The 71519-nt window shown below is 45.2% G+C and overlaps 2 protein-coding genes across 5 annotated transcripts in view; both read right to left on the bottom strand.

Moving 5' to 3' along the window:
* Positions 1-2267, bottom strand: part of MORF4L2 (mortality factor 4 like 2) — a 13128-nt gene extending 10861 nt beyond the window's left edge. The window contains exon 1 of one of the 3 annotated variants that reach the window (XM_059049931.2): positions 2149-2267. The gene's annotated coding sequence lies outside the window, so the exon portion shown is untranslated. Of the gene's footprint in view, positions 1-774; positions 1112-2148 lie in introns of those variants that run through there. The other 2 variants (XM_059049934.2, XM_067023599.1) reach the window with 2 other exon arrangements.
* Positions 2268-19054: 16787 nt separating this feature from the next.
* LOC131747864 (glycine receptor subunit alpha-4) lies at positions 19055-49024 on the bottom strand. 2 transcript variants are annotated; one of them, XM_067023598.1, is made up of 9 exons: positions 49006-49024; positions 43166-43276; positions 42814-42881; positions 41959-42182; positions 41749-41831; positions 40630-40770; positions 37540-37754; positions 25152-25301; positions 19055-19345 (listed from the first exon to the last, which is right to left on the bottom strand). In XM_067023598.1, exons 2-9 carry the CDS (start codon positions 43242-43244, stop codon positions 19055-19057), a joined length of 1251 nt encoding a protein of 416 aa, XP_066879699.1. In that variant the 5' UTR covers positions 43245-43276; positions 49006-49024. The 2 variants fall into 2 exon arrangements, with proteins under 2 accessions (XP_066879699.1, XP_058905912.2); XM_059049929.2 differs by lacking the exon at positions 49006-49024 and adding an exon at positions 46926-46996 and having other exon boundaries at positions 43166-43296.
* Between the last annotated feature and the right edge of the window lie 22495 nt (positions 49025-71519).

Below are 71519 nucleotides of genomic sequence, written 5' to 3'. Positions count from 1 at the left end.
TTTGAAGCCAATCTGAGACATTTTATTATTTAATCCATATTTTCGTATATTATCTCTACAAGCTACAGACAATTTGAAAACATAACCACAGTACCATTACAACGTCTAAAACATCGTCATTAATTCCTTAAAAAACATCAAATATCGAATCCGTCTTCAAAATTTCCCGATGCGTGTTAAACATTTTTTTTTATAGTTGGTGTGTCCGAATCAGGATCCAAACAAGGCCTACTCCTCGCATGCGGTTCACCTCCAGCTCGCTCTCATTCTCCATCTCTCCCCACCCCCACGCCGCTTTTTTTTTAAACTTTTCAATATGGAAAATTCCAATCCCCGCTATTTTGAGGTAATTCCCAAATAAATTATTTCATCGGTAAAGATTGATACGTCTCTCTTATATCTCGAGTTTCTTCTAGGGAAGGGGGTGATGGGCAGGAAAAGCACTGTAATGAAAGACTTTACATAATTGTATATTTTTCTCATTCTATTACCCGGGTTTTTTCTCTCCACAATAATAGCTAATATCTTCCAGAGTCAGGCTTCGTATTAAGTTATTATACGTACTATATTACCTCGCTTTCGTATATTACACGCACTAATATACAGCACACGCCTCGGAGGCACACGTCTCTGAGGTAGATACTATTATTATCACCACTTTACAAACATGGAAACCGAGACGCAGAAAGAACAGCAGCCAGCCCAAGCTGGGCGTTGGCGAGTAGGAATTTGAATCTAGCTCTGCCCGATTGTAAAGCCATTAGTTAATCTTGCCTATATACGCGACGATAAGAGGAAATCGTCAACCGTTTCTCCCCACCCCCACCCCGAAACCTGAAACGAGAATCCAGCTCTTTCCAGCAGCCGACGTGTGATCACTGCCGACCCTCCAACCGCCATAGTAAAGCCAGGTTTCTCTGGCAACTGATATCCATAGGCAGACACGTCACCCTGGAGGCGGGTTTATGCCCTCCAGCCAATCACAATCGTCTTGTCTAAGTTTTAGAATGTTCTATAACCAAATGATTGGACGAAGCCCACCACGTCAACAATGACACTTCGCCGCAGTAAAGGCGGGTGCTAGCAGCCTGCTTCTTCACGGTTAAGGCTTGAAGCAAACCAATCACCTTCCTCCTTTAGTGCGGGCTCTGGCCAATGATGTTCGCCCTCTTAGGTTCTTAGCCCGCCCTCCAAAAGCGCGACAGTAGTTGGGTCATAAGTCTATAGGGCAGGGTGTTCACGTGGCCTACTTTCACGACCCAGAGTTCCCCAGACCAGAGGTTTTTTTTTTTTTTTTTTTTTCCTGCAGGGAGGCATTATGGGTTTTTTTTTTCCACTGGGAAAGGAAGTGTCTACGTGGCCTGCGGAAACAGGATGGGCGGAAATGAGCTAAGGTTCCCGCGAGTGGAGAAGCGCTAGGTCAAATCTGGGGCCACGCCCCCGAACCTGTTGCACAGCTCTTGGAGGAAAAAAAAATAAGGTAGAGTGGGGGTTTTGATGTGTGTGCGAGTTGGGATGCGGGAGGGCGCTGCGGGCGCGCAGTGTCAGGGCGTCTGTGCACAGGCGAGCCCACGTGGCCTTGGGGTTGGCGTGTGCGTGAACGACAGGCCTCGTGGTGCTGGAGGTAGCTGGTGTGCGCAGGCGTGCGCCCCTAGCGTTGGGGCCGCTGTGTGTCCCGAAGCGGGTGCGTGTGCGTGTGTGCGCGCGCTCTACGGATCGTTTTCTACGTTTGTGTGTGTTTGAAAATTATTCTCAGGAAAAGGAAAATTAATTAAGGCAAGGCGACCGTAACTGAGATAAAGGGTCTTAGCTAGAAATATTTCGGTGTCCCCTATCGATTTAGTTTTAGACCCTAAAAATACACTTTCTTCCCGCGTCTTTCTCCACGCCAAAATCCTGTTCTAAACCGTAGCCCTCCAGCGGTGAAGAGCCAAACCCTCCCATTCTCATATTAGCAATTCCAAGAAGCAGCTTCTTTGCTGTTCCCTAATAGCCTTCCCCCGCAACCCCCTCTCCCTCCGCCCTCCCCTCCTCAAGTTGCTTGCAATTCTCCTGGCACAAACAGTTTTCTGCTGAGAATATCTATATACGACAGACTTCCCCTCCACTAGGGACTCCGAATTTCTATGGGGGCTGAGGTTCTCTTACCTTTTTGTCCTGATCTCCAGGCAGAGTGCTCTTCAGGCAAGTACGCACTCTTAATTTTCCAGAAAGTTCTCTGGGTGAGGTTTATACCTTTTGAGTTTGCCACTAGATGCCGCCAAATTCCAGCAAAGGATTGGCTGTTTGGTCCCTGGAATTATGGGATTCCCCCCCTTTTCTGATTTGTTGAACTCTCCAATCTATAGAGATCATATATATCTTTCATTGCTAGGGAAAAATCAAATTAACTTGTGTTACTAGCCCTACAAGGCAGGGGACTATGGCCCTTGATTCAAATGTTTTGCCTCATTTCTTTTCTTCTTTCCTCCTTAAAAAAATCCTCCCTCCATCTCTCTCTTCTTTCCTACTTGCCTTTTGCAGGTGGGGGGTCAGAAATGATAAATGACCCCAGGCACTAATGCTGATGAGATTCTAACCCTTTCTGTGGGGTTAAGATCTTCTCTTCAAATGCTGCCTCCCCAAAGGGAAAATGTAGATGGCTCTTTTGTCAGTAAAGATGTTTCTCTTTATTGGACTTGGACCCTGGTATTGAAAACTGATCTTTTTACTTTTGAAATTATGATTAGATATGTGTGTTTTCACCCTATTTTCTGTAGTGGTCCTGTTAAACTATTATGTTTTTGGAGTCAGAGGCCTAATTTTAAACCCCATTCCACACTTAGTAGTTCTGAGAACCTGGGATTAATGTTATGTGATCCTCAGGTTTTTTCATTCTTTCTATATTTTAGATGCTGTGTCATATCATTCACATGGATATTCTTTTATTCTTCACAAAATCCTTATTAGATGCAGACTAATAAATGAACATCAAACAACAAAGTTATACCTCTTTCAGTTATAGATCTTACACGTGTGCATGCATGCATGTGTGTGCTCATGAACACACACACACACAAGCACACACCTGGAAAGGGCAGGATTTAGAGTAGAAGTTCTCAAAGTGTTTCCCAGACACACCAATAGCATCATTATCACCTTTTGGGAAGTTGTCAGAAATTTAGATTCTCACCTCCAACCTAATTAATCAGAAATTCTAGGAGTAGGTAGGGTTTGACTATCTGTTATAACAAACTGTTCTGGTGATCCCAATGCACACTGAAGTTAAAAGCACTGCTTTAGAGGGCAGAAATACAATGCTTATTTTTCTACACTCCACTAGAGGGTACTACAGAATGTAAAGCAAAATAATAAATGCTGTATATGTTTTATTGAGACACCCTGTGTGTTATCTGTCCTGTTTCACAGATTAAAAACTATTGTGAAGAGGTGCCTATTATTTTCTCAGTGCATACAAAAGTTTGGGAACCAGAATTGAACTTTACCTGTCCTTTGAGCCCAAGCCTTTGACAGTACTTTGTTGTTCAGCCACAGTAGCTTGTCTTTTCTGGGCCTCAAAATGCATCACTGACACCTTGTTCCCTGCCTTGGCTAACGTTGACTAGAGCATCAAGAAGAGGGCAGGGAAGCAAACCAAATAAACGGAAGTATTTTGATGATTTCATACCTTCCCTCATCTCCATTCTATAATAAATTATCACATGAAAGCTCGTGTTTCCTTTCTTGCTTTTATATTTCCCAAATGTTCTCTATCCTACAGGTATCTTTTTTAGTTTATGTCTAAACCTCTTCTGTGTGGGGGGGAGGAAAAAGGATGGTGAGGAAAGACAAGTTGTTGAAAGCGACTCTCTATATAGCTCTAACCCATTAATCTCAACAATAAGCCTATAAATTAGGTGATAATTATCCTTATTTTATAGATGATGAAAGTGAGTTCTAGAGACTATAATTATTTCTCTTTGGTTATGTAACTTGTAAGTAGTAGAGCCTAGGTAATTCCTGGTGTATCTGACAGTATTACCCTGCTAAACTTTCTACTCCTTGTTTTGAATCTGATTTAGTTATTTACTATTTATGTGACTTTCAGCAAGTTCTTTAATTTTTCTGAGCCTCAGTTTCAACATATAGTAAATGGGAACAAATATTCCTGCTTCATAATCTTAGAGCTGCAGTATCCAGTGCAGTAACCACTAGACACATAGGTATTTAAATTTGAATTAGTTAAATTTAAGTAAAATTAAAAATTTAGTTCCTCAGTTGCACTAACGCATCTCAAGGGCTCAGTAGCTACATATGGCTACTGTTAGTACCAAATTAGATATCAACAAATATAGAACATTCCCACCATCAGAAAGTTTTATGGGACAGTGCTGATTTAGTGTATAGAAGGTATGTAAAAGGGCCTAGCTTAGTGTATGTTTCATGGCATGTGCCCAAGAAAAGTAATTTCCTCTGCTCTTGCCTTTCAGCATCAGAGCTAGGTATATTCTCCTGTTTTATTGACAGGGTCCGGAGAGGGGAGTAACTTACCCAATATACTATATAACAGGGGATATATCTGGCATTGGGACCCACGTCTCCTGACTCTCCCTCCAATATTCTGTCTGGTAGACCTGTCCTTATGCTCTACTGAGTGAGGTCCTAAGGCCATGGGTGTGAATAATGTGAATTAAATTTGGAGTCAGGTTAGTAGCAGAAAAAGACATAGGAACTGAATGCCTCCTATGTGCCAGGCAGCACTGTGCTCATCTCTTTACATCATTTGGCTTAGTGACTCCTCACTGAAGCCCAGAGAAGTTAAATATTTACTCAAGTTGCCAACTAGTAAACAGCAGACCAAAGATTCAGACTTCTCTGTGACTTCAGAGCCCATGTTTTTTCCCATTATGCTATGGAACCCTCTCAAATGTGAATACTCTCCTGCCCCTTCCACTTACTGGTGGGATGAAGCTTCAGCAGATTCCTGACTCTTATTAGATCCTCAGAAAATGTGAGTTACTCTTATTCCCTTTGATTTTACAACTGAATCAGTGTTTTCACAATCTGTGTCAACTGGAAGGGAAATATAGCTTCGGTCAATGTTTGGTTTCAAGGCCCAAGGCCAAACAGGCTATTTATGGTCACAGCCTTCACAGAACACCTGATGGCTCTAAGATCTCTAAGTTAATTTTCAAGGCCACCATTTGCTCATATGTTGCCTTTGTGCTAATTAGAAATATGTGCCACCTGGGGGCAGACAAATTGCAGAGAAGTGTCCACTCTAGTGGAACAATGAGAAAAATGTTTTCTTTCTCAGGTATATTGGAGCGCCACCAGGGCAGTTGAAGAATGAATTTCAGCCTCCACTTGTTCCCTCTCAGTTGGGTACCCTTGTGCAGGGTACAACCTGCCCTGCCCAACAGTATCTGCTGGCCTTGCTTGTCTTACCTCGTGGTTAGGTCTGGAAGGTAGTGGTCAGTGTCTTCAGGAGAGTGGAGAGGGACACCAGTGTCTTCCCATGGCTTCTGGGTAGTAGATGAAATTGCTCCATTCTAAGATTAATTTGCTATTTTTTCATTTGGTTCTGACTAGCTTATTGGATGATTTTTAAAAGAATGCTTGGTTAATTTAAAAGTTTTTTTGAAAAAACCTAATATTTCAAGGCTAAACAAAATGGTATTTCTTTAATAATGATGTTTTTTCTATCTATTTGTACCTGCCTTGTTCTATAGGGATTTCATAAAACCAGTTCAGCAAATTAGTCTGGATCAGTCTAGTTTGCTAGCCCATGATAGACAGGGCCAACGATGGAACTAGTCATGGGAAAGTTTTATCCTTTTAGGGGTATCTATTCTCTTCTAGCTCCTCTCCTCTTCTGTAATCAACCCCCCGCCCTGCTCCAACTGACTCATCCATGTGGCCAAAAGAGGTTCCTTCAAATGACTGAGAACCTGAATCTAATCAGTGTAGTCCTTGAGTGGCCTTGGAATGCCAGACTTGCACACAATCCCTTGGTTTCCCCTTCCTGAGTCAGTAGTTTAGCATGCAATTCACCAAAATGTGTGGCTTTGTGAACCACACACCTCACTTGGAATCATCATGCCAACTCATCCGTAGTACACATCAACCAACAGAGGTGAGCACTGATTTCCCCCAGTGTATACTGACTCCTACAATCTGAGCATTGCCTCGAGAGGATGTCTTGAGCCCCTTTTCAGAGATAACTATGTTCGTGCTTATAACCTGCATTCACAGTCCCCGTTTTACTGGGAATGATAAAAGCTATGCCTTTTGAAAATTTCAGCTGTCATATTAAAGAGGACAAACCAGTAGCACTTAAAGTGCTGTGTCTTTAAATTGTCGAAGTTTAATGATGGGCACATGGGGGTTCATTATACTAGTCTTCCTACTTTTGTGTGTTTTTTGAAGGTTTCCATAATAAAACAGTTAAAAAAGACCAAAAAAAGAGAAAAGTTAAAAGTGTTTCATCACGAAGTGAGAGAGTGGCAGGGACATATATACACTACCAAATGTAAATTAGATAGCTAGTGGGAAGCTGCCGCATAGCACAGGGAGATCACCTCTGTGCTTTGTGACCACCTAGAGGGGTGGGATAGGGAGGGTGGGAGGGAGGGTGACGCAAGCGGGAAGAGATATGGGAACATATGTATATGTATAACTGATTCACTTTGTTGTAAAGGAAAAACTAACACACTATTGTAAAACAGTTATATTCCAATAAAGATGTTTTAAAAAAAAGTGCTTCATCAGTCCTGGGAAGGAGAACACACATGGGATTCTCTTCTATTAACCAAGGGCTTGGGTGATAACATTTAGTAGGAAGGTACCATTTAAAAATATGGGGAGGGGGGTATTTTGGGTTGAAAAAGCCTCTGTGCTGGAAATCCTGAGAAGGTCTCCTAGAAGGGGAGACTCCTCCGGTCTGCAGTCCCTCTCTACCGGATCCCTGAAGAAGTGTTGCTATAATGAGCTACTGCAAGTGAGAGAAGTGAATCATCTCCCTCGGGCCTTTGGGAGTGGGGAGAGGATGAAAACCAGGAAACAGGCCTCAGCTAATTGGTGAAAACTGTTAGCCAGTAGGCAGAGAAACACAGGCAAAGAGAACCTGGGGGTGAGAGAAGGGGCTTCATTCTCACCCCAGGTGAGTGCTGGAGAGGGCAAAGGTGCTAGGGAAGGAGGAGACCAGGGAGCAGAATATGTGGCAAAGAGGCCCTCACTTCGGATCTCAAAGGCTAGTCTTTGAAGACTCCAGGCCCCATCTGATTTGCAGGTTTTAAAACAAGTGGGAAAGCTGTCTGAAGGCAAAGATTACATATGCACGCGAGCATCCAAGGGCCTGGAACCTTGTCTGCTCAGCTTAGGAAGGCAAGCTCAATAAAAGTACACTTTGAAAACTGGGTGGTTTGGTTCTTTGTTGTTGTTGTGTTTTTACTTCAACTGAGCAAACGAGGGTGTTGGTACACTGGTGGGAGTCAGAAGATGTGGTTGGAGAGATGGGGCACTGTTTGGAGTGTGGGGACCTAGGAGGACAAGTTCTTTCAAAGCCCTAAAGTTGAGGTAGCATGATTAGAGGCTGGGACCAGAGAAGAGAGCAAGAGCAGTGCCTAAAAGGTACAAAGCCAAGATTCACCCAGCAGCTCCCAGGCCAGAGTTGTGGGTGGGATGTCAGTGAGACCCAGGCGGGTGCAGCCAGTTTTCAATAGAGCTGGTCTGTGAAACTTGGCTGAGAGGACAGTAGAAGATTGATGTTTGCTCCAGCGTGGGGCTGTCAGCTGTGCTCACCGCCTCACCATGGTCCCAGCTGTAAACAAAAGTCCTGGCCCTTCATGGCACTGCAGAGCAGTCCAGGCTGGTGTAAGTCTCTGAGGACAGCTAGACCATTTTCTCATCCTGGCTGACAACCAGAAGACAGAAGAAACAATAGAAGGTGGTGGTGGGAGAGGGTGCAGGATTGGAAGGGGGGTGAGAAGCAGTGACCAGTGGGAAGGAGCTGTTGATTTCGAATCTTAGGTCTTTGGATGCAAGTAGCAGAAATCTTGTAGGGAAAGAAAACCTTTTCCTTGTCAGCTTCACAGATAATAGTGAATTACTAAAGGAGGCCTGCAGGGGCTCTAGTGCCTCATTCACTCATTCATTCATTCAGTGAGTACCTTATGTGCCCATCACTGAGCAAGGTACCCTGGAGGATGCCAAAGTAATTGAAGACAGTTCATAAGTTTAAGGAGCTTACAAAGAGTTTGTGGTTATGTGTAAAGTTAAATAACAACACTAAATAGTGTATCTTTAAATGCTAAGTGACAAACATGGAATAGGAGTTTAGAAGCAAGAGAAGCCATATCTGGGTGTGATCAGAAAAGGTGGGATTTGAGAGGGCCTAGAAAGATAGACATGATTTGACTAGAAAGAAAGGCACTTGGCATTCCAGGTTGAGACCAAAGCATTAGCAAAAAGGAGGACTGCTTTGGCTAAAGCAGAAGATTATTGTGATAGAGATTCTCTTCAACTCCTCACCCCCTCCAGCTCCTCACCATGCCTAACCCAGCCTTCAAGTCTCACATGAAATGTCACTTCTTCACAGAGGCCTTCTTTGACTTCCAGGACCAGGTGAAGTGCCCTTGCTTTATGTTCCCCTCGGACCCACTACATTCCCCTTTTTCCATCGCCATCTTCATGTAATGTCCTACCCTTGTCTCCCTACAATTTGTTTCCCACACTGTGACTCAGTATGTTCTTGGAAAAATGCAAATCTGTTTCAATTTTTTTCCTTTTAAAAACTCCCTTTGTTCTCTTTTCCCTCCTTTCATGTCCTTTCTGCTTCCCTCCCTCTCACTTTCCCCTCAGGTCATATCTTAAATATCTCTCTCTCAGGGAAGCATTCCATGACACCTCTTCCCCCAGCTTTTACCATAGTCAGGTCAATTCTCCCTCGTATATTTTCATAATACTTTTTCCCTTTTACTATTCTCCACTAACTTACTACAGTTTGTCTCCTCCACCAGAATGTAAGCCCTCTGAGGGCAGGGGCTATGTTTCTTCTTTACTGTGTTGCCCTCGTAGTTAGTACAGTGCCTGGCATATTGTGGTGAGTGCTCCACAAAAATTTATGAATGAATCCAAGGGGGATGAGGCAATATTCATAGATGAAAGCCAGCTGAAGGGATTGTTCTCACATCTATGGGCAAAGTTTCAAAAACTTTCAGGGCTTTTGATTATGGGATGAAGAAATCATAAGACAACACTGACTTTTTTTTTAAAGGCTGTGCCATGCAGCATGCGGGGTCTTAGTTCCCCAACCAGGGATTGAACCATGCCCCCTGCGTTGGGAGCATGGAGTCTTAACACTGGACCACCAGGGAAGTCCAACACTGACTTTTGAAGAAAACAAAGCAAATAAAAAGCCAGTTCAAACTAACAATACCCAGAGAACTCCAACCTCAGCTTACCCTGAACCCTATCCTCCCAATTATCTTGTGGACTCATACTCCCTCCTTACCTGCTCCCCTACACCACTCCCTCCTCCTAAAACACAAGAAAACTTACTCATTGGTCCTTCCAACCAGCGAGATTTAGCAGTAGGGCCAAATGCACTTACTTTCACAAGTGCAGTTCATTGGGCTGGCATTTATTGCCCATCTCGGTTGTTTCAAACACTGTGCTCTTAGCTACAGATGAAGAAGGCCTTATTCCTACCTTAATGGGGTTCACAGTTGAGTGAACCTCTCATACTGATCACTCGGTTGATACCTTCAAATTGCTGAGTGAAGAACTTTGCCTTACCCGTGCTCAATTTGGGAGATTTTTTAGGGCACTAAGAGCCTGCAAAGGAGCTGAATCTCAGGTGTTGGTCCTCTGCGAAACTGGGGACTCAGTGAGACACAAAGAATGGATGCCAATCCACACTAGATTTTCACCCTTCCAGGAGGAGGCTAAGTAGCAGGGTGAAGAATGTCTGGAAGGGCAGTCAGACAGTAGCCATTCTTTAACCTTATGTGGTTGTACCTAATAAGGCAAACGGGCCTCCAGTGTAAACCCCTTGAGTGAAACAGAGTGAAGGAGCTCAAGGAATCACAGGAAAAGCAATTAAATTTCCCAATAAAAATTGAGGAGCTGGCCTGCCCCCTGAAGTGAGCTGAAACAAAAATGTGGCTCCAAGAAACCTTCCAAAGATCATCATAAAGCACCCACCTTCACCCTGGGGTAGAGGTTAATGCCAGGGGATGGTTCCTTTTCATCTTAGATTTGGTTCCCAGGTGGTTAGGAACATAACAAATGGGGATGTCAGAGAGGCAGTGCACTCCTGCCCCTGACCCCACCCCAAGGGAGAGTAAAGGGAAGCAATGGATACTGTTTTGTAGATACAGTCCTAACTGGTTATCTCTTGGTTGAGGGATAACATCAAACATAGTGCCGGTGAAGTTCTGAAGATATATTCATTAGTTTTTCCCCTTTCTCTCTCCCTTGAATCCTTTACCTTGAAAATGAATCCACCACCAGGATATCAGAGAGAGAGGAATATATAAGTAGCAGATAGACATGAATGAGATTAATTTCCATGACTCATTACTCTGTTGGGTAACCTTATGTGAATAAGGTTCATACACCTGAAATTTGAAATTCTAAGAGATGGGACAGGAAAGGTTAACTCTAAAATCAATGGAGTATTTTTCAAAGAAGAATAATGATATATTAGTGAAAAGTCACATTATTTCCTTCCTTAAAGGACAGCTTGAAGCTTAGGCTAATCAAATGGGCGATAATGGGTATGTTTCCATTAGGGAGAGTGTAAAAGAAGTGTAAGACTAAGGGCTTCACAAATTCACAAAAGAACCCTGGACAAGGAAGGATACCATGATTTTATAGAATTTGGAGCTTGGCATCACCATTTTACACCTGTACCATCCTAAGTGTTGGCAAGATTTGTGCTACCCTCTTTCTATGGGGACTTTGGACATCTAATGTGGGTATCAGCAAATAGATTAACATGGAAGAGGTTGGGGACTGAATGGTACCACAGGGACAGTTTCCTCAGCTACAGATTCCATTTGGCCTTGAATCTGCTGTAGTCAACTTGTCAGAGCAGTCTCAGAAATGAGTCTCTGTAGCTAATAAATTATGACACACTTTGGTCCCTCACTTTCTATTCCATCCTTTCCCTTAACAGTTTCAACTAATTTGAAAAAAAAAAAAGGGAGTTACACTTAGGGCCTGGACTTTATCCTATCAGGCTCTCAGTGTCCCCATGTCTGATGAGCAGACAAGACAAAATGATCTGGGAAGGCCCTTCCAGCTCTATTGTGCCAGCATCTAGAATTCTAAGACATTGTGATCCATTGACCCAGTTGCCTTATGGGAAATCCCATGAGAGATTAGTTTTCTAAAAGAGCCAATTGTTTGTTTCTCTGTGTGGGAATAGTGGTAAATGCAGTCAAGATAGCAAATGTGCTGCTGTGACCAAAGTTCCCAAGCATTCTTGCCCTCCTGATAGTCAAGGCTGTCTTTATAACAATGATTCTCACTGCCTGAAGTAGTTAACGATTAGTGTTAAATTGAGGACTGATAAGACGGATCAGTCAACAAGGCATTGTTAGTAAGTGTAAGGGGAGAGAGGCTGATAAGAATTCAGGACTTCTGTAAGTTGATAATTTGAGGAGGAGCTTAGAGTCAGAAAGATGCCCAAATGTTAGATTCCTTTGTCATGACTGCCCTTCATTTTGGCTTATTTTTAAAACGCAAGGTCTTTCTATACTAGTATCCAAATAATACAGTTGTAACACCCATTGACCTGTTAAATGGATTACCTCTGAAATTTGTATTTAGATAATGCAGTTTTTTCCCCCAAATTATAAAAGCAGCAGTAAACTCTCTCTTTCCCCCCCACTCCTACCGTATTATGGTGAAGTAGGTATATCAGCTGAAAGTAGAGTTACTCTGACGGAATGTGCAAATAGTGTGTATGTGAGGGGAGGAGAGGAGGTGGTTACCTGTTCTAGGACTCCTGGAATCTGACCTTAAAAATTCCTGGCCTAGGGCTTCCCTGGTGGCACAGTGGTTGAGAGTCCGCCTGCCCATGCAGGGGACACGGGTTCGTGCCCCAGTCCGGGAGGATCCCACGTGCCGCGGGGCGGCTGGGCCAGAGAGTCATGGCCGCTGAGCCTGCACGTCCGGAGCCTGTGCTCCACAATGGGAGAGGCCACAGCGGTGAGAAGCCCGCGTACCGGAAAAAAAAAAAAAAAAAAAAAATCCTGGCCCAGTAAATAAGACATTAAACTGAGAAATAGGAAAACTGAGAAATAGGGTTTTGGCTTTGTCACTAATTCATTGAGAGACTTGGGTAAGTCACTTGGTATCTTTGAGCCTCATTTCCTCATCGCTTGCATGAATACATAGTTATTTTACCTAAAAGGTTTGCTCTGAGGATGACATGCCACTTAAGTGCTTTGGAAAGGAAAAGATTACAAGGATGCTTTTTACCTTGATAGTATAGTCCCTCATGACACAACCCTTGCAAAGTAAGTATAGTTATTTAGTGCAATATAGTATATTGCACTAATGCTGCAATTGAGTGGTTAAAATTTTTTTTTAATGTTTTTAATTTAAGTGCTCACTACTTGAAAAATTAGCTAGCAAAAACTAATTCATTTCATGATGTGAGCTTGATATGAGGAATTGGAAGATAAATACATTATAATTCTTTACTTAAAACTCACATTTGTGTGTGAGAGAAACAGAAAAAAAAACCTATATAATCTCTCAAGTACAAATATAGAGCTATGTAGAAGGCATTATTAGAGAACCCAAATCTGGCTGGATGTTGGGGTTGTCACCAGAGTTTGAGTGAAAATGTGATATCTGGTTAGAGTCTTGATGGATGAGTAGGGGTACCTCAGGTGGAAGAGGTCAGAGGAGGGCATTTAAAGACTAGGGAACAGCATATGCAAAGGCACAGAGCATTAGACAGGATGAGTCATTGGGTTCAGGGATCTGTGGGTGGACCAGCTTGGTCAAATGCAGCTTGCATTTAGGGGGGTGAGGGAGTGACGAGAGAAGAGGCTGGAGGTGCTGGTCGGGGCCAGAGCAGAAAATCTCTTGGAGGTCAGTTTACGGAATGTGGCTTCCTTCCTGAAGAAAATAGGGAGCTATTGAAGGATGAAAAGCAAGGAAGAGTTTCCCAAAGATTTCTGTTTTAGAAAGGTCAAATTGGCATTAGTGTGGAGGATAGGAAATCATACTGGAATCAAAAGCTGAGCCAAAATGAGATCCGGGAGGATAGAAAAGGAGGGACAGATTTCAGAAATATTTGAAAGATAGACTCAACAGGACTTGGTGATTGATTTGATCTGAGGGTCGTGGAGGAAGGAGTTGTCAAGGCTGACTCCCAGGTTTCTGGCTTAGGTGACTGGGTAGGTGGAAGTGCCACTCACGAAGATTGGGAAGAATGGAGGAGGAAGTTTGAAGGAGATTGTGAGCTACTTGGCTCTTGACATGTTGAGTTTGAGGTCCTTGTGGGCACCCAGGTCGGAATGTTCAACAGAGAATTGGAAAATAGGACTAGAGCTATGGAGATTCGGAACTGAAGATAGAAATTTGAGAATCATCAGCATACAGGTTATCATAGCCACGGAAATAGTTGAGAACAGCCAAGCAGTAGTAGGTGTGCAGACAGCCAAAGATGAAATACTGGAGTATGAGAACAGCAAGAAACAATGACCAGAGGGCTGAGAGAGGAAACTGGAGAATTAAAGCCAAGGGAGAAGAAAATTTCAAAGAAGGTGTGACAGCTCTGACAGATGTTACAGGAAGTTATGAAAGATTAGGATAGAAAAATGTTGACCTGATACAGCAAATCGGAAGGCGGTGTGAGGAACATGAGATGGAATGAGGGGGAAGAAGGCAGAGGATAGACTGCAGTGTGTTATGGAGTAAATGGTAGCTGTGAGGTGTGTAAATGTCTAATAAGGACATCCCTTTAAGAAATTTGATGATGAATGGAAGGAGGGCAATAAATCAATAGCTAGAGAGAACTTCAGGGTCAAATAGAGGGTAGTTTTTACTTTTATTTTTCATTTTGAATGGGGGAGACTTTCCCTCTCTCCCCTCTCCTCCCCTTTTGTTCCTCCCTCTCCCCCTCTCCTTCTCCTCTTCCTTCTCCTTCTCTTTCTCTGAAAAAGCTGAGGTTCAGAGAGATTCAGCCACTTGCCATGGTTACATAGTTTATAAGCATGTTATATGCCAGCAGGAAGAACCCAGTTACGGCAGAGAGACTGAAAATATAAAAGAGAGGTGATTTTCACTTGACCTTTTTTGTGAGTGTGGACTCAGCAAGATGAGACACACAAAATGGCAATCTGAAGTTCCGACCAGGTCCATGTACTAAAAGTCTGACAGACTACGATGATTGGTCTGGTCATATAATAGCTAATCTTCGTTGAGCAGTTACTACGTGCCAGGCACTGAGTTAAGCACTTTCTCTACATTAACACATATAATTCCCACAACAACCCTATGAGGTAGGTACTGTTATCGCCTTCATTGAACAGATGTGAAAATTGAATCAGAGAAGTGTTCAGTGATTTATTCAAGGCCACATAGTTGTGTGCTGGATCTTTCAGAGCCTTCGAGTGACCCCTTAGAGGAGGAAACTGATGCTGAAGGAGATGAAGCCATTTGTCCAAGAACCCATATCTAGTGAGTTGTAATGTAAGCCCAGGCTCTGTCTGGTACCAAAACCACGCTCTTAATCACTACACTGTCATAAATGGTAGCTATCAAAATAGACAATACGTGCACATTTTTCTAGATCCAGCTCTGTAAGGCAAAATGTTCCCTGAACTTAAGTAATAGTAAAACTTGCCCTTATTCCAGGGAGCTGATAGCAAGAGCATGTACTTCCTTGGTAATGTACATGGTATAATGCAGCCAGGGCATTTGTAGAAAGCGTCATGGTGAAAGGAGAGACTGAGAAAAACAGAGCTACTCAGGTGGGGCAGCAATAGCTGAGTTCTCATGTGACTTTTTCAGGTGGCTTTATGACAGCAGTAGTACTTTGTTCTTCCATGAAGAGAATGCTCTGTGAGCAAGAAAGCCCCTGGCTCAGATGTCCTTCCTCCTCCTGGCCTAAGATTTGATAACAAGTTGTTCTGATGCCACCAGTCCAAGTTTGTAGACTGTAAATAAACACTATCCTAGATGTGAAGTATAATGAAGCAAGGAATGTGAGGTGGGAAAGAACAGCCTAATTGCTATCCCTTCAGGGATGACTGGCTCTCTGGTGGGACAGCATATGGAGCAGGGAGAGGCAGATGGTTGTACTGCCAGAATCCCTGCTACTGTACTCTCTTGTCACTACCAGAGTTTTCATTTGGTGATTGGTTTTGAAATATAACTTGATACTGGTCTTCCTATTAAGAATATTATGAATGTTTATTCAGATCATTATCATTCTTTATTCAGTAATGCAATTTACCAGGTTTTGATGTCTTCTGGACTTTGGTTCTGTTATACCCAAGGACCAGCTTGGTTATGTGTGTGTGCATGCACACGTGTGTGTAAATTCTATTTGATTTTATAAGTTCCCTTCCAAGTCTATTTTTCTGTGGTCAACACGTTAATGGAAAGCAAATGAATAGAAATGTGGTATATAATAGGTCATATGAAAAGTCATGCTTTCATTCCACCTATACATACTGAGCATTGCTATGTACCAGGATCTGTGGGTTAGAAAGTTGTGTAAGATGCAGTCCCTGCCCTTAAAGAGCTTGTTCTACATTTCTTCCATTGAGCAAGGGATAATACTAGCTGGGTTCCTAACCCCTTGGTGGTTCCCATGTTTGGCTGATTTGTTTTTCACCAGCAAAGCAGCCTAGGAAGATCTTTAATCCCAACATAGTGAATTTGAATTTAAGATTTTGACAGCCGGAAATGACAAGATATTAATAATAATTACAACATTGATAATAGTAAACTGAGAATGGAGAGAGGCAAGTGGGGACACATATAAAGGTTCCTAGGAGGTAATATGTTCTGGACTAAGTTGGGATATTTGCATGGCTCAGTGAAAAGGAAAAATAATGTTAACAGTCGACATTTCAGCTAGAAGAGTGTCAGTTCTTTGGTGACAGGTGGGGAAAGAGGCTTATGGGAGAAAGTAAAAGGAATACATTTTATTCACTACCTTTCTTCAACTTAGAAAATTTAAAGAAGTATGACTGTGAAATTTTGGAGAGCAAGTGGCCCTGCCAGTGGATTGAGAGGAAAGAGGAAGACAGACCACTGGCTCTCCAAAGAGCAGAGCAAACTGAAGAGAAGATGAAGGCGCTGATAGCCTCAACAACAACTGAAGAAATAAAGCCCTTTCTCTGGAAAAAAACATATGTATAAAATATTTAACTGACATTAAATATTAAGAATTAATGAAAACACTTTATTTATGTAGGAAGTTTTATTCCCCTTTAGAAAATATGCTGTTTTAAAACTGAAAGTAATTTCCTACGTGATCCAGGGAGAAAGCATTATGGATCTCTAGCGGTGAGTACTATCAGAATGACGGTAGATGGAAATGACCTCCAAATGAGTCTCTTATATTGCCTCCTGCCAACTCACTGTAAGAAGAGTCCAAGTTCAAGAATTCCATGATTGGAATGGATTGCTAGGTGTCAGACACTTCTAGTGAGACCCGCATCCCCCCCCCTCGCCCCCAAACTTGTGTGGGAAGGGTGAGGAAAATGAAAGCTATTTGCACCGAATTCTGACACCCTGTGTCTCCCTTCTCTACTTGCCAGCTCCGATGGGGTGGGAGAGTACCTTCCACCTGGCATTGCTTCTGAGTAGCTTTGTGAACTCCTTTGGGCTATTATGTTGGCTGGTACTTTGGCTTCTTTGGCTCCCAGCACCAGCTGATGCCCTGAGCTGAGTCCCAGTTGGGCAGGCTCTATTGCTCAGTGCTGTAGCTGTCTCCAGAGCATTGTTCTTGAGACTTCCAACAGGGCAGATTTGTGCAGTTGGCCCATCTGGACAAGATCTATAACAAGTAGAGCTCTGTGCAATAAGCTCATCTCCATAGTTCACCCCCCCTGCTACCCCCGCCTTCGGGCTGCAGCAGCCTGACACCCCAGCCCCACCATAGAGAGTATCAAAGAGATACTCTCTGCTCCTTTCAAAGGGGTATTGCTTGTGACCTCTCATTGATTGGCACTACCTGGGCAGAAATGGGAAAATAGGGATTCTCTGCCCTCTCAATTTAATCTCCTTTCTTTAGCCAGTCCTTTAGTTTTGAATCTCCTTGGCCACCAGAGTCATAATTAATATTTTCAATAAGGTTAATTTCTGGTCCAGCTACCCTGATCAGCCCAGAATGCTCTCCTCAAAGCCAAGAGACAAGAAGAGTATCTCAGTGAACAGGAAAGAGAAGCCAAGCTCAAAAGGAAAAAAGGGGGAGAGAAGCTGAGCTCTTGGTTTAACTATAGGATTTGCTTTGGTCATTGGATTTATTGACTTTCCATTTTGAACACCGTTTTGAGAAAGGGAGTAAAAGAGGGAGGGGAAAGGAGGAAGATGAGAGGGAGAAAAAGAGAGAGAGAGTGTGCGTGCGAGAGAGATTAGACTCACATAGTTAATTATTGTAGGTCCAGAGAAAAAGTCAAGATGTTAGAGATCATTTGATCACGTCTGTCTTCCAGTTGTTTAGCTCAGCACTTTAATCTTCCCTTTTTCAGTTCTTCACAGTGGGTCATTTCAAAGGACTCAGAGTACCACGCCCATGCTTCCCCATGTCCCAGTGGTATGTCAGGCCTGAGATGAGCCCTTCACACCCCCTCTATTCTGACATTTCTGGTAGCTTCAACTGACTGCTTCCCCTCCTCACTGTGGAAGGAGAAAGGAAGAGAAGGATTAAGAAATAACTCCAACTTATGTTTTTCTAACTTCTACAACTCCATGCTGAGATTGGCCAAGTCAATATTTGTCCAGGATAGGGGTCCTCTGTATACCTAGTTTCTCCCTCCTTTAGGAACCTTGAAGCCCACTTTATCCCAGACAAGGTTACATGGCACTATTATTTGCTCACTAAAAGGAGCAAGTTGGAAATTAGGGGTCCTGGGAAATAAAGAGACATTGGAGAAAAAGAAGAAACAAAAGCACAGCTAACAGGAGACTCTCTGAGGATAGTTTCTGTACTGTACTCCTCCTAGATCCTACTGCTTTGGATCTCACTTTTCTTAAAAGGTTTCTAGCATTGCTGAGTCACTTTCTTGAAGACTAAGCGTTTTTCTCTTTTTACACTCCATAGCAGTCAAACACACCCTGCCACCATGTTAGTTAGTTAGGGAATAAAACAAATATTTCTGAGACCAGGAAATTCAGGTAGATCTGAAAGGGTGGTCTCTCTGAGAGTCCAAGATTTCTGACCTCATTCTGACAGTGTTGAGCTTCCAAGGAAGCTTGAAGACCTCTCTGTTGGGTCATATAGCAATGCCCTACCCCAGTGCAGCCGATGACTGTTCCAACCTTGCTGAGAGGTGGGGAATCTATCCCCTTGCCTTCCTCCCACAGTCAAGGAAACCTGACTGGGTCACACAGGGTAGCACTTGTGGATGGGAAAGACTCCCTATTTGAGCCTGTGGTAGCAGGTACAGAGGGCACAGTAAAGGTCAGGCTCTGGGTGGGAGGTGGCAGGGCAAAGATTGGTGCAGATTAAGATGACAAATGCCAGAATCTAGTAGCAGTGGTCTGAATAGTCTCCACCAGAGAACTGAAAAATAGAGAAGCTCCAGTCAGGGAAGAAGGTCATCCTGGCCCCAAGAACATGGCCAAACCTTATTCGCATGATAAATTGGGATAGTATGGAGAAAATCTGAATTAGGGTAGGTAATCCATCTTTCTAAGTAAAGCCACCATTGGCACCCTGCATTGTAGACCCACATAGCTTTGGGACTGGCTGTTGAAGTTCTGAGTGGGAGATCAGGAAGGAACTGTTCAAGCCCTTGATGGAATCTAATGCAGGGGGAAAGCCCACCCAGGAGGAAGCGGGAAGCCAACAGCTGGACTCTTTAGCTCCTATTCACAGTGCCTGGTGGATATCTTCTGACCGTAGCACTTTATAGACAACCCAGTAGAAGATGTTGAAGATGAGGAAAGTGAAAGGGAAGACAGCCCGGGAGATGGTGTCAATCCTCTTGGCCTGGTCCACGTAGAGTTTCCGCATGTTTTCTCCTTCCCTTAGAAGAGGGGCTGGTGGTTGGGGGCTATAAATGCCAGGACCTTCCATTGGACCTCCATCCCTTGGCTGCAGGCAGTGGCCCAGGCCATAGCCACGGAAATAAAGGCGACTTTCTCGGGTGATATCTTCCTCCTGGAATTACATGGAAGAAAAGGCAGAATTTGAGGTCACAACTCTAAGGCAAAGGAATAGAGACCAGGCCACACAAATATCTCAGGTGGTGCTATGCAGACAGGGTGGCTGGGTACACAGGCCCATCGCATGATTTTTTTATGGCCACAAAACTACTCATGAGATAGATGTATGTTAAGCAGCTATACATGGTATGGATGGTATATGTTATTATTCCATTGGCAGATAAGCCCCAAGCGGCCTTTTTAAAATGTGTAACATCATTTAGAGCCGTCTAAAACCCAGTGAAGTGCCACCTCACCGCGAGAGGGACATCTTAATGTCAAGTTATCTCTGACTGGTAATAAACAGAATAAACAGAACAATGAAACCTTTAGAAAGCACAGATGAGATATTTAGACTTGAGAACTTGACTAGTGACTTCCAAAAGCTGCAAAATTAATTCTGCTTGTACATAGTATCTTAAAAAAAATGTTTATCTCGACTTAACGCTGAAAATTCCAAAAGTTTCAAATAACCTAGTGGGCTATCTGAATATCATAAAGCTGATCATGCTCTTGCAGATACATGAGCTTCTAGGGTAACATTTATTACCCAATACACATTCCATTCATGTACAATATATGCATTCTGATGAACACATTAACACTGAAGAGGTAAACTTTTATATAAGCATTAAGCAATGTAGCAGACTACACAAAGTTTGTCTAATAAATGACAGCTGACAATCTTAAGTAGCTATAACACAGCTGAGAGCCAGAAGGTAAGGCCACAAAGATAGATAGAGATCTAGAGAGAGATGGGGAGGGAAAAGGAGAGAGAGAGAGAGAGTGAGAAAAAGAGAGAGAGAGAGAACCAAAGCCCCTGAGTGATCAACAGAGAGAACTTTACTCATATAAGAGCCTTTCAGGGCCCCACTCAGAGCCTATTTACTCTTGGTTTCTATATAACCCAAACCTGCCCAATTTTGGCTACTTCTAAAAGACATACCACCATCAAAAGTGGTGGTTCACAGCCTGGATATTAGACAGAGGACAGGTAAGTATATGCCATAACCTAGAAATACTTCTTTCAAAGATGGTTATAATTTTGTAAAGTATTGATGTTTACAGGAGTAAAAGCTTCAGCTATGTAAGAAATAACCTGAAGTGAAATGCCCCCTTGTGGGATGGTGCCAACTATCTTCTCAGTTTGTCCAGGGCTGGGGGCTTCCTGAGACTAGGGGCTTTCAGTACTAAAACAGAATAAGGCACGTGTATGTTGAATGGATGTGACAGATATACATAAAGTGTAGATAAAAGTGGATTTTACACATGCTATGCAGTTAGAAGGACATCATAGGGTGTTTATAATGAGATCTCTGTAGCGATAGTAACCCACTGAAAAGTGGTTTAATCGATAAGATGTTGGTGTGGTGGGTCCCAGTGAGTCTTGATTATGACAGCACTAGAAGGCCTAGCCTGTCACTGGGTATCAGAGGCAGACAAGCTCAGGTCAGAGATTTATCAACAGATCCCACCTCTTTCTATGCTTCCTGTGGGCTCATAGTACAGACGTGGGAAAGGGCATCAGTCTTGCTCACTGCTGTGTCCCCAGTGCCTAGCACAGAGCTGGCATCCAATAGGCACCCAATAGACATTAGTTGAATGAATGAGTGGACTGATGAACCACATGCCTCGGAGTACAGGACAGGGAATGGCTTTGTTCTCATGAAGCCAGCGTCCTCTCGGGATCTCAGGCTGAAGAGTCTACTCAGAAGAGAATCTTAGCTACAGAGTACTTGGCAGGAAAAGCAATTACTCCTTGCCCCACCACTGCACAAGGGCGTGATGCCCTTCGGCCTTTAGAAAGAGTGGCACCTTTGGCATAGGGAGGGGTCTCTCTAAGTTTGCCCACCAGAGAGCCTTGCTATTCAATCCTCGATTTTGCCAGTCTCTGTGGAGAGAGTTGTACATGTGTAGGCCAGAGGCAATTCACTCTCGTGGTGGTGCTTTGACCCTGAGTTGTTGTGGTGAGGCAGCCTCAGTTCTCAAAGTTCTTTACATAACCTGTCATCACAGGCCTTGGCTCACCTCATCTGTATTCCATAATTCATTTTCACGCTGTTTCTACCAGAGAGGTTGTGCTGACCCATTTTATAGATGAAGAACCAGAGGCAAACAAAATATCTCCCACAGGGCTTCCCTGGTGGCGCAGTGGTTGAGAATCCGCCTGCCGATGCAGGAGACACGGGTTCGTGCCCCGGTCCGGGAAGATCCCACATGCCGCGGAGCGGCTGGGCCCGTGAGCCATGGCCACTGAGCCTGCGCGTCCGGAGCCTGTGCTCCGCAATGGGAGAGGCCACAACAGTGAGAGGCCCGCATACCGCAAAAAAAAAAAAAAAAAAAAAAATCTCCCACACAAGTGAAGAATGAGGGGGCAAATAAAATGATTTTTCCTTTTGCTTTCCAGCTCAGAGCCCCTCAGACTCCCTGTTCTGTGCCGCTCTTCCTCGTCCTCTCAGCTCTCCAGCCAGAGATACAAGCATGGAATATACTTGTTTGCAAAAAGCTCTGAAAGAGTTGAATCCAACTGCTCTTTCTGTTTCTATATATCTAATTATTTCCCCCTTTCTCCAATCACAGTAGGTCTAAGGGGAATTATTGGGAAACATCCCTCGGCTGGAAAAAGTTATTTCACACAGGAGAGAAAATATGGCCAATAGAATGTCACCCTTGGCTCTTTTTAATTTTAACATGTTGCATCACTTGTAGTTGGGGGAGAAAACATGAGTGGCCTAAAATTCAAGGGTGGGGATCCTGGATTTGGGTATTACCTATTTAGGCCAAATTCTGAGGGGTGTGTGTGTGTGTGTGTGTGTGTGTGTGTGTGTGTGTGTGTGTGTTTGGGAGGGACAATGGAGGCTGAAACTCCACTTTGTGGCTTCAATGGCTGTTGAAATAGAACATTTCCGTGGCAGATATCTATAGGGGAGGAGGGCTGGGGAGCTAGAGAGGAAAGATATTCCAAAACCAAGCTGGGGTGGGAATGCACGGTGTGGGAGATGAGATGTGGAGATGGGAGGGAGGGATAGATGTTGAGTGATATATATTGAAGTGAGAGAGGAAATTGGAGAATGGGGGAGGGTCTTGGGGGATGGAAAGGGGCAAGCAGGGTTCTGGGATCAAGCACATGAGAGGATTTGGCAGTATTTTGAAATTTCTTCCATTTCTCAAGTTATTCTGTTGATAATGGTAAGGCTTTTTCTCTCTCCATCTTGAAAGAGAGCCCTTGCCAATCAGCCTGCAAAGATTGGTGGAGTAGATTCTGTGGCTGCTGTGTCCAGAACCTGGTGCCAGGGCCTGTTGAGATTATAAAAAAAGGAGAGACAGACTCTTCCCTGTGGGGTTTCTAGACTAGTTGGGAAGACAAAGTGGAAATGTCTGAGGAAAAACATTGAGCTATTGGGTTGCCCAAAAACTCGAATGAACTTTCTGGCCAAGCCAATATTTTAGACCGTGACATGGAAGGAGATCACCATGCTATGGAGATGGGTAGTTGAGGAGAGATTTGAGAAGAACAGAATGAAGTCTGGAGCTGGGTGAACAGCTGGCTGGCTTCTAGAATACTCCTAACTTGCTCTTGACTAAGGGATCCCTGAAAATCACATGGATTCTCTCTCTCCCTTAAGAGGGCTCCTCTCAAGACTAAAAACTGCTCCTCTAGCTGGAACAGCAGGGCCCAGAGAGAGGTTCTAGAAATGGATTAACCCTGCATCAACTTTTTCAGCCTGATCAGTGACCTCTAGGATTCTGCTTCATTTCTTCTGGGATGGCAGTGGCTTTAGGAAACTCAAAAAGGGACAGGACTAATGGCACAGGTTTTGGTTTTCAGATTTTATTTATATTAATCATAAGCCCAGTCCACTTTGAGGCAGGATCCAGGTGCCTAAGCAGGGCCCAGGCTGATGTTATAACTTTGCAATTATTGAGCATTGGTTATGACAGACTTAATTATGAGATCAGGATCACCCTATACATGACCAGGAGGGGATAGGCCATGGGCAGTTGGAGGTTGGAGAGGTCCAGGGAAGGGGGCGGGACTAGTGTCAACCTGGAGTAGCTCTACAGTAACAGCAGCAATCTTCTGTTGCTGGGGCACCCACACAGGCAATCTAGCTGGCAAAAGGACTCTGGGACTGGTTGGCAGCCTGCTCTTCTTTCCCAAGGTAGGCATTGAGAAGGCATCAAGATCAAAACCCTTATAAAGATAAGATTTTGGTACCTGCGGGCAGGCTTGACACAGCTAAAAAGGAGGTGGGGACATTTAGCTTAGAAAAGGATGCATCTGCTTTTCTTGCCCTTCTGCCAAGTCCATGTATTTTTTGCTCCAGACGCGCAGGCTCAGCGGCCATGGCTCACAGGCCCAGCTGCTCCGCGGCTCATGGGATCTTCCCGGACCAGGGCACGAACCCGTGTCCCCTGCATCAGCAGGCAGATTCTCAACCACTGCGCCACCAGGGAAGCCCTCATGTATTTTTTTCTAAGTCTCAGCATGGGATACGAAGGCTTTTAGGTCTCTTGAAGAATCGGTCCTACTCAAGGAGATGTAGTTATGAATCAGTCCACCAGAGGGCGTGTTTCCCAGGACACAACTCAAGGACTGAAGCGAGGCAAGAATTGATAAATTCCAACAAACCACTAGATGAGGCAGGAGCCCTGCCCTCAGCAGAAAGGGACCTTAGCAAGGAACATGAAATCCCGGAGGATAATTTTAGTGCAGACATATGGTAAGGGTACTCCAGGAGCAGCTGAAGTGGGAGGTGGGATGTTAAGAATTCTTGAGAGAAGAACCTTAGTGCTAGAGTGGCCCCAACAGGCTAGAGCCAGTGGGCTTAGATAGAACATTGTTTCCTCTCCCCCAAGAGGTCATATGTGCCTTCTGCTTGGCTTTGGAGCCTCCAGATAAGGCAGAAAACAAGGAGTCAGAGCTCAAGACAGGCCAGAGCTCTGTGTGTCTGATGATTAAGTGACCAGTATGTAGCTCAGCAAAGGCTTTTAGCTTTGCTCATAATTGGGCACTGGCTTCTGTGAGAGTGGCCCAGGCACCTCTGTTGTCATGGCAACGTACCTAGCACCTATGGTCTAGGCAATGGTGGGGAGGAAGAACTGCCTCTGTTGTCATGATGACAAGTTCCCTACTCTATTTCCCCAGGTGATCACTCTACTGTAGAAGAAATGGGGTTAACAAACAAGAGCGAGGGAGAACAACAGCTCATGCCCAACAAATCTGATGCACCCAATGAAGATCAAGGTGAAGAAATCCAACAGCCAGAAGAGGCAAGTGGTGGTTTTTCAATTCCAGTTTAGTTATGGGGACCCTTTTATAATGCTCCCCTAGAAAGGCAACAATGCCTGATCTGAATTCTTAACCACCAAACAGTACATGACACCTTGGGGTACCTTCCTCCTGGGTGGGAGGAGAGTCAGGAGCAACCACTACTTATTCTCAAAGCAATCTCATGTTAACTAACTTGACAATGTTCTAATATTGGCTAACATTTTTTCAGTGCTTACTATGCCCATGCTCTTAATCAGTCTGCTAGACTGCCCTACAGGAATTAATGTCCCATTGAACAGAAAAAGAAATGGAATCAAAGAGGTTAAAGTACTTAGCTTATTTGTGACCAGCTTGGGACTAGAATCCAGGGTCCTGATTGCTTGTCTAGTCTTTGCAGCCTAGGTCGAGTCTTGGTTTGTGGGAGGAGTAGTAGGGAGGAATGAGTCCAAAGGAGAAAGGAAGTGGGCCCCTCCCTATTTATACTCACCATGCGTTGGCGCTTCTGCCTTCCTCGAAGTCGCATGAATTCCTTATGCTGACGGGAGACAAAATTGACAGCAGCGTACTCCAGCAGGGCAGCAAACACGAAGAGGAGGCACACAGCCATCCAGATGTCGATTGCCTTCACGTAGGACACCTGCAACACCCACCAATGGAGCAGTCAACTTTCCAGGAGTCCTTCCATGGCCTATCCACTGAGTTGCCAACCCATATCAACTGCCTGCTGTTCTTCAGTTTTATCCTGAATCTCTTCTGGTTTTTAAAGAAGCTTCCCATGATATGTCCCATTGTCTGAAGGCCCATGTCAAAGAGATCGGGCTACCCATCATCCTTCACTTCTCTGCCCTCTCCACCCTCCACTTCCATCTGCCTTTCCTCCCTACACTTCTTTTCCTTTCTTTATTTCTTCTTTCAATACTTCTGCTTCTGCTTCTTATTACTTTCATTCTTGTCTTCTGATTCTTTTCTTTCAGTAAAAAGCAATGAACATGAATGCTATATTTGTTTGCCTTCTGTTCTTTCCTAGGGTCACCACAGCTGTGGTGGTAATTGGGTGGGGTGCGTTATTCCCACGTGAGACACATGAGGAAATTGGAGGCCTAGAGGGGAAAAGTCTTAGCCAAGATTACCCAGTGAGAAGATAGCAGTAGGGCTTGGGGATCCTGGGCTTTCAATTCAGTGGTGCTGCCCTTTACCTAGGCTGTAGTCTCAATATCAGACTAAGAGGTCCTTCTTTTCCTTCCTCCAATCCTATTCTTTGACCTTGTGATTTTTTCCTGCTGTTCTTTGTGAGAGACCCTGGTGAGGATTTGAACTGAGTGGTGAGTGAGGGCCTCATGTCTTACAATGAAGAGCAGAACAGGGCAGGGATCCCAATGGAGTGTACAATCCACCCCCTGCTATGGATGCTTTCTCATTTCAAAGCATTGCTGGCTTCCGCCTATCCATTCCTTAGTGCTCTCCTCTACTACCTGCCTTGGTAGCCTTTAAGTACAGTCAGCCCTCTGTATTCATGGGTTCTGCATTTGAGGATATGAAGGGCCAAATGTAAGGGACTTGAGCATCTGCTGATTTTGGTATCTGCAGGGGGTCCTGGAAGCAATCTCTCACTGGTACTGAGGGATGACTGTACTTTTCTCTCCTATTTCCCTTGTGAAGAGTGAATGCTCACTTCTCCTGAAGCAGGGTTGTGGCTGGGTGGGACCAGAAGGGAGGCCAGAGCTCAGGTTTATGAAGTCCTTTCACTTCCTCAATCAGATCACCTCCCTACATGGTTTTGAGCAGCTGAGCTCACCTTATGGGGCTCCCCAGCAGGAGTAGGATTAATGACAGGTAACTTTTTTCATCAGCCTCTGCTGTGTTGGACAGTGAGGTTGCTGCAGACTCCAGGTAAGGAGCAGGTCTCACTAGAGAAATCTTCCACCTCAGTGGTTCTTAACCAGGGCTGACTCCCTCCAACCCCACCCCACCAGGGGCCTTTCAAAATGTTTAGAGACATTTTTGGTTGCAGAATTTTGGGGTGGTGCTGGCAACTGGCATCTAGTGGGTAGAGGCCAGGGAAGCTGCTAAATATCCTACAGTGCACAGGACACCCCCACAACCCACACATCAAAGAAAAATTATCTCACCCAAAATGATGATAGTGCTAAGATTGAGAAACCCTAGGAAGACACTGGAACTCACCAAAAAAGATACCCCACATCCAAAGACAAAGGAGAAGCCACAATGAGATGGTAGGAGGGGCGCAATCACAGTAAAATAAAATCCCATAACTGGTGGGTGGGTGACTCACAGACTGCAGAACACTTATACCACAGAAGTCCACCCACTGGAATGAAGGTTCTGAGCCCCACATCCGGCTTGCCAACCTGGGGGTCCGGCAACAGGAGGAGGAATTCCTAGAGAATCAGACTTTGAAGCCTAGTGGGAATTGATTGCAGGACTTTGACAGGACTTGGGGAAACAGAGACTCCACTCTTGGAGGGCACACACAAAGTAGTGTGTGCATTGGGACCCAGGGGAAGGAGCAGTGACCCCAAGGGAGACTGAACCAGACCTACTTGCTAGTGTTGGAGGGTCTCCTGCAGAGGCGGGAGGGGTGCTGTGGCTCACCATGGGGACAAGGACACTGGCAGCAGAAGTGCTGGGAAGTACTCCTTGGCGTGAGCCCTCCCAGAGTCTTGTCATTAGCCCCACCAAAGAGTCCAGGTAGGCTCCAGTGTTGACTTGCCTCAGGCAAAACAACCAACAGGGAAGGAACCCAGCTCCACCCATCAACAGTCAAGCGGATTAAAGTTTTATTGAGCTCTGCCCACCAGAGCAACAGCTCTACCCACCACCAGTCCCTCCCATGAGGAAACTTACACAAGCCTCTTAGATAGCCTCATCCACCAGAGGGCAGACAGCAGAAGCAAGAACTACAATCCTGCAGCCTGTGGAACAAAAACCACATTCACAGAAAGATAGACAAGATGAAAAGGCAGAGGGCTATGTACCAGATGAAGGAATAAGATAAAACCCCAGAAAAACTACTAAATGAAGTGGAGATCGGCAACCTTCCAGAAAAAGAATTCAGAATAAGGATAGTGAAGATGATCCAGGACCTCAGAAAAAGAATGGAGACAAAGATCGAGAAGATGCAAGCAATGTTTAACAAAGACCTAGAATTAAAGAACAAACAGAGATGAACAATACAATAACTGAAATGAAAACTACAATAGAAGGAATCAATAGCAGAATAACTGAGGCAGAAGAACTGATAAGTGACCTGGAAGACAGAATGGTGGAAATCACTGCTGTGGAAAAGAATAAAGAAAAAAGGATGAAAAGAAATGAAGACAGCCTAAGAGACCGCTGGGACAACATTAAACGCAACAACATTCGCAATATAGGGGTCCCAGAAGGAGAAGAGAGAAAGGACCCGAGAAAATATGTGAAGAGATTATAGTCGAAAACTTCCCTAACATGGGAAAGGAAATAGACAGGAAATGCAGAGAGTCCCCTACCAGATAAACCCAAGGAGAAACATGCTGAGACACACAGTAATCAAATTGGCAAAAATTAAAGACAAAGAAAAGTTATTGAAAGCAGCAAGGGAAAAAGGAAAAATAACATACAAGGGAACTCCCATAAGGTTAACAGCTGATTTCTCAGCAGCAACTCTACAAGCCAGAAGGGAGTGGCATGATATATTTAAAGTGATGGAAGGGAAGAACTTACAACCAAGATTACTCTACACGGCAAGGATCTCATTCAGATTCGATGGAGAAATCAAAAGCTTTACAGACAAGCAAAAGCTAAGAGAATTCAGCACCACCAAACCAGGTCTACAACAAATGCTAAAGGAACTTCTCTAAGTGGGAAACACAAGAGAAGAAAACGATCTACATAAACAAACCCCAAACAATTAAGAAAATGGTCATAGGAACATACATATCTATAATTACCTTAAACGTGAATGGATTAAATGCTCCAACTGAAAGACACAGGTTTGATGAATGGATACAAAAACAAGACCCATATATATGCTGTCTACAAGAGACCCACTTCAGACCTAGGGACACATACAGACTGAAAGTGAGGGGATGGAAAAATATTCCATGCAAATGGAAATCACAAGAAAGCTGGAGTAGCAATATTCATATCAGATAAAATAGACTTTAAAATAAAGAATGTTACAAGAGACAAGGAAGGACATTACATAATGATCAAGGGATCAATCCAAGAAGATACAAAAATTATAAATATATATGCACCTAACATAGGAGCACCCCAATACATAAGGCAACTGCTAACAGCTATAAAAGAGGAAATCAACAGTAACACAATAATAGTGGGGGACTTTAACACCTTACTTACACCAATGGACAGATCATCCAAAATGAAAATAAATAAGGAAACAGAAGCTTTAAATGACACAATAGACCAGATAGATTTAATTGATATTTATAGGACAGTCCATCCAAAAACAGCAGATTACACTTTCTTCTCAAGTGCGCATGGAACATTCTTCAGGATAAATCACATCTTGGGTCACAAATCAAGCCTCAGTAAATTTAAGAAAATTGAAATCATATCAAGCATCTTTTCTGACCACAACGCTATGAGATTATAAATGAATTAAAGGGGAAAAAAACGTAAAAAACACAAACACATGGAGGCTAAACAGTACATTACTAAACAACCAAGAGATCACTGAAGAAATCAAAGAGGAAATAAAAAAATACCTAGAGACAAATGACAATGAAAACACAATGATCCAAAACCTATGGGATGCCTCAAAAGCAGTTCTAAGAGGGAAGTTTATAGCTATACAAGCCTACCTCAAGAAACAAGAAAAATCTCAAGTAAACAATCTAACCTTACACCTAAAGGAACTAGAGAAAGAAGAACAAACAAAACCCAAAGTTAGCAGAGGGAAAGAAATTGTAAAGATCAGAGCAGAAATAAATGAAATAGAAACAAAGAAAACAATAGCAAAGATCAATAAAAACTAAAAGCTGGTTCTTTGAGAAGATAAACAAAATTGATAAACCATTAGCCAGACTCATCAAGAAAAAGAGGGAGAGGACTCAAATCAATAAAATTAGAAATGAAAAAGAAGTTACAACAGACACCATAGAAATACAAAGCATCCTAAGTGACTACTGCAAGCAACTCTATGCCAATAAAATGGACAACCTGGAAGAAATGGACAAATTCTTAGAAAGGTATAACCTTCCAAGACTGAACCAGGAGGAAACAGAAAATATGAACAGACCAATCACAAACATTGAAATTGATACTGTAATTTAAAATCTTCCAACAAAGAAAAGTCCAGGACCAGATGGCTTCACAGGTGAATTCTATCAAACATTTAGAGAAGAGCTAACATCCATCCTTCTCAAACTCTTCCAAAAAATTGCAGAGGAAGGAAAACTCCCAAACTCATTCTATGAGGCCACCATCACCCTGATACCAAAACCAGACAAAGATACTACAGAAAAAGAAAATTACAGACCAATATCACTGATGAATATCGATGCAAAAATCCTCAACAAAATACTAGCACACAGAATCTAACAGCACATTAAAAGGATCATACACCATGATCAAGTGGGATTTATCCCAGGGATGCAAGGATTCTTCAGTATACACAAATCAATCAATGTGATACACCATATTAACAAATTGAAGAAGAAAAACCATATGATCATCTCAATAGATGCAGAAGAAGCTTCTGACAAAATTCAACACCCATTTATGATGAAAACTCGCCAGAAAGTGGGCACAGAGGGAACCTTCCTCAACATAATAAAGGCCATATATGACAAATCCACAGCAAACATCATTCTCAATGGTGAAAAACTGAAAGCATTTCCTCTAAGATCAGGAACAAGACAAGGTTGCCCACTCTCACCACTCTTATTCAACATAGTTTTGGAAGTCCTAGCCACAGCAATCAGAGAAGAAAAAGAAATAAAAGGAATATAAATTGGAAAAGAAGAAGTAAAACTGTCACTGTTTGCAGATGACATGATACTATACATAGAGAATCCTAAAAATGCCACCAGAACACTACTAGAGCTAATCAATGAATTTGGTAAAGTTGCAGGATACAAAATTAATGCCCAGAAATCTCCTGCACTCCTATACACTAATGATGAAAAATCTGAAAGAGAAATTATGGAAACACTCCCATTTACCATTGCAACAAAAAGAACAAAATACCTAGGAATAAACGTACCTAGGGAGACAAAAGATCTGTATGCAGAAAACTATAAGACACTGATGAAAGAAATTAAAGATGATACTAACAGATGGAGAGATATACCATGTTCTTGGATTGGAAAAATCAATATTGTGAAAATGACTATACTATCCAAAGCAATCTACAGATTCAACACAATCCTTATCAAATTAACAATTGCATTTTTTATGGAACTAGAACAAATCATCTTAAAATTTGTATGGAGACACAAAAGACCCCAAATAGTCAAAGCAGTCTTGAGGAAAAAAAAACGGAGCTGGAGGAATCAGACTCCCTGACTTCAGACTATACTACAAAGCTACAGTAATCAAGACAATATGGTACTGGCACAAAAACAGAAACATAGATCAATGGAACAAGATAGAAAGCCCAGAGATAAACCCACACACCTATGGTCAACTAATCTATGACAAAGGAGGCAAAGATATACAATGGAGAAAAGACAGTCTCTTCAATAAGTGTTGCTGGGAGAACTGGACAGCTGCCTGTAAAAGAATGAAATTAGAACACTCCCTAACAGCATACACAAAAATAAACTCAAAATGGATTTGAGACCTAAATGTAAGACTGGACACTATAAAACTCTTAGAGGAAAACATAGGAAGAACACTCTTTGACATAAATCACAGCAAGATCTTTTTAGATCCACCTCCTAGACTAATGGAAATAAAAACAAAAATAAACAAATGGGACCTAATGAAACTTCAAAGCTTTTGCACAGCAAAGGAAACCATAAACAAGACATAAAGACAATCCTCAGAATGGGAGAAAATACTTGCAAACAAATCAATGGACAAATGATTAATCTCTAAAATATATAAACAGCTCATGCAGCTCAGTATTAAAGAAAGAAACAACCCAATCCAAAAATGGGCAGAAGACCTAAATAGACATTTCTCCAAAGAAGACATACAGGTGGCCAAGAAGCACATGAAAATCTGCTCAACATCACTAATTATCAGAGAAATGCAAATGAAAACTACGGTGAGGTATCACCTCACACCAGTTAGAATGGGCATCATCAGAAAATCTACAAACAACAAATGCTAGAGAGGGTGTGGAGAAAAGGGAACCCTCTTGCACTGTTGGTGGGAATGTAAATTGATACAGCCACTATGGAGAACAGTATGGAGGTTCCTTAAAAAACTAAAAATAGAATTACCATATGATCCAGCAATCCCACCTCTGGGTATATACCCAGAGAACACCATAATTCAAAAAGACACATGCACCCCAATGTTCATTGCAGCACTAATTACAATAGTCAGGTCATGGAAGCAACCTAAATGCCCATCGACAGATGAATGGATAAAGAAGTCGTGGTACATATATACAATGGAATATTACTCAGCCATAAAAAGGAATGAAATTGAGTCATTTGTTGAGACATGGATGGACCTAGAGACTGTCATACAGAGTGAAGTAAGTCAGAAAGAGAAAAACAAATATCGTATATTAATGCATGTATGTGGAACCTAGAAAAATGGTACAGATGAACCAGTTTGCAGGGCAGAAGTTGAGACACAGATGTAGAGAACAAATGTATGGACAGCAGAGGGGAAAACTGCGGTGGGGTGGGGATGGTGGTGTGCTGAATTGGGCGATTGGGATTGACATGTATACACTGATGTGTATAAAATTGATGACTAATAAGAACCTGCAGTATAAAATACAAAGAAACAAACATAAAAACAACTAATACTAAACTTTCTTTGGCTTATTTGTGTGGAAATATGTTAATATAAATGTTTCAGACATTACATGAAATTCCTAAAAATCTTATGTGTTCTGGTATAGTAAGTCATAATTCTAGTTATTATTTTTAAATATATATCTCAGAAATAACTAAATTTCCTTGTCAACTGCATTATTGTGAACTTTCATCAAATCTTTAACCATGGTCATTTTTAAGTCTTTTGTCATTTACAGACAGTTCTGGGTGTACTCTGATGCTTTTGCAAAAATGTTCCTATAAAAGGGTTTCATCTTCAAGGAATTCATGGAAAAGACTCTGACAAGTACAGGTTTCTGGTAACTGACTATACTGCTGAACTGAATGAATAAGTATTTTCAGAACTCTAATGGAAAACTGATGAATTCATAAAAGTGCTAACAAAAGATGAAGATAAAAAAATTAATTACATGGGACTGAGTGAACTGATGAGGATGATTATAATTTTTGTGACTTTCTGTTTGAATAAAAAAAAAATCCCACAAGGACTCAGAGGCAAAAAATATACAAATCAATTTTCACTGCAAAGTAAAGGAGCTGTTACAGTGGAGGATTACCGGACTGGACTGAATGTCAATATTATGACATAGTATGAGTGTGTTTCATGTTTGGTAATTGCAATCATTGTTGCTTTTGTTGTGGTCATCAATTTACAATGCTTGGTGTCAGTTTATCTCTTGTAAAAATAAAATACAGTGTGTGTGTGTAAAAAAAATTGAGAAACTCTGCTCTTTTTTTTAAGGCAGTTCCACTGAGATGGTAGTGGTGGATTGCTAGGCAACCCTGATTAAACATCCCTTGGTGTTTCCACTTTGACACTTACTAAGAGGTCATACTATTTCATTCACCATCTCCCTGTCCCACTGTGCCCCCAGGGATGTTAAGTGCTACAAAAATCCATAATGAGGTAATGACAAGGGAGGTCCTCAAAGGACTTTGGACCATCAAAAGAAAAGGACACCTTAAGCAGCAGAAAGAAAGTCTTGTTAACAATACATGTGTCAACAATACACCTTAAATATCTGTGGAATCCATCCACTTGCTATCCTGGCTCATCCGAAGGAGTGCAAGTTTCCTAGACCGTCTCCCTGCATCTATGCTTGCCACCTCCAATCTGTTCTCCAAAGAGCAGCCAGAATTGTGTTTTGAAAATGTAAATCTGATCATACCACTCCTCTGCTTACAACCCTTCAGTGGTTCTCCATTATCCTTCAGATGCAGTCAATGCTCCCCTTAGCATGACATCTAGTCCCTGCCTACTACTTCAGCCTCATCTCGTCCCTTGCAATCTATGACCCTGCCATGATGATCAATTTCAGTTGTCTCCCAAGGAAATAATCTCTCTCTGTATCTCTCCTTTACCACGATAACTTTTACTTAAACATTCACTTCAGATACCGTATCCTCTGAGAAGTCTTCCCTAATCATCCTAGTCTGGGTTGGTTGCCCCTACTGTATGTGCTCAGGTTACCTACACCTTCTTAGCATCCATCAAATATATCTGGCTATTTCCTTCACTAGACTGTGAGCTCTTCAGTGGCAGGGATTGTTTCCATCTTGTTCACTGTGCCTAGCTGAGTGCCTGGCACATAGTCTCTTTTGAATTAATGAATGGATGGATAGTTTGTATTTGTCTCTGCTGGCTTCTGTTTGCTGTCTTGGCCCTCCTTGTTACTACTTGCACCAAGAGCTGTGAGCCATTTAGATTACAAGATTTTGAAAGAATTGGGTCCCTCCTGCCCATGGCAACTTTAGGTCTAATCTGTCAGTGTCTGGTAAAAACTTCCATTTAACCCTTCCATTATGCCCTGAGCCACCTGCAGTTGTATAGATCAAGAACCTGGCAAAGAGACAGCCATGGGTGCCTTTGAGAGCCCTAGCCCTCATAAAGGCAAAGAAGGAGTGGCTTCCGGAAGCATGGGGAATGGCCATCCCAGCTGAGTTCCCTTACAAAGCGAGCGTCTGCTGCTCTCATCCTGGACACTAGAGTTGTACTGGGGGTAGAATTGCTGTGGCTTTCAGAAGCCCCTGACCTAGCCCCACCTTTTTCCTTGGGGCTCCCATAAAATCTAATGTTGCACAAACTCAAGAGTGATTGGAAGTTCCCTGACTTAGTCACTTGCTCTGTGGGGCTGGCCAATGAAGCTATTTAATTTGGGGTGCATGCCTACATATTTTGCTTATTGGCCAATGAGGCCAAGAAACGGTCCCCAACATAGAGAACAGACTTGTGGTTGCCAAAGGGGAGGTGGGTTGGGGAAGGGAAGGACTGGGAGTTTGGGATTAGCAGATGCAAACTGGTATATATAGAATGGATAAAAAACACGGTCGTACTGTATAGCACAGGGAACTACATTCAATATCCTGTGATAAACCACCATGGAAAAGAATATGAAAAAATAATGTCTCTATGTATATAACTGAGTCACTTTGCTATACAGCAGAGATTGATACAACATTGTAAATCAACTATACTTCAATAAATACATATATATATATATATATATATATATATATATACGTAAAAAGAAAAGGTCATCAAAATCTGATAAGGCATCAAATACTGCAACCCACACCCCAAATCAAACCAAATCAAACAATCCTCCAGCAAAGTCCATTTTTTCCATAAGAGAAAACAAGGTGATTCCTGGGAGCAGATGGTTGTGCTCGCTCACAGGAGGGGACTGGAGGAAAAAGTTCTCTCAGCAAGAATAAGGCATAAATTGCAGCATTTCCCTGAGTTAGAGGAGAATCTCCTTCCTGTGTGGCAGTGGCAATAAACAAGGGCAGGGTTCTTAGGTCTGAACTACTTTTCTGCCTCTGGCCTTCATACAAGGCCACTACCGCAGCCCCACCTGGCCCTGTAGCCCTCACCTAAGCCCAGTCTGCCTCTCAGAGCCTCTTCAATATCCTTGTCTATTTAGGAAATACATTTACAGGCCTACCTTGGAGATATTGTGAGTTCGGTTCCAGATCATTGCAATAAAGCAGATATTGCAATAAAGCGAATCACACAAAACTTTTGGTTTCCCAGTTCATATAAAAGTTATGTCTACACTACACTGTAGTCTCTAGTAAGTGTGTAATAGCATAATGTCTAAAAACACAATGTGTATACCTTAATTAAAAAATACTTTTTGCTAAAAAAAAATACTAAGCATCACCTGACAACACAGGGTTGCCACAAACCTTCAAGTCGTTAAAAAACGCAGTATCTGCGAACTGCAATAAAGTGAAGTGCAATAAAAGGAAGTATGCTTGTATAGGAAGTGATCTCTGACAACTTCCCCTAGGACATTAGATCCTAATCTGAGTTTTGTCACTATTTATCCCTAGAGGGCTTAGGACCACCTCAAAGGTTTCCTGGTGACTCAAAAATAATTGGAAACACCACCAGCTGCTTTAGGCCTAGGTCTACCACCCAGTTCTTTCCACCTACACCCCTAATAATTATAACAATAGTTAACATTTATTGAGCAGTTATTATGTGCCAAACACTGTTCTTTGTGTTAATACATTATCTTATTTATTACTTGCAATAACCCTATGGGAGAGTTAATATTTCCATGTTACAGGTGAGGAGACTGAGATGTTAAGGAATTTACCTAAGATCACCATTAGTAAATGACAAGGTGGGGGCTTAAATAAAAATCTACCTGACTCTATTCTCTTACTCTTAACCACTATTACCCCCACCCCCACCTCCCCACTATATAGCAAATTTGTAAATTCACTCTGGGTGTCTGGATTACTCCCTGTTTAAGTCCCCAGTAAAAATCTTCTTAAAAATAAACACTGGGGGCTCCCCTGGTGGCGCAGTGGTTGAGAGTCCGCCTGCCGATGCAGGGGACACGGGTTCGTGCCCCGATCCGGGAAGATCCCACATGCCGCGGAGAGGCTGGGCCCGTGAGCCATGGCCTCTGAGCCTGAGCGTCCGGAGCCTGTGCTCCGCAATGGGAGAGGCCACAACAGTGAGAGGCCCGCGTACCACAAAAAAAAAAATAAATAAAAATGAAAAAAAAAAAAAAAAAAAACACTGGGAGATGGGCGATCACAGGGCCTAGTTTCCATCAATACAGAGAAAGAGGGAATATATTCACTGGAAGATCTGCAAAAGCTGTGTTGTTCTGGTTTCCCATTATTTCTCCACGGCCTAGTACAGTGCCTGGTACATAGTACGTGCTCAGTAAATATTTATTGAATGAATGAATGAGTTTGCTCCTTGATTTCCTCAGAGCCTTGCTGACTGTAAGGACATTGAGGAGACGACCTCTAAATTCTGCACATGAAGACATGAGGCAGGGAGAACCTAGGCCCAGTTCCATCAGCACAAATCTCTCTGCGTAATCAAAATATCACCAGGCCCTAGGTGATCAGAGTCTACCGACTTTCATTGCTATTTGCTACCTCAAAGTTTTCTCACTCCAAAAGAAGGGACACTGTCTCTAGAGTTCTTTGTAATAGTATCCGATTTCTGACATAGCAAGAAACAGATGTCGGATTGTTTGATTGTTTCTTGTGAAGCATGACCTTGAGAAAGTCATTCTATCTCTCTGGGCTGTAATGCCCTCATGTGTACCATGAGGGAGTGGGACTTTCTACTTGCTAAGGGTCTTTTAATCTTGGACATGCTAGTGTTTCCTGATGAAAGTCAAAGTAAGTCAGCACTGTCTCTACTCGTTCCCCAGCCAGACAGCATCTGCAACCCCAGCCTCCACACTATTAGCAATGTTATTAGCGGTATGTTCTGGGGGAAGAGAATGCAGACCACCTGCTCTTGCTTGATGGCTCTTCTCTTCCTTAAATCCAAGGAAAATAGTCAGCAGGAGGGAACGGGCTGAATGGGAAATGGGGAGCTCTATGGCAAGCAAGTTCCCTTGCATGTCTCTTCACCTTAGGCAAAGAGGCCCGGGAGCCAGAGCTCTGAGTTGTCATGGTGAGCACAGTGGTGATGCCTAGGCCCACCCGGGCAGGGGCAGCATCCATGTTGATCCAGAAGGAGACCCAGGACAGGATGACGATGAGTAGGCTGGGGATATACATCTGAATCAGATAGTAGCCCATCTGTCGTTCCAGGTGAAACTTTACCTCGATGCAGGTGAATTTCCCTGCAAGGAAAGAGGTGAGGTATCAGGCCCCAGGTCCCCAGCCTGCAGCTGAGCCTGAGAGGCAGGACTAGGGCAGCTCTATTTCTGGGGGCCACAGCCTCTGGGCACCTAACCTGTGCCAATAAATGAGCCTTTCGAAATGGCCCCAGGGAGCACCAGATGCATGTTTTGAGGAAACTCTCAGAGAAGCCATTGGGGACTTGACCTCTTGCTCCCAGCACTTTAGTTGCCAGCACAAGGCCTTCCCCAAGACAGCACTGCAAGAGGATTAAGGGTGGGAGGGCTCCAGAGCCAGACTGTATGGGTTTGAATCCTGAACCTTCCACTCACTAGCTGTGTGACCTCAGGCAAAACACCTAAGCTTTTAAAGCTTCAGTTTCCTTGCCTGTAAAATAGAGTAACAACAATATCAACTCCGTCATTGGGCAGTTGTAGGAATTAAATGAGATAATATATTTGAGGTGTTGAGCATGTAGGTAGCTGGTACTATTTTCATGATTAACAAAACGAGTTTAGACTCCACTCAAATCTCAGCAGCCTAGCTTGTGCGTGCTGGGACCCTTGAAGCTCTCTGGCAACGATTCACTGAGATAAACACCACCTGTGTCTTAAGCAAGTAAGAAGAGCAGGATAGCAAACATCTGGAAACAATGTCTAACAGAGACCAGCTCTGGACAGCAGGCAGCGGGTTCCCAGAAAGCATCTGGCAGCAGCATTCTATTCCACCCACAAAAAGTGCATTAGCCCCAGGCACATGTACCAATGCTCGCTTCCTCTGCCAGCCATCTTCACTTTACCCTGCTTTCCACTCCCCAAGGCTAAGAAAACACTAGCTCAGAGCTTCTGGCAGCAGACGCTTAGGATATCCAAAGCAAAAAGCAGAGGATGTGTATATTATTATTTTATTCTGGCCTAGGCTTGCTCTTAACAGGACTGTCTGATTCCTCAAGTTTAGTGATTTCATCAATGACTGATTATGGCTTTGACATGCCATGTGATGCTGTGATCTCCTACTCTTCCCTGAGTCCATCCACCCTGGGCTTCTTGCCATGACATCTTTTGGCTAGGTATCCATATTTTCTTTCCTTTCTTTCCTTCCTTCCTTCCTTTTTTTTTTTGGTGATAGCAGTTTTGTTTTCAATGACAAAATTAACACTTGTTTAGCACAGAACGAAAGTGAGAAGTAGAGAAAGAATGATAATATTCATAAGCTGACATCTGTCAAGCCCCTACTAAGTGCCCTGACTTTATATAGTTTATCTCATTTAAATCCCATAGCAACTCTTTGGGGCAGGTAAAATTATTATTTCCCATTTTACAGACAGGGATACTGAGGCTCAAAGAGATTAAGTTATGTTGCTCAAGGGCACCCAACTAGTAAATGGTGCAGCCAGAATTCAAACTCAGCTCTGACTCGAGTTCTTGCTCTTATCTGTTGTATCATACTGCTTTAGAAACGCTTAGTGCTATTTCCTTCCAGGGTTTTTAAACACATGCTTTTGGTTTGTCTCTTTCATCACAATAGAATCATTCTGTATATACAACTTTGAATCTTAGCTTTTTCCACTTGAAGTTTCCCATGTTGATATAAGCACCTTGCAAGCATTCTTTTAAACGTCTGGGTAATATCCCACCAAGCAGATGCGCTATGTAATTTACTTAACTTCCACCCTATTGGTGGATATTTAGAGCAGTTCCAAGTTTTTGCTAATATAAACAGTGACCCAGGAACCCACTTGGGTCTAAAGTCCATATGATATTTTGGAATATTTCCTTATAATAAATTCCAGGCAGTGGAATTCCTGGATCAACAGGTAGGGAAACAAATTTAGCTTCCAGACTAAAGTTTCTTAGTGTGCCCCCTGGACCACCTGCATCAGAATCCTCAGGATGCTTGTTCAAACACAGATTTCTGGGCATCACTCCAAGCACATGTAATCAGAATCTCTGAGAGGCAGAACCCAGGAATCAATATTTTAACAGGCTCCCCAGGGAAATATAATGCACACCAAAATTTGAAACCCACCAATCTATATACAAAATGCCAGGTTTTTTTCCCTAAAAAAGGTTATACCAATTTCCACTCACGCCAGCATTTTCTAAATTCAATGGCTCATTCGTCTCCCCAGCTACCTGCACCTCCACATTCACACACAAATTCATAGGGCTGCACCCAAAGCATATCAGCACACCATTGGAGTGTGATCTCCCCTCTTCAGCTTGTGGCCTCCATCTCAGGGTCATAGCTCTTCACAGCCAAATTGCCAGGGGAAATGAGGAGCCAGCAGTGATTAGGGAAGCTGCAGACGCTCAGGCTGGAAAACCAGCTCCTCTCCATTTCCTGGCATGCTTTTCACACCTGGGAAACCAAGCCAATTCATGAGAGTTGGGCAGTGGGGACAATGGTAGGAGGTGTGGATGGTAAGCCAGCTGGTGACCTGAATTCTGTTCTCTCCTGGTTCAGTGTACTCACTGACTACTCCCAGATGTAGCTTCCCCACTTTCCACATGAAGTTGGCCCCAGGACAGGTGGAACACTCCTGCCACTCACTGGCACAGGACCATTTGTTCTGCAGCGCGTGATAGGGACAAGAACAAGGGCTTTGGCATTAGACAGATCTGGATTTGAATTCTAAATCAGCCATTTACTAGCTGTGTGACTTGGCCAACTGATTCAACTTCTTAGAACCTCAGTTTTCTCCTTCTGAGAAATGGGGCTGATCACCCCTACCGTAATGAGATAAGACATATGAAGCACTTAGCACCACATCTGGTACAGATTGGGTCTCCAGTAGAGGCTAGCTGCCTTGCCCCTTTCCCTCCCATCTGGAGGCCCTCTTGTGGCCCACAGCCAGTAAAGATCTTGGGTTCTTACCTGTGTTGTAGCGCTTGGTACAATAACCTAGATCCTTCTCATCCCGCAAGATAAACTGGGGCAGAGTCAACCCCTCAGCCACTTGGACAGCAGGAGCATCTTCCAGCCACTCAAACACGAGGTCATTCATGGTGTAGCCAACTGAAAGTGACAGAGATGGCAGAGGACTGCAGAGTGTGGTGGTTGGACGGGGATAGGGAGAGGGTTAGAACTGGCAGGAAAGAACAAATGAGGAATAAGGCCTGGGTTTTAGGAGTTTCATGCTCATCTTGGAAAGGTAAACCATTCGGAAGAAAACCATTGCCTCATGGGCCCAGCCTAAGTGGGTAAATCAAAAAGGTTCCTCTCCTTCTACCTAGTTCTCAAGCTTTAGAAAGGCCCAAACAGAAATTATTCTGGCAGACCTAGAAGGCACATCAAAAGGCTTGGAAAGATGTCAAGGAAACCAGCTGGGAACCTCCTGCCCCATCTCAAACCCAGGGGAGTAAGCATGTGTACCGACCACATGTCTTGAGCTGAGCCAGCCTCAGAGCTGGGGCTACTGCCACCTCACTCCAGGGAGGAAAGAGCTATTTATACCTTGCCAGTCATGCATGGGACAATGTGCATACCCTTGCACAGAAACGAAGACCCAGCACAGCCACAAATAAATAAATAAATAAACTCCAACCCCCAACATCTAAAAAAAAAAGAAATGGGAGCAGAAACACCAAGCTCATGGATGTCCAGTGTAGGGCCTTGGCCCAGAGTAGCTTTGTGACTTTGGGCCAGTCACTTCCCCTTCTGTAAAATGCTCCACTTACTTTTCAGAGGGTGTAATGAGGACCTGCATGTGAAGGTGGTTTATGAACTCACATTTGTATGTAAGGCTGGTGCCTTCCCATTCCCCAGCCCTGTGGGGCAGCCAGACCTGCCAATAGCGAGGGGATGGAAAAGCACACTGGGCTGAGTGTTAGCAAGCCCTGGCTTCTAGTCTCACCTGTGCCAAGAGCTCACTGTGTGTGCTTGGGGAAGTCCATCCTCACTCTGGGCTGCCCTTCTCCTGTCTGGAATATCATTGCATGGGGTTAACTAGCTGGTATCTCAGGCCTCACTCTGTGACTCTCTGGGGACACTTACAGCTCTCCAGCTGCATCGTGCAGGTTTGGATATCCATGGGGAAGTTCTTCAGGTCCATTGGGCAGGATAAAATGAGAGTCAGCCTGGCAGGAACAGTAAGAAAGAAGTTAGGCCAGCTCACTGGGGCTCAGCACAGCACAGGGAACCCTCCACCCACCCCTCAGCCTCTACCCCTTGCCCCGAGCTCTCCTGGCTGTACGCCAGCTGCACCTGATGCTGTAGAGCACGTTTCCATTCTTGAAGATGCGCAGCAACTTGTTGTCTGTGGTGACCTCATGGAAATTGGCCCCTTTCTCATTGGCAAAGAACAGGTCGGGCTTCCAAATCGAGTCCAGCATGGAGGGATCGAGGTCCAGTGAGTCATCAGGATATTCTCGGTAGGCCAGGCGTGGGTCGTTCCACTGCTGCCGCAAGAAGACATTTACCCCGTAGTCCTGAACAGAGATGGGCCTATCAGAGGCAGTGCTATTGCAAGGGCCTAGCAAGCCTACCTGGGCAGGAGGGCCACAAGGAGGAAATGCTGGGAGCGTATCTCAGGGGCAGTGGACACTTTCCACTGGATAAGGAGCCTGCTTTGGGCTGATATGGCAAAGAAGGGAAGGAAAAAGACATTTATTAAATACTTACTATGTGCCAGGCTCTCTGCTAAGTGCTTTCTTCATATGCATCATCTCATTTAAATCTCATGTCAACCCTGAGAGGAGGGTGCTGTTATGATCCCCATTTTACAGATGAGGAAACTGAGACAAAGACAGATTTGAGTAACCTGCCTAAGAGATGGTAGAGTCAGGGTTTGAATGCAGGTTTATCTGATTTCCAAGCCTTGATGCTATGCATCAAGCTACCTTCCAAACTGGACCATCTGCTGCTTAGGCTAGTCTACCTTTAGCCACTAAAACCCTGGGCTGGGGAAATATAAACTCCCAGTGACCGATTTTGGACATCCCATGGCTTTAGCCATGACCCTGAAACAGGGAGAGGATGGCAGAGGGAGGAAAGTCTTGCTATCTGGTAGCCTTCACCCATTCACACTAGAGTGGAAGTGGGAGCAGGGCGATGCTTTACCATGGTAATCTCGGTGATGGAGCTGAAACTGTTGATGAAGATGTTGCAGGTCACGTTCACAGGAGGGCCTAAGGGTAGCAAAGCACAGCCATATTGGCAGGGCATTCCAGGAATCTGGGAGAAGTTTCCAAGACTCCCTCCCTGAGCTTGAGGCCAGGGTACTGCTGGGAGAAGGCAGTGCCTGGCACACAGGCCCATGGGTGATGGGGAGGGAACGCTCCTTCTGAGCTGTGGGAGCCAGCCCTGTACCTCCAGCCTCCTGGCCCTGAGGTAGGCAATGGGGGCTAGCTCGGCAGAATGTCCCCAAAAGAAGTGGGAGGGAGGGGTTTTTTGTAGGATGAATGCTTCTTACCTTTAAAATTGGGCCGAATCCTGGCATCATATCCAGATGTTCGCCCCATAAGCTTGTCCAGGAAATCAGAGGGAGACATGGGCTGGGACACCTTGGTCCCAGATTTGACTTCTTCTTTTGCCAAGGCCACCCTGGACAGGAGAGATAAAGAATTAATAACTGAGATCTGTTGTATTGTGCCTTTATCACAGACCCTCTCCTTCCTTGTTCCCTCCCCACTTTGGCTGGTCTCTCCATCAGGCAGGAGGATTAGGAGATGGGTTTCTAGGTGCCCACTTGCAAAATGAGAAGTACAGGATTAGGAGATGGGTTTCTAGGTGACCACTTGCAAAATGAGAAGTACAGAAACCCATAAGCCAACACAGCGGCTCAATAGTTAGTCCTAGAAGATTGCTTTCACATATATTAGATCTTTTTGCCCTCAAAATTCTCAGTGTGATGGGGGTGAAAACTGTTATTTGCATCTTATAGGTGAGAAAACTGAGGCTTCCAAAGGAGTAATCTGTGAGACTATAAATTGGTGCAGCCACTGTGGAAAACAATATGGAGTCCCCTCAAAATATTAAAAGTTGAACTACCTTATGATCCAGCAATTCTACTTCTGGGTATTTATCCAAAGGAAATGAGATCACAATGTTGAAGAAATATCTGCACCTCCCCCATGTTCATAGCAGCATTATTTGCAATGGCCAAGACATGGAAATTACCCAAGTGTCCATCAACGGATAAACAGATAAAGAAGATGTGGTGTATATATACAATGGAATACTACTCAACTATAGAAAAGAATGAAATAATGCCATTTGTAGCAACATGGATGGACTTGAAGGGTATTATGCTAAATGAAATAAGTCAGACAGAGAAAGACAAATACCATATGATCTCATATGTGGAATCTAATAAATGGGTAGATAGAGAGATAGACCGTCCAAAAGAAAAGTGACTTGCCCAAAGTCTCACAGCTGGTGAGTGACACAGGGCCCAGGATCAGGACTTGAACCCAAGGCTGAGGACTCATCCAGTATTCTCCTTCTGAAGGTGCCTTGAACATGCTCAAACAAGAGTGACAGAAATAATGTGGCTGTGGCAATGCTTTGTACATCTGGCCTAGCCAAGGATGGGAAGGGCTCAAGGGCAATTTACAGCCCTGAGAGATGGTTTTCATTGCTTGGCCTTCGTGCTGATCCCTCAGGGGCTAGGACCCAGCTTCTGGAGAGGGCAGCTTGGCTTCTGGTGTTGGTTCCAGCAGGAAGCTACGTTCTGAGCTGAACCTCAGTTCAGGGTTGTAGCACCTGCAGGCAGGTAATCTCACCTTGGCAATACAATAGGCAAGAAAGCAGGGCTCCAGAAGCATGGAAAAGCCTCCCAGTAACGTGGCCATACTGTGAAGGTCAACTCCCATCTTTTCTTCCTAAGAGCTTCATTTTGAGGAGGGGGCCAGTGTGCTTTGGCCTAGCCTAGAGGCCAGCCCCTTTCTCCCCTGACAAGTTTCCCTCTAAGAGCAGCAAAGTTCCTTCCATATGCCTGCTTGTCTGCTTACCAGCCAATAGCGAGACCAGGGACCAGGAGCTCAGCAAGGGCTTGAGGGCAGGGGTGGGGCTCACACTGAGCTCAGGCTGGACTCCTGGCTGGGTCCTGTGCCTCCTGTTCCATCCTGCCATCATCACCAGAGCCAGCTCCCCTGCTGCCACTACTGCTGCTGCATTGCTGGGGCTGGGAGGTGGGGTGACTGTTGTCCTTCTGGGTCTAAGTCTCTTTTGAACCAGCGAGCTCCTCTTTCCCAGTCAATCTAGGTACCTACCAGTGACTGATAGAATAATACAAATAACTGAGGCACCATGCTAAACTCTTTATCTAGTATAGTTCTCACATCAGTCCTCTCAATAATCACTCTTATTATTCTCCAGCTACAGTTGAGGAGTGCAAGATGGAGTGACTTGTTCATGATCATACAGTTCCTAAATGGTAAAGCCAAGATTCCAACCCAGAGCTATTGACCTCAAAACTAAGTCCACCTACCGCAATACCATGATGCAAGCAGCCCAGGGTGGGCTGCCAAGGAACCAGAGTGGGGGAAGGTCAGTGGCAGCCACACCTGGACCCTTAGAGTCTTGCTTCCTTGAATCCCATGAGCAGGAGGAAGCTCTTACCCTGGGAACAGAGGCCATCTTGGCCCCGAGCGGGGGTGGCCAGAGCAGGTGGCCTAAGCAGGCTCTGAAAACCCAAGGAGGCGGGTGGTGGTGCTGGTGCAAGCAGAAGTCTGTGGCTTCACCATGGGGTGTCCACACTGGCCAGGTGCTGCTACTGGCTGCTTGTTACCTGCCTGCTGGGAGGCCACGTGGCCCTGCAGGTGGAGCAGCCAGACCCTTGCCGCCGTCCTCAGCCTCACTCTCATGTCACTTCTCCCGCTAGCTCCAGCCCCAGGATCCTGGGACTGGCTGTGGGCTCAGCTGTCTTGGGACCCAACAGCCGTGGCAGCCCCGCTTTTGCAGGGTTACCTTGTCTGCGGACCTGAAAGCAGAGTCACCGTGTGCGGCCTCTCCTTGCTCCCTTTCATTCCTGGAAAGTTCCAAACACTGGCAGGACTAGGGAGGTTCCAGAGCTGAAAATCTTTCTCATGGAAGGCCCTGGGGTGGGGTAAGGGGAGAACGTTGATTCTGTTTCTGGGCACTTAAGTGACCTTGGCCAGGTCACTTGCCCTCTCTAGGCCTCAGTTTCTATAAATACAATGAAGGATTTGGTCTCAAGGTTTCCTAAGGGACTGCCTTGCTCTAACCTCTCAATTGGGAATGCTGCCACCAAAGCTTGGGCCTTGAGGCAACGTCCCCTCCAGCAGGGCCCGCAAGCGTCAGCTGGGTACCCCCTTCTGCCTGCATCCTCCTATCAACTCCAGCTGAGTTGCTATTGCACTTCAGGCTGCTTTTCACTCTGAAGAAGTTTATCGCTGCCCCCCCTCCCACTGCATCCCTGCCTGATTGCCCCCTAATGTGTCTGCCAGCAGTGAGGCAGGAGGCTCCTCAGAGTCAGGCAGATCTTGGCGTGCTCTTTGAACGAAGAGGAGGAGGACGATATTGTGGTGGCACTCACCTGCCTCCACCTTGGGAGGCATTCTTCTGACCATTTCAGCCCAAGGCACAGCCAGCTTTCCTCCTCAGCTCACCCTATGCACCTAGAATGGCTCCTGGTCTAATGAGAAAGTGAGAATGGTGGGAGGCCCTTTACAAGGAGCCCAAAGCATGTCTTGCCCCCAAGCCCAGGAAATGATGGCCACTTAGTGCCCCTCCAGGAACAGTGAGCAGCCAGGTTCCCCCCGGGCAGGGTAAGGTGACTGCAGAGGGCCAAGGGTTTGTCAGCCAACATCATTCTGATGTGGTTTTGGGAAAATCCTTGCTCCTTGAAATCTCTCGGGTGAGCAGCCGGCAGATGTTGGTGTCATTTTTAAGGATGTGAGGAATGTGTGGCCAAGCTGGTAGGGAGATAGGTCTGCATGGCAGGACAGATGGCTTCTGTTCCGGGGCTCACTCCCTAGCCCCTATCCTGGCCCAGGAAAGTCTCACCCATGCAGAAGCCTTCCCACCTGCTCTGGAGCTTTGACATTCTTTATGAAAGTCTCCTGGGATCTGATTGGGGGAGGGTGTGTCCTCCCCTGGAGCCTTCCAGACTGTGGGTTTTTTGTAAACTTCAAGGAAACTGTGCCAGAGCCCCTGCTACCCCCAGCCGGTATTTGCATGCATCTCCTTCTCACCCCCACTCAGCTCACCTGAGGAGGACCTGCCCTGGCAGGGTCCAGAGGAGAAGGAAGGAGAGGGCTGCTGGAACAAGAGTTGTCATGCTGCGGGGACCCTGGAGTCCTTTCTCAGCCTGGCTGCCGAGGTGAGAGAGGGTATCCGGGCTGGAACGCCGAAAGTACAGAGCCTTCTTCCTACTTGGGCCACTTGCAAGGAACCCAAGGAGGGCTGGGCTAGGAGTTGCACGCTCTCTCCTCTTCTCTCTTCTGCCCCGTCCTTACCAGTGAGGGGCCAGAACTATCCCCCTGGAAGTGATCCTGACACAGATAACCTGCTCCTTCTCTGGCTCACCTGGGGCTCCGGAGGGCCTCAGCCTGCCTCCTGGGGTGCTGAAGGAGATTCTTTTGGGGCAGCAATCACTCTCTAAACCCTGGAGAGTCTTGGAGGGGAGGGAAGAGGGAGGCTGTAGGAAGATGTTTCCCTCCCTCCCACCTCCCCCTGAGATGCACCCTCTGAAAGCAGCAATTTAAAGGCACAGTCGCCAGCAGCTGGAGTGGGGTTCCCAGCGAGCCTGTGTGCTGTGTGCTGGGGAGGAGCTTGGACTGCTGCTGCAGCCTGGAGAGGGCCGGAGGTGTTCTGTCTAGCTTCTAAGTGTCCAGCTGGAGGAGTGCATGCAGGCTGCCCTGATTCCCCAACCTCCCCAGCAGTTCCCCTTTTAGCCTGGAGCCAAGCTGTGGCCTAACTCTAGAGGCTTAATGATTTTTGTAAGGGGGAAAAAGACCTAAGGGGGTTTAGGGGAGCCACTGGGTTTCCTCCAGCTGACAGCTTCAGGGCTGAGAGGAGATGAGGAGGAGGCTGAGGGCAGGGGTGGTTTTTCCTCAACCCTCTGGGTGGAGACACAAGGGATGGATAAGGCAGAGGAACTTCGGAGTTCTCCTATGTCTGCCTGACTATCAGTCTGTCCATCTGTCTGTCTGCATGACCCATCTTCATCCTTGTAGCTGTGCATCCTCTTTCCTGCCTGCTTACCTCCCTTAGCTCATCTCTGCTGAGCTTGGGGGGCTCTCTGTAGCTTTCTGAAACCCCCTTTCCCCAGCCTGGCTAGGCTGTGAGGAGGAATAGGTGTCCCTGGCAGGGGCAGGGCAGGCCTGGTACACAGCAGGCTTTGCAAGCTTCAGAGGAGTCAAGGGGGCCAAGAGCAATGACCTGGCAGCCCTGAAGCCCAGGATGGAGTAGAGAGGCAGGGAGCGTGGGCCAGTCCCCATCCCCTTGCTTCTGCCCATTTGCTTGCAGCATCCAGGTGCTTGAGCAGCTCTTTTCCTGTCTACCCTTCCCCAAACTTGCTCAAGCACTGCCTGAACCGCTCTGAGACTTCCTCAAGTGCCTCAGCCACCCTCCCTCCCTCCCTCTTTTTCTCTACTTTCTTCCTCCCTCTCTCCCTGAAGCTTTCCTTCATCTTTACTCTCTCCATCTCTAATATCCCTTCCTGTTTCTTTTCTGGGTTTCACCTTCTGTGTCTGTCTCCCCCTCTTCTTTCACCCTCACTTTCTCTCCATTCCCATTTTCTCTCTCAACTTCACATTATCTCCATTTTCTCATGCTCTCTTTCTAAATTACGACTGTGAGAAGCAAAATGGTTTCATTTATTCTGCAGTGGAAACTCACAACAGCTCATCTGAGTTCTTGAGTGTGTACTCAGGGGAGGAGTCGGTGCCACTTTATAGGGGTCAATTCCAGCGCTGACAGTGGCCCCTCAGCCCCACCAGAGAAGGGTGTGCGGGGATTGCAAGCTCTTCAAAGGGACCCATTTAGAGGCAATGATGGGTAGAACCTGTGCTGCATCTCCCTTGCGGTTGTGTTATTATTAAAGAAGAGGAATTTTTAAACCACCAATGAAAGGGAAAGAAGGTAATTTTAAAGATTACGCGCTGAAATGTTGATGGCAGAGCCGGGCTTTTGGAATTGGGACTGGAAACATTACAAGCCTGAAATCATGCTTATATGGCCAGTAAGTACAAAATACAAAGTACTAATTTTCCTGAAAATATCTTGAGCAGCTCTTTCACCTGTTTACTCTCCCTCCGTGTTTTCTGTAAGCATCACAATCCCTACTCTGTGGGCAGGAACCAAGCCTTACAGCGCCTCTCAGGGCAGAGCTGCAGGCTAGGGCACTAAAGGGGGCGGGCAGCAGAAGCGTTTGATCCTATTTAACTCACTCCCTCTGACAAGCTTGATTTTGTTACTTCCCCTTCCTCAACTCTTCCCTGTTGCTTTCAAGGCGCTGCATGACCTGGTAACTCTGCTCCTCCACTGATGCATTTCAAGACCCCTGTCTCTCCAGCTTTCACATTGTTTCACAAGTTGTTCCCTCTGCCAGAGTACTCTTCCCTCCACTCTTATCCTTCTGGATTAAGTTTTGTTGTCCCCCTCTCAAGGAAGACTTTTTGAACTGTCCCTGTCACCCCTCAGGTCTGGGTTAGGAGACCATCCAATGTGTTCCTACAGGACCTTCGCCTTCCCCTTCACAGCACTGTCACACTCCGTTAAAGCCTCCCGCTTACTTGACTCTCTCCCCACTACAGACCTCTCAAGCTTCCTGAGGGTAGAGACATGTGAGCCACCCAATCCCCAGGGCCCAGCCCAGAGCTTGGCACATTCCAGGCAACTACTGAACATCTGTTAAGATGCATTCCGGGCACCCAGAGATACTTCCCCAAGCCAGTGCCTCTGCATCTTTCTCTGTCAAATGAGAATGATGAGTCTGACACAGAGAGAGAGAACTGGCATGAAGTAATGGTAATAAAGGGAAATGAGAGAGCAGCTTTCATTCTCTTGCCCCTTAGACCTGAGGCATCACCTTCAGTCATCTGGGATTCTTGGCTAATGGAAGGCACAGGCCCCTGGGGACTGGTCCATTGTCTCAGGTCTCACCCCCTGTGTGTCCCGTGGGGTCCCTGAGTACTGAGAACACAGCGGGATCAGTTTCCTGGGAGGAAAGATCCCTTCTTATGAAAGGCTGCAGCCATGACCAAGGGTCTGGCCTGCATGTTGAAGGGATATGGCTTCCCAAGGGTGCTGAAAGGCTTGGGGAGAAGGAGGGAGGCCAGGGAGGCAAAGAACTGGATAAGCTGCTCCTAGGAGGTGACAAGAAGCAGGGGAGATGCCCATCCAAGAGTTCCCTCTACTAATAGGAAGCCACACTTTCTGAAGATGACCTCAGCATTTTCTGGTGTGGGAGGGGCACAAATTTGTGTCCAGCCTCGCCCCACAACCTTTTTCTCTTCTTATTATCAAACTATGGTGTATGGGAATCTCCATGCTCCAAAATGTATTGCACCCTTTTCCTCTTTTGAAATTGGCTTTCCCATTGGCCACGAGAAGTGGCTGGATTGCAGCAGGAGGTTGCGTAGAAGCTACAATAAGCAAAATGTTTCACTGGATGAAAGATTATTTCATCATGAAAAAACTACTGAGCTGCTAAAAATGGATTAAGCACATCATTTTCATAAATGTTTCATTCCAGGAAAGAGTCTGGGGGGAGCCCATGGAGAGGTTGACTGAGCTTTTCTCAGACCTCAAAGATGAACCAGCTATCAGCATTAGGATAGCACAGTGAACAATGGTCCTGATTCTGTTGCTGGCTCTCTGTTCAGTGTCCAGGGGTCAACAGAGAAGTGGGGCTCCAGGCAGGGATGATGTATTGACTAGCACCCAGATAGGCACCATTTCTCTCCTGCTGGACCCTCAGCATCATTACTCATCCCACCAGCCACTTCAGAGTGATTCACTAGGCATGCAGGAGAGTTTCATTAAGGTTTCCACAGAGTTTGCATTGACTCTCCTTGTCTCTTGGCTCTCATAACTCTGCAACATTATTTTTCAGGGATGCTAGGACCATGTCACGCTTCTCCTCAAAAGTAAATTGGTTTTTGCTCGTGATCATGCTCATGAATATCTTACTTCACTCACTTGGGGACTGTGATCATCCATGATGTGTAAGTTGTGAAGCCCTTACATAACATAAAAGTAACAGGACTTGGAATGATGAATACATATTTACCGTGTGGAACGGTGTTGGAAGCCAACCTGGAGCCTCTGTGCCATGACAGGGTCATGGAACAACAATCCAAGACAGCGCTGCAGGGCAGTGCTGCGCCCAGGAAGCTGACTACATCTCTTCTGATCTGTTTTGTAATTTTGTGCTTCTGCCTTGAAAAAGTACATGGGGGATTTGCCCCCCGTCCCAAGCTTAACCGTGTAAAACATCCCCTTCCCCCTCCCAAACCAAAACTTACAAATTGGGACTTTTTAACAACAGCCCCTGGCTGGTGGGAGAAAAAACAAACAACCTGGAAATGTAGGGTTGTTTCTATGGAAAACACCAATAATAAAAAAACAATGGCCCTACATAGGAGTAATAGATGATTCTGGGTATTGTTGGTTCTGGTATAAGGATAAATTAATCATACAGAGTCGACTGCCAACATTGGAATTGTTGACTCGTCCATTTAGACAAAGCTTCTTGCCCAGAAAAACACAGTGATAGATTAAATTGTGAAAAATATTGTAGATGATTTAGGGGATACATTGTTAAGACTTGTCCATGCGGACCTCTGGGACACATAGGAAAGTTCAGGAAACTTCCTCCTCCATAGTTTCTTTTAATGGCTTGTTACATATTAGTTTGGCTTTGTTATTAGTACGGATTGAACTTACTCTAAGAAAAAACAATGATGTTTTGAGAACCTTTAGAATTACTTTAAAAGTACATCTAGAAATATTAGGTACAATCTATTGTGAATATCTTCTGAGGTTTTAGTTAAACACCTGATGATGTAATCACTTAGGGTATATAAATCTGACTGTGAGAAAATAAAGAGAGAGAGATCATGCTTGTACATACACAGTGTTGTTGATTTATTTAACTTCCCCTCGCCGACGCTGTCCATCCCTCGGGTATTCCTGGACCTGCAGGAGCTGGACTCCCGCAGAATGGACTGTGTTCCCACTGATTCACGCGTGCACTTAACAAATATTTATTGAGTGCACATCATACGCCAGATGTTTTAGGTCTGTAGATACAACAGTGAACAAAGCAGACCAAGTCCACGCCCTTATGCAGCTTACATTCTAGTGAGGCAATGATGTAATTGCCTCCCAAAGAAGGTTCTGCATGGGTCATTAGCAGTGCCCCAGGGCCTGAGCACCTCTTGAAGCATTTGATCTGGACATTTATTACATGGCCTAGAAAAAATAGAAATGAAAAAGACACAAATGAACTTATTTACAAAACAGAAACAGACATAGAAAACACATTTATGGTTACTTCAGGGGAAATGGGGTTAGGGGACAGATAAATTAGGAGGTTGGAATTAACATATACACACTACAATATATAAAATAGATAATCAACAAGGACCTACTGTATAGCACAGGGAACTATACTCAATATTTTGTAATAACCTATAAGGGAAAAGAATCTGAAAAAGAATACATATCTATATATATATATCTATACATATATCTGAATCACTGTGCTGTATACCTGAAACTAACACGATATTATAAATCATCTATACTTCAGTTAAAAATAAAAGAGAGATGACTTTTCAGCAGACAGGAATGAACTTCATTTCCGTGTATCCCAGAATCTGTCTGCTAGTCACATCACAGGAGCTCATCACCTGCTAGACACACCCCCAGGAAGCTTATCCTCCAATAATCCAACCCTAAACAGACTATACATGTCCGAGTCCCTTGAGTATCTCTGGTGGTGCATACAGATTTGTCTGTGACCGATAATAAGCACCTTCCTCAGTAGGATAGTTAGGGGGATTAACAGCACTCTTAGCACTCTTGCTGTGGTGCTTCTCTAAGTGGTCTCCAATTATTTAGGATTCATTCTCTCTCTCTTTTGTCTTTGTTTTTCCTTTCTGTCTTTCTTTCAGTCTGTCTTTCTGTCTGTCCTCAAGTCTTTTTTTTTTCCCATGAATAACTTCAATGTCTGTTGCAATAGGATATTGGGCACCGAAGTAAGGAAGAATTTAGTTGGTGACTGTACATAGAAATATGCAGAAAGCTGAATTTGCATTAATGATACCAATCATGTAGTTATAGTTAGATCAGCAATTTTTATATGACAGAAACTAGAATTTAACATTAGAAAAGACGTGACAGTTTAATCTTGCACTCCTGTAGTGTTCATCATCTGAATATACACACGTGTGTGCATGCAGACACACACAGAGCACCTCTTGATATTTTGCAGATGATGCCCCTGCCACTAGCAATGATCATCTCAGAGTGTGACTGTGGGGTGTGATGAAGTTGGGATGTGATGAGTAGTCCTTTTATTCCTGCGTGCAGGTGGATCTTGTTCTTTGATTTGTGGCTGTGGTTTCTACACATACTGCACTAATGAAGCCCTTTTTGACACACTTATATGGGAAAAATTGAAATCCCTTGGTAAGGTGCCAAGTTGAACCACTTCTCTGTGTATAGGGTGGGTTAACTCATTTTGTGAAAGTTATGGGGCATATGGCCCAAAGCAACACATTCTAATCAATGACAGGCACTCCTGAGCTGCTAATCAGACAACAAACCTCAGCAGGTCACACACAGTAGCTTTTGCTGCCACCCGCTCCTGCACGGTCAGCAACATCATCGTCCAACACAGAGAGAGTGCTGCTTTGAGAACTCTGACTTCTCTTTCCTGCCCATTGTCAGTTTCTTTCTGTAACCTTCACATTGCCTTTCTGCCGTGTATTACATCCCACGTGTTCTATAATCCCCTCACTTTCCACAGCGTGTGCCCACTGCTGAGTCAAAGGCAGGTGCTGCTTCACAACTGCAAGCCCAGTACAACCAGCATCAATTACGGTGCAGTTTCAGGATAGACAAATAGGATGCTGAGGTCTTGACATTTTCAGGCAAGCAGTGGCATGGAGACAGGGAAGTCTACTCAGTTGCATCACCTTAAGCAAAAACACTTAGACTAACTTATTTTCCATGTACAGAACCGGGTCTATGAAATGGTAGAATGGAGTAGAAGAGGACCATTTAGAAGGTTCACTGAATAAGGACGAATATTTTCACTCTTCAGAGAAGCATCCAGGAGAAAACTGGAAGCACGGGCAGGGGAGCTCAGCTCATCCTGAGCTACTGGAGGAAGAGAATTTGAAGTGGCTCTTTTTCGATGACTCAGATTCCATTCCAGATCAAACAGCCACCAGCAGAAGTCAGAAGATAAAGTGAAACTAAAGAGATACTCCTCATATCACAGACCAAGTCCTGGAGAAGCTGTTAATCAGTGCTAAGAAGGCCAGTGCCTGGGGAGTCTTAGCTCATGTTAATTGCATTGATTGAATCCTGGGGTAGAACTGAGTCCACCGTCGATTATAATGATACCAAAGGGCCAGTCTCATCCGCTTATTCTGAGAGGATTCTCTGATCTCCATGGAGACTAGAAAGGAGTTCTAGTTACTGTGGTAGAGAAATTTCTGGCATTCAAGGGCTTCCAACTTGTCAGAGGCAGAGAAGATTCTTTGTTCCAAGTTGGTGGGATTCATAATTATTATTAGATACATTTCACTGTATTTTAACTCCCTGTTTCAGTCTGATCTGCTACGATTGGTTCTTCCTAGATCCATGTTACAGATGGGAAAATGAAACCCACAACATAGTTTATTGCTGTCTTCTCTGCCTCACATCTCTGTCTTCTCTGTACCTCTACTCTCATTCAACCTCCAATTTCCCAAGCATAAAGATATTATGTTTACAAGTTGGTGAAACTCAAGCCAACCAATAAGATAGACTAAAGCAGAGATGAAACTACGCTTCTTTTTGCAGTTAGTGTCCAGGAAATGTTTAGATGTCTGTCTCATGTCCAATTCTATATTCAGACTCTGGCCTCTCCACTGCTCTGCATCTACTCAGACCTCTACTTACCTGTGAGTTCAGAGTGTCATTTTTCAGAGATGAACTGAAGTCTACCGATGCCCAGTGAGGGTCAGGGTAGGCCTCTTCATTGGAAGAAAAGGAGAATAAGAAGTAAAGAATGGGGCTTCCTTGGTGGCGCACTGGTTGAGAGTCTGCCTGCCGATGCAGGGGAAACGGGTTTGTGCCCCGGTCCGGGAAGATCCCACATGCCGCGGAGTGGCTGGGCCCGTGAGCCATGGCCGCTGAGCCTGCGCGTCCGGAGCATGTGCTCTGCAACGGGAGAGGCCACAGCAGTGAGAGGCCCGCGTACTTAAAAAAAAAAAAAGAAGTAAAGAATGATTGATTGATCATGGGTCTTGGTTCTGCCATGCAGATCTCCCTGGTCTCAGGAGGTGAGTGCAGATTGGAGAAAGGACAGCATCCTGTTTCCTATGAATCAAAGGCCACTCTAGAGGCTTTTGTAGGAAGAAACTGCATTTTCTCCAGCTTACATTCCACAGAACCTGGCCATGGAATAGGCTTTTTCTCCCCCCAGAGGTCAAAAAAGTTGGCCATGAAGCCAGGAGTCAAAGCCAGGCAGGCTTATTCCCCAGCTGGCTGCTCTAGTCAAGTCAGAACAGACTAGATCCTTAGAACATTAAGGGACAGTAGATAGTCCATAATCAATACTTCCTTCCAAATCAAACTTTGCTGTGGTTAGTGGTGAAGTTGTCTCCACCCTAGTAAGGGGAACTTTTCAGCTACCAGATGAATCATGGCTGAAATTAACACAGCAGATATATTTTTTCCTAAAGGGCTTGATTCTTCTCTGCTTCCTGCCCCTGTCATCAGTCCTCTTCAACCCTTCTCTGTACTTGAGCTGAGAAGAAGGAAAGTGCAGTTGACTCTCAGGTTCCCTCTGATGTCTTTGTGTGGAAGCTTGGCTCAGTCTGTCATGAGCAGAGATGGTGGCAGCCTTGCTTGCCCTCAGAGGTGGTTTCGAAGTGCCTTGTGGCTTCCATTTGGCCCCTGAAACATATTATTTGGTGAGGAAAGAGGGGAAAGACTAAAATTCAACAGCAGAGTCTTGCATGGGGCAAATGAAGAAGCGCTAGAATTCCCCTCAAAATCTCATGCAAAACCACCAAGTCGTAGAATGTTAGAAATGAATAGGATATTATTGATGAAATCCAATCTCCTTTTTTGAAGGCCCAAGAAAGTACTGAAAGGGTGAAATGACAGGCTGAAGGTGATTCAGCTATTTGGTGTGGAGCTTGGAGTAGATCTCAGAAACTTTGGCTCCCGAACAACCTGCTCCCCATCACATTCCTGCCTTCCACTGGAAGCCGAAACCAGTCCTCTTCTTTGTGCTCTGTGACATTTCCCCTGGCCCTCTCCACAAGGCACATGTGTGCACACCTACACTTTGCCCTACACCTGGTAGCCGTGAACTCTTCCTGGCCGAGCACAGGCCCAGGCAAATGTCTTCCCAAGTTGCTATTTTGTTGTAAAGGGTCAGCAGCAGGGCCAAGAGAGTCCTTTTAATTAAGCCACAAGTCCGCTAAATTATGCACACATAAGCTGCTTCCTCCACCATTTACTCAGTAACTCATTCTCCTCCAAAAAAAGAAAACAAAACAAAACAAAAACAAAGCTGAGATGAGAAATGAGAAAAGAAAAGAGTGTAAGAGAGAGAAATGAAATAAGTGGATTTCCTTAGAATTTCTTGGCATCCCGCTCCCCCGCTTACCTAAAGCGTTTCTTTAATCCTTGTTCTGAAGGGCCAACTTCCCTTGCAAGCCTGGGCACACAAGGTCCCACTCTAATAACGATAATGATAAAAATAATATTGCTCAGCAGCGTCTTTATCCAGAGTCCTCGTCAACATAGAAGTTTGGTGTCAGATCCAAATGCTGTGTTCCACAGAGGCCTGGGTCTCTTCTTTGACTACAAGAAGTAAGTGATCTGGAAAGAGGAAGCTGTGTGTTCCAAGGGGCAAGCAGGTGATGCCGTGAGCAGCCTTGGGTACCCTTGCTTTGAGAGCGCCCATTCCAAAGAGAGTTGGTGAGGGTCCCAGCGCCCCCAGACCCATCCTTTCTGTGGGAGAATCCAGCACCACCCACCTTTGTTTCAGTGGAACTTTCCCATGTAGAAGTGATTCTGCCTCTACAAAGTTGACTGCTCTTGTGTCAGGCACTTCCAGAGCCATGATTTTCATTAACTCACAAGTATCATTATTCCCAGAAACAGGCTCAGAGATGACAAGTGGAGAGGCAGGCCTCATAAACAGAGCTCCTAGCACCCAACAGTCTTTCCACAACAACACAGATGCCTATGGATAGGCTGAATAGAGCCTGGCTCATGGGAAATATTTGCTAAATGTGTGTTGGACGAATGAAAAAAGGACTCCTCAACTCCCTTGCTTTCCTTTCTGCCACACTAGTCCCTTGGATCTAAGCAGAAAGACATATGTTTGTTATCCAGGACTTTTTCATTGACCAGACCCCTCCAAACAATGCTGATTAAAGGGTATACCTGGGACCATTCCCATTGAGTGAGTCAGGACAGAATCTTCCTCCCCCAGACCTCTTCGGAAGGTCGCCGTGGAAGGGACAGGTTTTGGCATTAAACTGCCTAGGTTTAAATCATTGCTCTGTCACTTGTTGGCTGTGTGACCCTCTATAAGTGACTTAACCAGTCTAAGCCTCTGTTTCTGCATCTACTAAATGAGATAATAAATTAGACCTGTGCCCTCAGGGTTGTCATGAAGATTAAATGTGATAATAGACTCTAGCCTAGGGCCAGGCACACAGTCAGCACTTAATAAGCTATTATTATTATTCTCAGCCCTGGAGTACTTCTTTCCCTTCATTTGCTCTGTGGGCTGAAGTGGTTTTGCTGCATTGTGCCCCCTCAGCCGGAGGTGCCAGAACAGAGGATGTGAGCTTTGGAGGGAGTACCATATATCCCTCACCAAGAGCAAAGACCAGTGCTTGCTAGGCCAGTTAGAATTGCAGCTGGAAAATATCCTGGATGAGGGCTTAGCTCTGGGAGAAGAGATGGTTAGAAATATTCCTTGGGGGGTGGGGGGACAGGAAGTTGTGAGTACAGACAGAATGAACCAGAGGAGATAGACAGAAGGGAAAGGGAAACTGGGGAGATGGGGGAAGAAAAAGTTTGGGAGAGACAGGGAGGGGCTGGAGAGCTGACGAGAAGCTAACTTTCTACTAGAACATTAACCACAAATGAGGGGAAATAAAATTAACATCTTTTTTTTTGTGGTACGAGGGCCTCTCACTGTTGCAGCCTCTCCCGTTGCAGAGCACAGGCGCCGGACGCGCAGGCTCAGCAACCATGGCTCAAGGGCCCAGACGCTCCGCGGTATGTGGGATCCTCCCAGACCGGGGCATGAACCCGTGTCCCCTGCATCGGCAGGTGGACCCTCAACCACTGTGCCACCAGGGAAGCCCTAACATCTTTATTGAAAAGAAAAACAAGGAAGTAAGAAATATTCCTGTTTGGGGAAATCTTGTGTAGAAAGGAGCAGGTGCTGGGGGCCTTTGGAGGCTGGCTGCCATGGTGATGCTATATGTCTTTTTTTCTATTACCCTGTGAATCTGGCAGCTGATAGCTTCTTTCTTCTCTAGTTTCTAAGTACAGGGCTTAGCCCTCAGTGCATCACTGGTTTCCATCTCCAGCACTTTGGATATGCTGTGGGACCTACTGGCTTGTTGTCATGCCTTCTTTTTGAAATGATACTTGCCCAGAAAGAAAAAGAAGAGAGGGTCTATGCTGGAGAGCAGAGGGAGAAGCACTCTGTGCGGCTCTTTGCAGATAGATGAGAAGGCAAGTTTAGCACGTTAGGGAACACTTTGATCAGAGAGATGTGGAGGGAACTCATCCTAGTGACTCCTTCCTTTCCAAGGTAAATCTAGGTGGGCTCTTCTCTAAGAAAATAAGGTGACCAATCGCCTTGGTTTGCCAACATTGAGGGGTTTCCTGGGACATGGAACTTTCAATTATACAAGGAGAGTCCCAGACAAACTGGGACCGATGGTAACCCTAAGAAAAAGCCCACTCAGGAAGTCCAAGATGAAGGGAGCCCACACTCTTCAGAACCTGACATTAAACAATCACATGCAGGGACCACAGAGGCTCTTGAAAGAAAGTCACTATTTAACCCAGGCTCATAAACATAGACAACTTAATAGCTCGGTTTTTGCCACCAAACCATTTTCCCCATGCTATTGTATGTGAAGAGATTCTCCAAGTTCCAGTAACGTTAGAACCACCTGGAGACCTTGTTAAAAATACAAATTCTTGGGCTTCCCTGGTGGCGCAGTGGTTGAGAGTCCGCCTGCCGATGCAGGGGACACGGGTTCGTGCCCCGGTCCGGGAAGATCCCACATGTTGCGGAGCGGCTGGGCCCGTGAACCATGGCCGCTGAGCCTGCACGTCTGGAGCCTGTGCTTCACACGGGAGAGGCCACAACAGTGAGAGGCCCTGTACCGGGAAAAAAAAAAAAAAAAAAAAAAACAACAACCAACAAATTCTTGAGCCCTCCCTGAGCTGCTAAATCCAAGTCTCTGGGGGGCTGTGCAGCCCAGGGATCTACCTGTTATCAAGTTTTCTCTCAGCCTCTCATGCCCATGGTCGGAGGGCTAGGTGTTGAAAAGCCTCAGCGGCAGCAGTCAGAGTTTGTTTGTCAAGTGAAAGCCAACAGGCATCCAGACCCCAGAGTCTGACCCACAAAGGCAGAATGCTAGGAAACACCCTGACCCGGGGCCTCCTGCACCCTCTCCCCTCACCCATTGCCTGGCTGGTGCCTTCTCTCCCTCGGGGTCAGGCCTAAGCATCACCTCCTTGGACTTCTTCCCTGACTTCCTACTCCATCTTACATGTGCTTACAACACCTCTCTATTTATTTCTTACGATTTGTAATCTCACATCCATGTGTGTGGCTCCTCATAAGTCCCCCCCACCACTAGACTGTAAGCTCCCTGAGGTCCAGGCCTGTGTTGTTCTCATTGCTGAGCTCCCACAGCACCTAGCGCAGGGCCAGGCACAGGATATGTGGCAGCTAAATATTTGGGGATGAATGCAAGCATGAGTGGATGGATGGGTGGGTGGGTGGATGGGGAGGCACTGCTGGCAGCCCCAGCTTGGACAACAGTGCTGAGCGGCAATGTTCTGTGGAGTCAGTCCTGGCTGCGCTGTTGGTGAGGTTGCCTACAACGCCATTAATGGGCTTGAAGGTGACAGGGCCCAGGGCCCTTCTCTGAAGGTTCCTGGCTCTTGGCAGAATCCTCGGTCACTCCCCAAATGGAAAGCCGACAGAAGCCAAGGCAGCCAGGTCTGGGCTAAGGGGCCAAGGGAAGCAGCCCATTTCGGGCTGGTTGGCTGGGTACCCGGAGGCCAGCGGAGGAGAGGCCTGGGATTTTGCTGCCCTCTTGCCCTGGCCCTGGCCTCCCTGGCTGTGCCTCCCCCAGGGTGGACACAGAGCGGGGCAGAATTTACCACCCCAAAATACATCTCTTTGGCATAAGGATTATCTTAGGCTGATTGATTATATCTGAGAAACAGCAGACCAGAAAAAGCTCTGAAAACCTAGTAGAAGTTATTCTTTTGTAAGAGACATTTACATTTATAAGGGAAATCTCCCTTTGGAAGGGAGTCTCTCTTTCTCTACCAGGAACAGAGAGAAGGATGACCAAATGTCTAGAAACTCTTATCAATGGAGAAGGCAACAACTTAAATATGCATAACACTCTTACCCTTGTTCAATGAGCTTTTCCTGAAAATCTCCCATAACTGGCTCTTCCCCAGCCCCGCATCCGTCTTCTTTTGTTTTTAGCTGGAGATGGTATTTAAGTTGGTGGTTTGGACCATTTCGGGGTATCACTCAATTTTCCTGGGTCTCTCTCATAAATACAGGAGGTATATAGGTTTCTAAGCGTTCTGTTTGTTTCTCTCCTGTTAATCTGTCTTTTATTACGGGGTGGGGGTGGTCTCAGCCAAGAACCCAGAAGGATAGAGGGAAATTATGTCTCCTCCCCTACAGCCCTTGCTCTGTCCTATTCAGAGTTGTGGGCAAATGTCCTGTAAACCCAGGAGCACTGGTCTCCATGGCAGTGTTCCCCAGGATGCCTCGAAAATGAGGAGGCCCACACGAGCGTTTGCAGGACATCACATGGGGTGTGCACCCATAGGGACATATTCTGCATATTCTGAAGGGCTGGCCCAGGCAACTTGAAAACCACATGTTCTCATCACCAGAATGTCGTGCTCCTTCTGGAATGAAAAGCCGGGTCCCAGTGACTCGAACACATCAAACTCTGGAGAACGAGGACCTCTGATGAGATGCACATAGCTACTGTCTACTGAGTGTCTCTCAAGTCTGTGTGGTGACTGCTGTCCAGTTTGCAGCAATCTTTTGAGGTGGGCACTATTGTTGTCCCTGTTTTACATATGAGAAGACTGAGGCTTTGTCGGGCTAAGCAGGCTCCTTACTGTCAGGTACCTCGGAAGAGACAGAGCTGAGATGTGAACCCGGGCAGCCTGGTCCCAGAGCCCACGCCCTGAATCGCCGCACCGTCTGTATTGCCCCCCTTGTACAAGTGAAAACTCAGGCACAGAGAAGCCAAGCGGTGTGCCCAGGGTCACACAGCTGGCTAATGGCAGAGCTGGAACCAGAAATTAGGTCTCATCTCCCCACTCCGGCTCTCTACGCCACATGGCTCTGTCCCTCTAGGTACAATAGGGATGGACAACTTGTCCTACTTTACCCAGCCAAGCAGAGTCCTAACGGCAGAGACCGAGTTCTCTTCAATTCCGTGACACTATTTCTTTGACTGCTCAGCACTCGGACGTTCTAGGGCTGAGAAGCATGGCGGGTCAGGCCTTCTGTGTTTGTCCAAAGCTTTTGAGAAGGCTGACGCCCCAGACCACCACGCTGGTCACCTTACAGTGAAGAGCCTGCCTGTGCCCCATCACCCTCCCGAGTCCCTGGGTCTCAAGGACTCCGTCTCACAGGTCCTTTGGGGGAACCTCCCACGCAGGCTAGTGCATCTCTTCCTCCCCTTGGCTTTCTCTCTGGCTAGCTGTGTGTGGCCTGGGGCCCGGTGGGTCACCCCCACCCAGGGCTTTTAATGAGAAGTTTTGTCATGCTCAGGCAGCAAAGATGAATAATTCAGCAAAGGGAGCTCAGGAAATGTTATTCTTTCAGTCCCTTGACAGTGGGAGAGACAGAAAAGGACTGCATCTTATTCTGGGAGGGATGGGGGAGGGGTGACAGCCGAACAGGAGAGGAGGGGGAGGAGAAAGAAGGCTGTGCAGAAGTCACTAACTGAATTCTGAGGGATCCTTGTCCAAGCCACTTTGCCACTTAGGAGTTAAGCCTACTTAGGCTGGTACAAATCCCCACTAATCTGTTGGCTTTTGCCCCATCCAGCAGTGATCTCTTTATGACCAGTGCCTACTTCCAGAGAGCAGTGCTGTAATCTCTAGAGGTGGTGGCCTGTTTTCTTTATTCATTGGACTTTAGAAATGATTAAGAGTTCTCAGAGGGGAAAGAGCACTGATGGAGGGAAGAAGTGACACGCCTTCCTGGTCCTCATTTCGGTGCCAGGGGAAAACAAACAAACCTCGCAGAAGCCTTTGACAGTTTGCATTGCATCTGAGCACATATCCCTGCCTAGTTTGGGGGGTAGCAGGGTGGGGGGAGGCTAATTCTTAAACAGCACCTTTGAGGAGAAGGTATCAAAAGGTTTTCCTGCCAGGTGATGCATTTCTACTTCTGACAGCATGTGAGAGATGCCAAGCTTCTTCCCAGTTGGCAATTTGGGACCCAGCACTGGTGCCCTAGATCATCTTTGTCTGAAGAGAAGGCAGCAGTCTTTTAGTGGGAATTGGCACATACCACAAAACAAGATTTCCAATGCTTTGCGTGCCAAGGGGACCCCGTGGCTTATGCTCAGGGATTTTAGAGTCAGAGAATAGTGGATTTTAGCCCCAGCTAGACTACTTCATGGCTCTGTGATCTTAGACATTTTGTATCACGCCTTTGAGCCTCAGGTTCCTTATTTGTAAAGTGAGGAATAGTAATTGAACTCCCTCTTCTTATTGCTGTGAGGACTATAAGAGGGATAAGTTTGTAAACTATAAAACTTTGTACTTGGGTAAGGGGTATTGACAAGTAGAAAGGCACACTTAGCAACCCACACTGTCTCACCTGGGCCCCTTCAGACAAACTGATTTGCCAGTGTTGGGAATAAAGTAGGTGGCCGAGGAACTGTCTCTATGAAAAGTTAACTGGCATTTTGGGGATCCAAATAGTTACTTTAATCTCAGTGGCACTTCCCTAACCCCAGCATAGGGAGGCAGGCTTTGGAGTCCAAGGGACCTGGGTTTGGTACCAGGCTCTGCCACTTACTAACCATGTGAGTTGGAAAAAATTAATTAATGTCCTTGAGCCTCATTATTCTCACCTATGGAATGGAATTAAATAATAGTTTCTACCCCTCAGTGTTGTCACAAGGTTTAAATTAGAGTGTGCATCTGAAGCGCTTAACACAGGACCTGGCTCGTAGTAGTTGTTAAAAAAAGGGAAGCTTTAGATGCTGCTGTTGTCTTAAGTGATCAAGAGACGCTGAGATTATACACATAGTAGGTTTCATTCAAAAAAATCTTCACTGAATACCTACTGCATGCCAAGCAGCCACTGGAGACACACAGATGAGCAAAATCAGATATAACCTCTGCCCTTATGGACGTTAGTCTAGTGACTTTCAATAAATGGTGAGTGAGTGAGTGAGTGGAAGTAAGACTCCACCCTGACTCAGAAATTAGTAAGTCTAAGGTGTTAAGGTCTTGGAGGTTGAGGCTAAATGGAAGATGATTATTTTTTCACATTCTGGGACTCAGCCCCACACTAAAGGAATGGAAAGAGTGTGCAGTATATTGCAGTATACTGCAGTACTACTATAAGGCAGTAGCAGCTATTATCCATCAGCTTCAGACTGGAGCAATGCACCATTACTGGTCACATCAGTTTGAATTTGAGGCACAGCGGCACATAGAGAGGAAGGAAGGTAGTGTTTTTTAAAAATAATAAATAAATTAATTAATTTTTGGCTGCGTTCGGTCTTCGTTGCTGTGCGTAGGCTTTTTTTTTTCTCTAGTTGCGGCGAGTGGGGGCTACTCTTCATTGCGGTACACAGGCTTCTCACTGTGGTGGCTTCTCACTGTGGTGGCTTCTCATTGCAGAGCACGGGCTCTAGGCACGCGGGCTTCAGTAGTTGTGGCACGCAGGCTCAGTAGTTGTGGCGCACGGGCTTAGTTGCTCTGCTGCATGTGGGATCTTCCCAGACCAGGGCTCGAACCCATGTCCCCTGCATTGGCAGGCAGATTCTTAACCACTGTGCTACCAGGGAAGCCCCAAGGTAGTGTTTTTTGTTTGTTTGTTTGTTTTTGTTTGTTTTTGTTTTTGCGTTACGTGGGCCTTTCACTGTTGTGGCCTCTCCCGTTGCAGAGCACAGGCTCCAGACGCGCAGGCTCAGTGGCCATGGCTCACGGTCCTAGTTGCTCTGCGGCATGTGGGATCTTCCCGGACTGGGGCATGAACCCATGTCCCCTGCATTGGCAGGCAGACTCTTAACCACTGCGCCACCGGGGAAGCCCCAAGGTAGTGTTTTTAAAGAGGAAAGAGTATTCAGTTCCACTTGCAATGGGGGAAATCAAACCCACTAGGAGCAAATTGAGAAAGCAACCCTTCACTAGTTTTTTTTTTTTTTTTTTTTTTTTTTTTTTTTTTTTTTTTTGCGGTATGCGGGCCTCTCACTGTTGTGGCCTCTCCCGTTGCGGAGCACAGGCTCCGGACGCGCAGGCCTAGCGGCCATGGCTCACGGGCTTAGTTGCTCCGCGGCATGTGGGATCTTCCCGGACCAGGGCACGAACCCGTGTCTCCTGCATCGGCAGGCGGATTCTCAACCACTGCGCCACCAGGGAAGCCCCTTCACTAGTTTTTGACATGAACAAAACACCCAAGGGCCTTCCCTGAGTCTTTCCTCCCCAACTTACTGCCTCCCCTTTCCTTGTCAAAGCATGCATTTAGGAAAAGAGCTAAGAATTCATCCATATTGCTGTGGGGTAGGGCCAGTGTGAGTTGCCTGGGGACTAGCCTTGGGTCTGATTTCTGAGTCCAGGCCCAGCTCATTATGTGTGTCAGTGAGCCTATTCCAGCCCCATACCCAGCTCCAGCCTCAGTTTCTTAGGAAAGGTAGATGCCAAGGCAGTTGCCAGTGGGAGGTATAGAGACTCTGATAAGACTTGAAGGACTCCCTTCTTGGCAGATGGCTGTCTATCCATGGGGGTCAGTGCCCTTTAGTGGACAGACTGAACCAAAAAAAGGCTATAGCAATGGTGCCTTTGGGAGGCCTGGGGAGGCACAGTTATTGGTCAGAGGAGCTGAATTGCCGGGAATCTTTCCTGAGGAGCATGCCTCCTGTTCCTCTGGGGGGAGAGACTCTCACAAATGACCAGCTACCTCCTGGGCGAGGTAAAAGTGGGAACCCTGCCGACTTTTACTTCCTAGCTCCTCTTTCTGCTTTTGGCCAAAGAAGGAGAATATCACTTTGGGCTACAAAGAGCTGACTGGTATCCTCCCACCCTGAAGGATCCCTCAGACTGCAGAGGCTTGCCTGAGGGGAAGGGGGAAGAGAGTGGGGGTGAGCCAGCCTTCACCCAGGACCTCTGAGGGTTAATCCAAGTTGGCACTGGAGTTCGTCTCCACCTTCGCGAGAGAGTTCCTGAGAGATGCTGCCTGATGGAAACCTGCCATTCCTCACCTCAGTGTTCCTTCTCCTCTCTCTGCCTCCGCCCCCTCCTTCAACTTCCACATCTCCTCAGGACCAGTTTAATTTGCTCAGTATTGCAATCATCCCGGCGGAAGCAGCCAGCCTCCACTCTTCATTAACAATTGGACAGAGGACTGAGGAGGCCTGGAGACTTACTGGTTGCTATGGTGAGGACTAGTCCCTGAGGGGATTAAGGAGTTAGGAGCTTGTGCTTTATTGTTTGTTGCTTGTTTGTTGCTTTTGATGAGTTCTGTTGACTTTTCTTCCCCTACCCCGCTTTCCCTCCGTTCCCCTCCCGCCCACCCCACCAAAGTCTCAAAGCACTAAAGCAGAAGGGGATTACTAGAAGCAAGATCAGCTCCTGATGCGGGCTACACTAAATACAGGCTGCCCTGCTGAGCATAATCGGCGTGTGCTTTGCAGTGCAGACTCCTGGGAGGGCCATGTTTGGAAGGCAAGAGGTTACACCTTTGTGGCATGATGTGGCATCCTGAGTCAGAGGGGGACTGCTAGGGGAGGAGGGTTCGCTGACTCTGAAGCCTCCATAGTTTTCTGGCCTTAGAATAAGAAACGCATAGACAAACTATTTAGATGCCAGGAGTTTGGGTGGAGGGAGGCCTCTGGAAAGAGGGAAGCCTCTGGAAAAATGGGGACAGCTCAGTCCTGTCAGTCTGGAACTCCTGTCTGGGGTCTCCCTGACCCCAAAGTCCTTTGACAGAAGTCCAGGCACTCAGTTCACAAAAATCTCCCTCTGTTGGCTGCCTCCCTTCCCAGTGGTGACCAAGGTAGAACATATGTGTGGAAAAAACGTAGGCTCCAGAAGGGCTGTGAGGGTATTATTATTATTATTATTTTATAAATAGTTTCCCTTCAATTCAGTCCATTTCTCTGAAAAGCCAAATCAGGGGGATTTTGTGGACTGGGCACTTGGACTCCAGTCAAAAATGACTTTGCTTCCTTCTTAATTGGTACCCTGGGGCTTGGGAGCTATACAAAGGGAAAAGGGCATGGGAAAGAAACCCCGAGTGTACCAGCAAGTCCAGATCATGGCAAGTGGTGAAGTCTTAGTGGCTCCTATCTTTTTCATCCTGTGGCAACTGCATAAAGGTAGCCTGTTTGGATGAGTATCTCAGAGTGATGACATCAAATGCTGTCCCTGTACCCCTAGTTCAAAATTTTTATCCATCCTAGCCTGGAAATAGGGAACTTGCTCCCTTTTTAACCCTCTAAACTTGTATTCTCAGCTTCCAAGGTCTTTATTTATCCTTACATAGGTGTTGCTTTGTGCATATTCTCAGGTCCTTGTGTCCATGTTTTATTCTTCTAGCTAGATAGCACGTTTGCTAAAGGCAAGTTCTGTGTCATAAGCTCCACTAGAATTCCTCTTCAGGGCTTTGGAACACAATAGGAGCTTGATAATAGATCTTGACTTACTGATCAAAACTGAAGACCACAGGAAGGGTCTATTCTATGTAGAACTGACATAATGTAGCAATAGTGGGAAAATTGGCTTATTATACAGAAAAATAAGATTAAATGCTTTTCTCATGCCATATAGAAAATAAACTCTTAGAGATATTGAAGACTTAAACATAAAAGGCAACTATACAACTCTTGGTAGAAAATGTAGGAAAATATCTTTGCAGCATGGGGGTGGGAATGTTTTCCTAAGGGGTAGAGAGCACAAACCATAAAGGCAAAAGTGGATGGATTTGATTAAAGTTCATTAAGAGTAAAGATTTCTTTTCTACAGAGGACACAATGAGCAAATTGAACAGACAGGTAACAGATTTGGAGAAAATATTTGTAATATATATGAGCAAAACAGATTAATACCCAGAATATGTAGGGCAAGAAAGAGATAGGAAATCTGATAGAGAAGATAGCAAATGTACAAATAGGCAATTTACAGAAGGGGAAGCTCCAATAAGTGGATCATAATCATTTGAAGAAATGTTCAACCTCATTATCATTAGGAAAAGGCAAATAAAAACAGCAACAAGATATTCTTTTATACCCATCAGGCTGGCAAAACATTTAAAAAGAGTAAGCTAATAACAAGTGTTAATAACAATGTAGGGAAACAGGGAATTATGTAAATGGATACAGCCATTTTGTAGAGGAATTTGCAAATATTTAGAAAATTTGTACATACCATATGACAGAGCAATTCTACTTCTGGATGTATATCCCACAAGAACTTCTCTCACAGGTACACAAGGTGGCTTGTATGAAAAAGTCCATTGCAATATTGCAGAATTAGAAACAACCTAAATGTTCATCAACAGGGGAACAAATGAGTAAAATGCAGAATATGCAAATCTTGGAATACAATTCAGTAGTCAAAATGATCACACTAGATCCATAGATATCAACATAATTAGTTCTCTATAATTGTTATACTGTGTGAAATAAAGAAACAGAAAAAAGATGTACAGAATAATATTACTTATGTAAATCAAACACATAAGAAAAAATAGAGTGGGTGTCCATCAGGAAAAGAAATGGCACTGGGAAAGGCGATAAAGAGGGAAAGAAATAAAGTAAGATGAATAAATAAACAAGGACCTATTGTGTAGCACAGGGAGCTATATTCAATATCTTGTAGTAAACTATAATGGAAAAGAATCTGAAAAAGAATATGTATATATACATATATACTGATATATATGTATATATGTATATATATACGTATATACTGAATCACTTTGCTGGACACCTGAAACTAACACAACATTGTAAATCAACTATACTTCAATAAAAAGTAAGATGAATAAAAAATAGAAATAAAATAAAACAAAGTGGGCCATGCATGAACTGATAGTGTGACTCTAACAAAATTCCAAGCAATGCCATTCTTTGCATCTGAGGCACACTCCCACCTCCACACCAAAAAAAAAAAAGAAAATAGAAAGAAAGAAATTGGAGAAGGTATACGAAAGTACCCAAGACAGTGTCTGACAACCAATACTTGCTCATTAAATGTGAGTTTCCTTTCTCCTGATTCTTTTTTCTTCTTTGAGAGAGAAGTGGCTGTGAGTAGGGAGTACTAAGAACCCAGAAGCCAAACACCCGGACATTTGGATCTGTCCATGGATGCCAGTTGATCCCCCTGGAGGAGGTGCCCCTGCTGGAGGACAGCAAAAGCGAAATGAGGACATGTGGTTAGAAACCAGCAAGAGGCCTCCACATCCTGAATGTTATTCATTGGGTTGTGAGCTCCCTCTGCTCTTCATGTCCACAATCCCACCATCTTTGTATTGAGAACTTGACCCAAGGAGCCCAATCAACTGCATTGCCAGCTTGGCAGTCTTGGATCCACTGAGACTAGCCTCCCTGTTTGCTCAAGGGTGGGGAGAAGCTTTAGCTCTTCTCCTGACTGATCCAACACTACACCTGTCCAGAGACCCCCTGGCTGCTCTGAGAAATGGACTCCATAGCTCAGGAACCTGAGGGCCGAGACAAACTGACAGGTGGTTTGAGGATACTGCCTTCCCTGTATAGGGATACAGGAAACAAAACCAAAGGCAGTGATACTGTTGAAGAGACTTAGCCCACACGCTGAGCTGAAGGGTCCCTAGCAGAGAGGTACTTGGAAAGCCTGCTTTTCACTTGCCTCAGGCTAAATTTCTGCTGGAGGCCTATCAGTTTAGCCCAGCCTGGCTCAGCCAGAACAGGGCCAGTTCTGGCTATAGTAACCTTCAGGCACCTGCTGCCAAAGAAGATAAGTAAGAGAAGGAATGGGAAAACCTTTGTTCCCAAGGGTATGGTTTAGGAAGAGCAATCTGTGAGACTCGAGTCATGACAGTGGAAGCAACCAGACAGGAAAGCCTGAAGTCTCCAGTCTGGCTCTGAACTATTTTGTAGCTGAGGGATGACTTTCCTTGGTAGAGGGCCCAGGACTGAACCAGGCCAGTGTTCTAAGAACCAGACAAATGGTACAGATGGGAAAGGAACACACAAGTATACATGAGGGTATAAAGGGGAAGGGCTTCTGGAAAGAGCAATTGTTTATCATTCTTCTCTTCTGAACCAAGGTCCTGCTACCTGGGATTCTCACTGGGCCAGTGTCAGGACTTGGCAAGGACTGGCAGGACTTGGCCTGGTCCTACCAGGCCACAAAGCTGCTTGGCTGTCTGTCTGGGAGAAAAGAGGCTCAGACATGTGGTGAGCATCTGTATTTATGCCCACTTATCTCCTTGCCTTCATTTTATCTTCACCTTCACCTCCTCCCCCACCCCCAAGCTGTGGGGCTTGCAGTCCTCCTGGCTCATTCCTCTACATCTGTTGTTTACCTGTCTGTCTCTTTACTTCCAAGGTCAGGCAACTGGGATTTGCTGATTTATTTTTTTAAATTTGCATTTAAAGATTTTGCAGGCTGCCTGCCCAGGAACACAAATGGCCTGGGGAGTGCCAGTCCACTCAGAGTATTCTTTTTTTTTTTTTTTTTTTTTGCGGTACACGGGACTTTCATTGTTGTGGCCTCTCCCGTTGTGGAGCACAGGCTCTGGACGCGCAGGCTCAGCGACCACGGCTCACAGGCCCAGCCGCTCCATGGCATGTGGGATCTTCCCAGACCGGGGCACGAACCCGTGTCCCCTGCATTGGCAGGTGGACTCTCAACCACTGCACCACCAGGGAAACCCCAGAGTATTCTTTTATCTAGCATCCTTGGTGGGAGGAGGGAGGAAGGAGGGGCTGGGGCCAGGTGATAGGGAAGCACTGTCTTCATGTGTTCCAAAGCTCACTTTCTCGGCTTTTGTTATCAACTGCCCCTCCTCTTCCTCCCACTGGACTCCTTCTGAAGAGAGAGGTACTGAGGCTGGGGGCATGGCATAGAGAGAAAAGAAGAATTACTAAGAGTTATAGAGCATTAATTACCTGTGCCTCTGAGGTTAGTACTATTAACATTCCCCAGTTTATAGTTGAGAAAACTGAGGCCCCAAAAGAATAGATAACTACCCCAAAGTTTCAGGGACAGTAATCTGTGGAGCTAAGCCTCAAAGCCAGATTTGTCTGACTCTAGCTGCAGTGCCCTTAATCACTCAGCTGCCTTTGCCAGGAGTACTAGGCCATGTCACCAATATTGGTGGCTATTAATGCAAAAGCCTCTCTGGGCCTCAGTTTCCTCTGGTACCAAATGGGAATGACAGCCCTTGTCCTTCCTGACTCCTGGGATTGCCATGAAGGTCAAATGGGTTGAGGGATACGAAAGAATAAAGAACTATTCCCCTTTGTGGGAAGATGGGGATTAGAACAAACACTGGTCTGTGAGTCGAGCTGCCTGGTTGCAGTCATGGCTGTGAACTTCTCTGGTTCTGTGACCTTGGATGAATGACTTCAGGTTTCTGGGCTTCAAGTGTAAAATGAAGGAGGTGGCTTCAAAGGTCCCACCCCTCCAGGTCTGTGGGTCTGTGATTATTTCTACTCTCTCAAGTCTTAGGTCATCTGCCTGCTGCTAGCGTGAAATGGTCCCATGCAGTCTTCTTCCTTCACTGTGCTCACATTGACTGGGTCTGAAATGGTTTGAAATGAACACAGAGCCAGAGCCCAGTCTCCATGTCTGCTGCTGTCCCCCTTTTACCATCTATCACCACAGCACTGGTCCCAGATATTGCCTTCCCCCTGCTCCTTGCCATGAAATGGCAGAAAGATTGTGCCTTGCTCCAGTCTCCTTACAGCCCAGCACAACCCTACTCCCACTGGACCCCTCTGAAGAAAAATGAGTGACATTGGCTTCACTTGGTGTCACCTGTTGCTGCTGTTGGGGATATGGGAAAGTCTTGGTCCCAGGCTTAGTCTGGGAAACAGCTCATGGGAACAGAGGATTGTCATTTGCAGCCCTAAAATGCTACG

Source organism: Kogia breviceps, chromosome X (genome assembly GCF_026419965.1).
Source record: "Kogia breviceps isolate mKogBre1 chromosome X, mKogBre1 haplotype 1, whole genome shotgun sequence".
In the NCBI taxonomy this organism is placed as follows: domain Eukaryota; kingdom Metazoa; phylum Chordata; class Mammalia; order Artiodactyla; family Physeteridae; genus Kogia; species Kogia breviceps.
The sequence above is the reverse complement of the archived record's forward strand: the minus strand, read 5'-3'. Positions and strand labels throughout refer to the sequence as shown.

What these genes read in the sequence shown, in the direction of transcription:
- LOC131747864 (XM_059049929.2), bottom strand. Translation starts at nt 46,996, where the DNA reads ATGACAACTCTTGTTCCAGCAGCCCTCTCCTTCCTTCTCCTCTGGACC. An exon ending in CCAGGGCAGGTCCTCCTCAG is followed by an intron (nt 43,297 to 46,925) that starts GTGAGCTGAGTG and finishes TCTCCTGTCCAG; the next exon opens with GGTGGCCTTGGCAAAAGAAG. An exon ending in AACGTGCTCTACAGCATCAG is followed by an intron (nt 41,832 to 41,958) that starts GTGCAGCTGGCG and finishes TGTTCCTGCCAG; the next exon opens with GCTGACTCTCATTTTATCCT.